The sequence below is a fragment of the Dasypus novemcinctus genome, chromosome 9 (assembly GCF_030445035.2).
Source record: "Dasypus novemcinctus isolate mDasNov1 chromosome 9, mDasNov1.1.hap2, whole genome shotgun sequence".
Classification (NCBI taxonomy): Eukaryota; Metazoa; Chordata; class Mammalia; order Cingulata; family Dasypodidae; genus Dasypus; species Dasypus novemcinctus.
The window spans coordinates 12,073,552-12,145,640 of NC_080681.1; the positions used below are offsets into that span (position 1 = coordinate 12,073,552).

The 72,089-nt window shown below is 41.0% G+C and overlaps 2 protein-coding genes and 1 pseudogene across 2 annotated transcripts; 1 reads left to right on the forward strand and 2 right to left on the reverse strand.

Annotated features, from left to right (window-relative positions):
• Positions 1–4,967: 4,967 nt before the first annotated feature.
• Positions 4,968–19,926, reverse strand: ATP5PB (ATP synthase peripheral stalk-membrane subunit b). The gene is made up of 7 exons (XM_004473596.5): positions 19,777–19,926; positions 19,472–19,508; positions 14,521–14,666; positions 12,185–12,348; positions 11,063–11,188; positions 6,468–6,647; positions 4,968–5,084 (listed from the first exon to the last, which is right to left on the reverse strand). Exons 1-7 carry the CDS (start codon positions 19,814–19,816, stop codon positions 5,007–5,009), a joined length of 771 nt encoding a protein of 256 aa, XP_004473653.1. The 5' UTR covers positions 19,817–19,926; the 3' UTR covers positions 4,968–5,006.
• A 135-nt stretch (positions 19,927–20,061) lies between these two features.
• On the forward strand, positions 20,062–28,827 carry WDR77 (WD repeat domain 77). Its single transcript, XM_004473597.4, has 10 exons — positions 20,062–20,296; positions 20,548–20,733; positions 21,741–21,882; positions 22,177–22,226; positions 25,005–25,075; positions 25,225–25,279; positions 25,750–25,821; positions 26,392–26,500; positions 27,060–27,128; positions 27,746–28,827. The coding sequence occupies exons 1-10, from the start codon at positions 20,182–20,184 to the stop codon at positions 27,903–27,905; spliced, it is 1,029 nt and encodes a 342-aa protein (XP_004473654.1). The 5' UTR covers positions 20,062–20,181; the 3' UTR covers positions 27,906–28,827.
• A 33,741-nt stretch (positions 28,828–62,568) lies between these two features.
• On the reverse strand, positions 62,569–63,732 carry LOC101429009 (eukaryotic initiation factor 4A-II pseudogene; annotated as a pseudogene).
• Between the last annotated feature and the right edge of the window lie 8,357 nt (positions 63,733–72,089).

A 72,089-nucleotide genomic window follows, 5' to 3' on the forward strand; every position in this document is an offset into this window, starting at 1 on the left:
ACCTTATGGCTTGCTTGCTGCCCTGCTGTGTCTGTTCGCTGCACGCTCTTCTGTGTTTTTTACTTGTCTCCCTTTTTTGTTGCGTCACCTTGCTGAGTCGGCTCTCGGCGATGCTAGTGGGCCGGCGGCACTCCACGGCGCCCGGGCAGGCGCCTTTCTGCAGTGTGCGGGTGAGCCTGCCTTCAGAAGGAGGCCCCGGGACACGAACCCAGGGCCTCCCATGTGGTAGACTTGGGAGCCCAACTGATGAGCCACAGCCCCTTCCCTCTAGCCATATTTTTTATGGGCGTTTAAGCTAATTTCTTACAATGTTGTCTTATGGACATCTAATTGTGAACCCGTATTTAGTAACTGAATTCAATACCTTCTCCCTTGAAAGCTGCTTCTTCTCATCTACTCTCTATCTCAGCCAATAGCACCACCACAAGCCAGAAACTTAGGAGATAATTCACAGCCTACTTTCCTATTAAAAATGTGTCTTATCGATTCAAATTCTAAAACATACATCAAATCTACTTCTCTTTCTTTCTCACCATCTTTTCCCGAGCCACCAACAGTTGCCATCTAGATTATTCTAATAGTTTCCTAACTAGTCTCCTCACCCACTCTTACTATCTTCTTTTGTCTTCCAGGGATCAGGGTTGTAAAACAAAGAAAAGAATATGGGATAGACATTTTGTGGACTGCAAAGTCTAAATTTTTACTATCTAGCCCTTTAGAGAAAAAGTTTACTGATCCCTGTTCTCATTATCCACACATTTCTCTGCTTAAAATCTTTTACAGACTTTTCATTCTTTTAAAGAATGTAAAAGGCCATAAACCTGCATAATCTGGACCATCCACTTCTCCAGAGTTTTCTCCTGCTGCTATCCCCTTTTCCTGTGCTCCAGCCATATTTGAGTTGTTTTTCAAGGTGCTATGTTTTTTTTTTTTTTTTAAGATTTATTATTTATTTCTCTCCCCCTTCCCCCACCTCATTGTCTGCTATGTGTCCATTCACTGTGTGTTCTTCTGTGTCCACTTGCATTCTTGTCAGCAGCACTGGGAATGTGTCTGTTATTTTTGTTGTATCATCTTGCTGTGTCAGCTCTTTGTGTGGGACCACTTCTGCACTTTTTTTTTCATGTGGGGTGGGCTCTCCTTACAGGGTGCTCTCCTTGTGCATGGGGCTCCCCTATGTGGGGGACACCCCTGCATGGGCCAGCACTCCATGCATGCATCAGCACTGCACATGGGCCAGCTCACCACATAGGCCAGGAGGCCCTGGGTTTGAACCCTGGACTCCCCCTGTGGTAGGCGGATGCTCTATCAGTTGAGCCAAATCCACTTCCCTCAAGGTGCTATGTTCTTTCCCACCTTAGGGGTCTTAGCTCAAACTGTTTTCTATGTCTGATAACCTCTCTTATCCTTCAGATATCAACTTAAATATAACTTGTTCCAGAACAAATTCATTGATGAACTCCTATATTAAACCCACTTATTATCTGCCCCTGGTACTCTACACTATTTTAACATTAGGAACACTTACATCGTTCAATATTTAGATTGCTAGACTGTAAGCTCTGTGGAGAGACTATTTTGTCTTAGTTGTTCTGATACTAAGCAGTGCTTAAAATATGGTATGCTTATGCATGGGGGCCCATGCCTCTCCACACCGGTCTTGGATACCTTTTTCCTTTTTTTACCAGGAGGTCCCAGGGATTGAAACTGGGTCCTCCATATGATAGATAAAGGGGAGCTCAATTGCTTGAGTCACAGCTGCTTCACCTGCTTTTTATAAATGATTGTTAAATTAACTTCTTGTTCTCCCATTGAAAAATTTCTTTCAAGATATATCCTCTTTCCAGTTTCAGTGGAAGTTTTCCTTTTTGAAGGCTAATTCTGCCATTATCTGAATACCATTTTCCCATGTAGTAGGAATTTTTCAACACCTGTCTATCACTCTTCTGCTATTGTTTCATTCTTCTTCCTTCTATTGGCTTTTGTTCACAGCGCTTATTCATCCATGTCTCTCTTATTTTAAAACTGGGCCAAACTTTGCCTCCCTTTAGGGGTGAATAATCTTCTGGAAAATATTCTACATAAAGTCTTTTTCCTTACCTGATTTCAATCCTTTAGTCCCACTGCAATCTATCTTCTATCCCTGCCATTCAACCAAATCTACTGTAACAAAGTGAAGCAGGCTAGTAAGACAGGGAATTAATAGGAGGATCTGGAACCTGGCAGAGTCCACATGGACATCAGTAACCCCAAGATGGCTGCTGGAGGACCCCACCCTCAAGATTCTGCCATCCAGAACAAAGGCTTCTTCTGGGAGCAAGGAAAAGCCCCGGATGTTCCCTAGGGACTTTATCACTGGGCCCTCACTGGGGGATTGATGGGTGGAGTAATCAATCAAAACAGCAAACAGCTGGAACCCTCCCCTGCCATTAGCAAAGGGGTGGAATAATTAATAGTTTATAAAGCAAACAGCAAGGGCTGAGTGTGCTCTCGCCCTACTCTCTTGCTTCTGGACCCGTTCCTGCCTCACCATTTTTCCTCTGCAACATGGCCAAGCAAGTAAACCTGGGGATTTATAATCTATAATGGGGAATTGTAGCTTGTAAATCAGCCCTCTTTATCCCTTTTCACCCCCGTCCTCTCTACCTGGGACCCCTGCTGTTGTTTTCTCCCATTTCTCTTCCCTCCCTACCTGAATGAATTACTGACCTAACTTACCCAGTATGCTCTTGAAATTCATTGCTGCAGCATAGCCAAGAACCTATATAAAATCTGGTAACAAAAGGCCACCAAAGACCTCAGAGCTAACTCCAATAGACACTTTCATTACTTCCCTTAATCTCCCTGAAAAATTGGTTAGACTCCTTCTACATGACTCTCCACTGAGTTCAATGATATTACTTTCTCCTGGTTTTTGACTGACTAGTCCCTCCATTTTGCAGAATCTTTTTCCGCCATTCCAAATATTGGTATTCTCTTCACTGCTCTATATTTAGCCCTATTCTCTTTTCATTATGTTTACTCTGCTAGTATCATTTCATCTATGTCAGCAGCTTTGGTTAACAGTTTGACACAAATAACTCCTAAATCTAAGCCTCTCCTAAGGACCAGACCCAATCCATCTAATTGTATATCACCAATTGGATGTTAATCAGGTACTTTCAATTCAACATACCCCCAAATATATTCCCTTTGTCCTGAAACACAGTTCTTCCTGTATTCCAAGTCATCGCAAACAGTACCATTCCCATCTCTACTCTCTCAAACAAAAAAGCTATGATTGCCTTTCATCCATATTCTCCCCACTCAAGTCCTACCAAAGTTGCCCTTAGTATTTCCCAATTCCTTCCTTTCCATCTACATTGTAAATGCCTTTAGTTGAGAACTTTGTTTCTTATTTAGAATGATCCAACAGACTAACTAACTGGTCTCAGCAACCCATTCCCTCTATTGTTGCTAGTGATTATTCTGGAACAAAAATCTAATCAGCATTCCTCTGATTAGAACATTTCAGCGCTGCCTTGTTCTCAGGTCAAACTTCTAAGCATGGCACTTAGGTATCCTAACTTAACTCCTTAACTATTTTTTCACTCAATTAAAATTCTTGAGATTTTTTTTTAAGCAAGTCACTCTCCTACATGGGCCTTTCTACAATCACAAACACTGCATCACCTTCCTGGATTCTAATCTCCCAAACACTTTTTTGGCTAACTTCCTCTTTCAAATGTCACCTCTTTTTGCTCTCTCCATGTTTTACTGGGTGTTATCATTGACTTCCTAAGACTGAAAATTTTAAGTATTCTCCATTCAGTCCAACATTTATTGATGTGGTTTGTAATGTGTCAACTTTACTAGGCTGAACTACATTTTTCCAGAATTCTTTCCTGAATATTTCTGGCTAGTGTAAGCAAGAAATTCTTGTGCAAGATTTGGAGTGGCTAAGAAGCTGCAGCAGTCATGTAGCTCAAACACATTGCTGCTGATCTGCTGGTTCACTACCTTAATGGAGGTGGCAGCTGTGCCTGCAACTTCCCAATCTTTTCCTTCATGTACTCTAACTTCTGGACTCAGCATCTGTAAAGAAGGACCTGGCCTATGCAGGAAAACCACACCATCAAGATAAGAAGTTATAAAAACTGACACGGATTTCTGTTTGTGCTTGTGGTTTCCAGCCTGTTCCGACTGTCTTTTACTTTGCATCCATCCATCTTCCCTTCTTGACTGCCAGCCCTATGAACTTCAAGCTGTAGCATCAGAGACCACAGCCTTAAGATACTGCTTAACCAGCTCCCGCAACAGTGTAAGGGCAAACCCCTTTAGAAAATCCTTTATATATAAACATATCCTAGTGGTTCTGCTTCTCTGATTGAACCTAGATACCATAAAAATAGTAATTATTCATATAACACATATTTCCTAAGTATGCAAGCTGTTCCTTTGTGTGTAGATAAAACTTTGTGCACATGTGGGAGAATTAAATGCAGACAAACCTAAGGAAGAGCACAATTTTCTAATTTATCTGCTGGACACTTGAGTGATTTTTATGACACAACTGTGTCTATTTAAAATATGTGTCCATATTTTAAATAGATAAACCACTAAAATGATAAAGTCAGTGCTATGATTTCATATGTGAACATTTCCTTTAGTTATTTTAAGAGTACTTAAAACTTTAAATTTCCCATAACGTCTCAGGAAGAAACAGCTCAACACTGAATTACCTCTTAAACGAAGATTAGTTCATTGACATCTTTTTTACTCGTAACAAATATCATTGAAATAATATTTCACAAAGCTATGCAACATGAAAAACCTTGTTTCAGTTGTCATTTTATTGGAAGATGACAGATCTAGTTAGAAATTTAAGATATAACTTGATAATCTTTAGTCAAGCACTGATTTTCATTAAAAGCAAACTGCTTATTCAAAAGTGATCATGGAACAACTCAAGAGAATCGAGAAACATCTTACTGGCCCAACAGATTGTTTTATTGGGATATATACATTTACAGAACTGGCTGTGCTTGAGCCTTCTTTGCAAGCAGCTTTAGATCTGCAATGCACTTGGCAATTGTCTCCTTTTCCTGTAACAAGGAAGAGAAATCTGGTTAGACCAGGCCAAAATATGAAAGGGTGGATAAACACTAATTCTAATGGACAACTCCTATAGGATCAGAATCTTAAGATGGATTCCTGGCTTAATATGATAAAGTAGGAAGGTTTTAGAAGTAAATTAATTATTTAACACAGGGGAGAAACAATGTATTTTAAACAAACCCAGGGGATTAAGTTATAATAATTTCCTGGTTCACAGCTTTGTAAGTGAAACTGTATAGTTGAAGGCAGATATTCCTGGGGCCATTTGCCACTGACGTTGGCTTGTAGAGCTACTATTTGTTTGAAAAAGACTAATCCAGGAAGTGGATATGGCTCAAGCAGCTGGGCACCCGCCTACCACATGGGAGATCCCAAGTTTGTTTCCCACTGTCTCCTAAAGAAGATGAGCAAGACAGCAAACTGATGGGCTGGGTTGGCATGGGGAGATGATGCAATAAGATGGTACAACAAGAGACACAACAAGCAGGGAGTGGATGTGGTTCAAGCAACTGGGTACCACCCTCCCACACGGGAGGTCCTGGATTCAGTTTCTGGTGCCTCCTAAAAAGAGATGAGCAGACACAGAGAGCAGACAGCAAGCACAAACAATGAAGGGAGGGGGGGGGGGGGGGAAGAGAAATAAATAAATAAATCTTTTTTTTTTTTAAAGGACCAATCCAACTCTAGCAGAACAGAATAAATTTGTTTCATCTGTATTCTTTTTGTATATTCCAAATTTTGAAAACATTTCTGTTTGTGACTGATGAATCAAACAGCTAGAAAGAGGAAATGGAATGGCAATCATGGATTAAGGAAATAGAAGGGGCACAGAAATAGCTTTGTCCAGCCCCACTGTTTTTTGTGTTTTTTTTTTTAGGCACCAGGCTGGGGACTGAACCTGGGATGTCATCTGTGGGAGCAAGTACTGAACCACTGAGCCACATAGGCTCCTGGGTTGGTGTTTTCATTTGTTTGCTTCTTTTTTATTCGTTTTTAGGAGGCACTGGGAACCGAACCTAGGACCTCCCAAGTGGGAGGTCGTATGCAAGTGCTTGAGTCACATCTCTTCCCCCAATGTTTTTTTTACATAGAAATTAAACATGCTGGCTAATGTTACCTAAATTACAGACTTGAACAGAGGTCTCCCATAACCAGTGCTCTCAACCATCTTTCCACTGTGTATGCCCTATGAGGTGTGAGGTCCTTTGGTAACTACGCTTGAGGAAGGAGAAAAACCTCTAGGTTACTGCTAGTGAAAAAAAGGAACTAGGACCATTCCACTGTTTCTAGGCTAATGCCTCCTTGCCAGCAGATGCCTGTAATACAGAGATGTATTAGAAAAACTCCAGAAGCTACAAAAGTTCACATACCTGCTGTGCAGAGATGCTTTGCACCACATGCTTCTCCACCCAGTTTATCATGTGCTCTTGTTCCTTTCGACGCATCATGTTCTGAACAGATATCTGGTAGTCTAGGCGATTCTTTACCTCCTTGTAAACTCTATGCAGCCGTTCCCGGTAAGTAAACTCCAGGGCCATAGCAATGTTATTCTGGGGCAAAATTAAGAAAAGATGATTGATATTGCTTGCATATTTGAAGGAGCTCTTCTACTCCGAGGATTCTGCCAATCAGAATGCCCTACCACTCTCTTGTATTTTATACAATATTATTTTTAAAAATATGAATAGGCAACACAGTGATGTGGCAAAAAATCTGCTGTCCCCAAAGGCTACACTACTGCCATTTTCTTGAATTTCTTATATTTCCTCCCAGAAATATTTAATGAACAAAATATATACACATCCATTACTTTTATTTTTAATTATTACATATAGATCTATTTCAGTTACATTAGGTTCCACGATATTGAAGTTCCATAATTTATTTAACCAAGTTCTATTAATAGGTTAGGTTGCTCCCCATTGTTTTGAACTACAAATAATGCTGCATTATCTCTTTGTAATAGATCTTTTCACTTATGGGTGAATATTTGCTGGATGAAATAATAACTCAACATGTTCTAAACACACTATGTGTGTCAATTCATTTAAATTTCATGACTACATCATAGGATAGTTGCAATTATTATATCCAATTTATACCAAAGTTACAGAGCTGGGAAATTGTGAAGCCAAGATCTGAAAGCAGACAGACTTCAGAGCCTATATTCTATATTAAAAGGGTACATGCATTTTAAATTGTGGAAAACATTGCAAAATTCCAGATTACCATTTTCACTCTAGCAACATGAACACCTGTTATGCCAAACATTTGCCAACAGTATTATCAAACCTTTTACTGGATATTCTGTTAAGTGGAAAAAAAGTGTCTCAATTTTAATCATCATGATTATCTAATGAACAAATTTACATTATTTAGGAGAAATCTGTATTTACTTATTTATGTTCTGTCTATATCCTTTGCCTGTTTTTCTATTTTTCTCCTGGCATGCTGGCCATTCTTATTGATTTGTAAAATGCCTTTCATATTAAGGTAACATATACACAAAATATATATGTTCTTCCCAGTTTGTCTTTTAATTCCATAGAATATTAATTGATGTAGAAATTTTAAATATTTATGAGATCAATTTAACGATCTTTTCTCTATGGATTCTCATTTTGTTGTCTTTGTTAGAAAGACCTTCCCAATTCTAAGAATGCTACAATTTTTTTGTTCTCTCTTTTGACTTTTTTGGTTTCTATTTTTTACTTAAAGATCTTTAATTCATCTGAAACTTATTTTGGTATAAGGTGAAAGGAAATCAACTGTATAGCCACAAAACTACCCATTTATCTATACTATTTATTAAATAATCTATCTTTTCCCTTGTAAAATGAAATGCCATCCATCTAAATTAAATTCCCTTATGCACTTAGGTCTATCCTTGCATTGTTCTATTAATCTTCCATTCATTCAAAATGTGTGTACTACACTATTTTATGCTTCTTACAATAATGTTACAATGAAAATATTTGGTAGGGCTGGTTCTATTTTACTTCTGCTATATGAATTTAATAACCAATTTGTTCAAATCCCAATCCCCCCACCCATTCTATTAGTATTTTTTCCCTAAGAATGTGTTAAATTTTAGAGATGAGAGAAGAGAGATTTGACCTCTTAATAAAAATGAGTCTTCAATCTAAGAACAAATTCTTAGACCCTTGCACCTCAGGAGCGCTTTACATTTTTCAAAATATAAACTGCAAATTTTTACTTAAATTTAAGCCCAGACATCATTTCTTAAAAGGTATATTTTCTAGTACACTAGAAAATACATCTTTTGTATATAGAAGGCTACTGATATTGTTTATTAGATATTAATTTTGTACCTAGAAATCCTGCTGAGTCTGTTTATTGTTTAAGAGTTATGTTAGTCTCCTAAGTGATCCATGTATACAATATTAGGTAATCTATAAATAAGTGCAACTTTTCATTTTTCCTTTCCTATTTTTATAACTCTTTTTTCTTTCTTTTATCTAATTACATCAGCTATTACCTCCAAAATAATATTGAATTAAAAATGACAAGATATATCTCCTTGCCTGTAATGAGAATGCTTATAGAGGTCTGCCCATTAAATATGACAGCTTGAGACATTAATCTCAAGTAGGTCTTGGTTCTACTCAGTACATTTCTCTAATACATTCATTCTCTAGATGATTATTTTGTACTTTCTCCTCAAACATCTAATATCTCTTGACAACTTTTACTTAGTGAACAACCTAGTCATCTATTTCATTGAGAAAAAAGCAGTAGGAGAATGTCCACACTTGGCCTACCACCACATAAACCGATCTACCTGAATCTGTACACATGTACTTTGCCTTCCTTTCTATAACTATGGCTGAACTGTCTATGCTCCTGAAGCCAACCCATCCACCCGGACATGCGATTCCAGGCCCTCTGACTACTCAAAGACACACTCTAGCAAAATCTTGTCCACTCTCCTGCATACATTTTTTTCCTCTCTACTAACTGCTAATATTATTTTATTTTCCAACTTAAAAAAAAAACTTTGATTGCTGTATCCTCTCTCTCCAGCTATTGACTAATTACTCTGCTCATCATTATATTAAAACTGCTTGATAGAGCTGTCTATATGCTGACTCCAGTTTCTTCCTTTCCATTTTCTCTTCAATATACTCCAATCACTTCACCAAGATCACTAAAGACCTCCATGTTACTAAATCCTATGTCAAATTCTTAGGCCCTTTATTACTTGACCATAAACAGAGTGAGCAAAAGGTGAAACAACACAGGGTTTTCCCTGTTTTCCTGGTGTCCTAGTCTGATGGCTTTAAGTGCCACCTGTAAGCTCAAAACTCGCAAATTACTTTTTCCAACCTGTAAATCTCCCCATCACCTCCAGACTAACACATCCAATGTCCTGCTCAGTATCTCTATTTGGCTAATGGATAGGCATTTCAAACAAATGCATACAAACCTGAAGGTTATGCTCAACACAGCAACCACAATGATCCTTCAAAACATAAGTGAAACTGTATCACCCTGCTGAAAAGCCTCCAGTGACTTCCCTTCTTGTTCAGAGTACAGGTTAAAGTCTTCAAAGAAGCCTATAAGGTCTCATATGATCTAGCCCCCTAACCACCCTCTGCCTGGGTTCCTTTAATTCACCCCTTCACACATTCCATTTCAGTTATATGGAACTCCTTACTTTTCCTTGAACACACCAAGGAATCTTCCAGATTTACGGCTCTCACAATTGTTCTTTTCTCTCCATGGAATGCTATTTCCCTAGAAATCTACATGGCTCATCCCATCACTTCTTTCAAGTCTCTGATCAAATGTCACATTAAAGGTCTTTTTCAAATGCTGTATAAAAAGAAAAATTTCCTCCTCCTGGAATCTTTTTTTACTTTATTGTTCTACATAGCACTTAATACCATCTAATCTATGGTAATATATATAAGAGCCTACAGACAATAAAAAAAATTATGTATCTGTTCAATTACTTAGAATTGAATTACTTAGAACTGAACTGGTTCCAGAATGACCAGAGCCTGGAACACAGGAGGAGCTCAATAAATATCTGCTAAACAAACATTTCATAAATAAAAATTTTTAAGATTATCATCTGACTTTTACGAACAACTACAGCTTCCAACTTGGTTTTAAAAAGATCAGGATTTTGTGTGTGTATCATGTGTGATGCAGGAGGTGCTCTCCATTTGGAACCTGAATAAATACGCATGGAAAGAGGTTTTAAAAATTAAGAATCTTTAGAGATTGTGTTTTAAAAATACACAAAACCCATCAGAGGTTCTGAATCCAAAGCTCTTAAAATGGGTCCAAATACTTGTACCCAAGTATTTGTTCCTGATGCATTTGGTAATGAGACCACACTAGATCATTAATATTTCAGATACTCACTATATTTTAGCATCCATTTCTCATTTCATTGGTGCTCCTATAATGTAAAATTTCAATATAAGGATATCTCACTTTAAATGCATAAAAATTGAGGTCAAAATAAATAATAAGATATCTGAACATGTTTCTAAAGATTGTTTTGGAAACAAAATATCTTAGAATCTAATGTTTTTACTATGGTAAAAATTCTACTGATATTTAAATTAGTCTATTCTGTGAGTATGAAGCATAGGATATCAGATTTTCTTATAGCAAGTATGTTTAGCTGTCTTTTCACCTATTTTCTTAGACAGCTTTGGTTAAATGATAATTTTCCTTTTGTGTGGATCCAAATTGTATTCTCCTATAACTTAAGCTCTTCCTAATTTGGAGTAACAATTCTAATTATTTTTCCATTTGACAGTTCTTAAATGTTTAAAGAGATATAATAGCCAGCCCTACTCAAACCTCATTTTTTCTAAATAAAATATGCTCAGTCTATTCAACCATTACTCATAAAAGATTCTAAATTTTTGCTTTAAATACCCACAAATGAGTAACTTCATTCTTCTTAGAAATTTTTGAAACTTACCCTCTGGACATCGAAAAAGTAATGGCGCTTCTGCACCAGTGCCTGCTGTGATTTCTCGAAGTCAATTGCATCTTGGATGTTTTTGATGGAAGTCTGCTTCACCTCTTCTAATTGGGCAATTTTTTGCTGCAATTATGATATTTACAACTAAGATTAGTGAAAGCACCATAGGTAACTAAAACTGATTCAAGATGAACAAAACAGTGAGCTGATATGATGTGCTGGCACGGCGAGCTGACACAACAAGATGACACATGAGGAGACACAACAAGAGGAAGAGGAGGTGGCTCAAGCCATTGGACGCCTCCCTCCTACACGGGAGGTCCTGGATTTGGTTCCTGGTGCCTCCTAAAAAGAAGACGTACAGACAACAAGCACCTACAAGGGGAGGGGGTGGGGAAACGAAAAAATCAAACTGACTTCTTGTCTTTTTTAGGTTTTACCCCTCATTTGTGATAACACCCACAAAGAAACATACACAGATAGAGAGAAATACACAAATCCTTAAACAGCCTACCAGAGGGACACATAAAATCCAGGATTTCAAACCAATTAGAGTGGATGTGGCTCAAGCAATTAAGCGCCCACCACCCATGTGGGAGATCCCAGTTCTGGTTCCTGGTTCCTCCAAAAAACAAAGAAACAAAAAATCAACTCAGGGAAGCCAATGTGGCTCAGTGGTTAAGTGCCAGCTTCCTGCATATGGTTCCAGGTTCAATCCCTGGCCCCCGATACCTTAAAAAAACAAACAAACCAACAAAAAACAAACCAATTAGGAATTAGGGACTTCGGTAAAAAATATAAATTACGGCCGTTAAGAATGAAATTGTTTCTTGGGTTCCTAGTGCTGTGAAAATTCTAAATATTTATAGCCTCAGCCTTCAGCTGAGTGCTGTAATAGCTATGCAATATCTTGTTAAATGGAAAAGCTGGAGAAAGTTTGATTAAAAAAAAAAAAGATCTTCCCTTAGTAGCTAACATGAACACTTATAACTGTAATCATCATAACTAGATTCATTTCTATATAGTCCTCCTTCAATACTCATAGCAAAAACATCACTTGATGGACTTCATGTTCTGCTACAGTCAAAAACAGGGAAAAAAATAGGGTGTATGGTTTACCTCATTGAGTTTATCAGCAAATTGTCCGATAGAGGCACCATATTTTTTAATTACATAGATGAGCAACCCTACTGTTGCTACGGTAGAGATGGTCTCTGGAGAAATCACATATATCTCTTTGGATAGAAAATACAAGATAAGCCCAGTTCCAAGCATGTAGGGTCCTAAAAGAAAAAAAAAAAGTTCTTTTATGAGGAGAAGATAGGAAGATACTTTTGCATTTGGTTATTTTAAGGCAAAGTTAAATAATGATTATAATCATATGAAAACACAAAACACCAAATTGAGAAGCAGTCTGGTACAAGTATTGTAGAGTTGAAAATACAAGGACTGGGCTCAGGGAAGCCTGAGTTATAAGTCTGCAACTTATTAGAAACTGAGTTTACATGATATCTGAACTCAGTTCTCCCACCTGTAAAATGGGAAGAGTATTTTCTGCACAGGCTTGAAGAAACTGAGAAATCATGTACGTAAACTTCCTGGGATAGCAGCTCAATAAATAGATGGAGTCTACTAAGATGTCGGTTCTGAAGTAACTTGTCCAACAAGATATACCATTTACTGAATGAGAATATTGAACAGGATAAAAATCTATCCACTCTAGCTTATTTTTTTCTTAATAGTAATCTGACACTGAAAATTAGCAGTAAAAACTATAAAATATTATGTGTGTAAAAGGAAGAGTTTAGGTATCGGGATTCTATTTATTTATTTATTATTTATTTATTTTTCTCCCCTTCCCCCCCACCCCGGTTGTCTGTTCTCTGTGTCTATTTGCTGCGTTGTCTTTGTCTGCTTCTGTTGTTGTCAGCGGCATGTGAATCTGTGTTTCTTTTTGTTGCGTCATCTTGTTGTGTCAGCTCTCCGTGTGTGCGGCACCATTCCTGGGCAGGCTGTACTTTCTTTAGCGCTAGGCAGCTCTCCTTACAGGGCACACTCCTTGCGTGTGGGGGTCCCTTACGTGGGGGACACCCCTGCGTGGCAGGGCACTCCTTGCGTGCATCAGCACTGCGCATGGGCCAGCTCCACATGGGTCAAGGAGGTCCAGGGTTTGAACCGTGGACCTCCCATGTGGTGGACAGACTCCCTAGCCACTGGGCCAAGCCCGCCGCCCGTATCGGGATTCTTAACTCTTGTAGTAGCTAATTCTAAAGCTTCAAATATGGTTATCTTTTTCTTTAACCAGGCCATGAGTTCTGAAAGGATATAACCATAATTTATATTTCTTTAGAATTTTCTTCTGTGCCTCACAAGTTAGGTAAGGACAGCACAGGATTTTAGGACAGTATTTACAATGTTTCTGAGCAATATTAGTACGAAAGAATGTTAACTTATGTGTTTAAAGAATAAAAAGGTTACAGTAGCAAATGTATTTTATCCAGAGTTTCCCATACTAGTTTCAAAAATCTTCTCTATTTTAAATTGCCTTAAATATACACATTTTAAATGTGAATTTGCAAGAAGGGCCTATCATATATAGCATTTTTTATCACCCGTAAAGATCTGAGGAACTAACGTTCCTTGCAATTTCAGTTAGGGAAATGTTACTTTAAGCCATACCAGAGTTAAAATCTTTGGTTTCCAATGATCCACCATCGAAGCAGTTATTTGGCTATAGCCAGAAAGGCAGCATGTGTACGAGAAAGAACCCATACTTAGTCAGAGAGCCTAGGTTCAAGTCCAGCTCAGCCACAAAAGAGATAATACGATCATGGCAAATTACTTTTTTTCCTATTTCTTCTGGGTAATAAAAATGTCTTCATAGGGCTGTTTTAAGGATTAAATACCGTAAGTGAAAGCATATAGCACTATAAGAAAGCAAGCTATTAGAATTGTTTATACCTTAAAGAAGGCAAATACTGAAAAAAGAAGGTCAATTTCTGTTTTCAGGCATTTGTATACAAATCAATATTCTCTATTACATTACCTGGCTTTATTTTTATCCACAACTGTTTCCATTATCTGACAGTACATCACACAGCTACTCATTTTTTAATTGTCTATATCCTATGATAGAATGTATGTTCTATGATGACAGGCACTTATCTTAGTTCACCAATGTATTCCAAATACCTACAGTAGGCATTCAGTACATTTGGTATATCAGCAAATGGAGACAAGTTATAAAATTAAGTTAAATTCCCAACCAAATTTGTTTGCAAGGCAAGTTGGAGCAACCAAACCAATGTCTATACTGAATCCCCTCGCCGTTTCCTTTTAAAAATAACTGATTTTATTTTTGTGGTATATGCAGAAGAATTAAGAGGTAATTAAAATCCTAGGTTAACATAACCATACCACACAAGCACACTATCAAAATTTGGCCAAGTGCTCACCTGTGACACCAGTTTTAGGATAAAGGAACTGGAAGAATTCCTCAGGGATCAACCCATGGCGAACTTTTCCTCCATGTTCAGGAAGAGGTGGTACAGGGGCAAATCTTGGCTGCCCAGTATGAAAGATTCTTGTTGCCTGTAATACCCTACAGGTAGCAATTATACAAACGTAAGGTCTAGTCTTTAAAAAGAACACAATGTATGAACATTAGCAGAAACAATGAATGGGGACAAGGATTGAGGCAATTTCACATAACAGTTAAAATGGAAACAGTACAGGCTAGAAATAGGAAGGTTAGGGTATGATAATTAGCTGTGTGACAAGGGAAAATAAATTAATCACAGATACTTAAAGTCTTATTTAAATCTTCTAATACCCAATCCCTTTTAAAAGTCTGACAGGTCACCTGTCTAGCATTTTGAATGTCTATTGGTAGCAGTGAAATATGAGCACAGACTCTGCAGCCAGACTACCTGGTTCAAATCCTAGATCCACCACTTGACTTTGAGCAAGTAACTTAAGCTTTTGGAACTTTGGATTTTTCATAAATAAAATAGGAATAAAGGATAGGGTTTTTGTTAGGATTAAATAAGTTAATACACATAAACTGTTTAGAATACTGCTTGGCAAATGGTAAAGTTTTATGTAAGTGGTTAGCTATTTACATGCTTGCTGCATTATGAGCTCCCTGATGGCAAGAACTCTGACCTTTTTGAATACTTCCTGTGATGGGGTGCTAATCACTATGTGACACAAACCTTTTCAGTGCTGTGTAGAGCTCTAATTATGTTTATCTTTTTTTTTCCCTTAAAGATATATTTATTTATTTAATTGCGCCCCCCTTTCCCCGGTTGTCTGTTCTCTGTGTCTATTTGCTGCGTCTTCTTTTTTTGTCCGCTTCTGTTGTCCTCAGCGGCATGGGAAGTGTGGGCGGCGCCATTCCTGGTCAGGCTGCACTTTCTTTCGCGCTGAGCGGCTCCCCTTACGGGGCGCACTCCTTGCACGTGGGGCTCCCCTATGCAGGGGACACCCCTGTGTGGCATGGCACTCCTTGCGCACATCAGCGCTGAGCATGGGCCAGCTCCACACGGGTCAAGGAGGCCCGGGGTTTGAACCGCGGACCTCCCATGTGGTAGACGGATGCCCTAACCACTGGCCCAAGTCCGTTTCACTAATTATGTTTATATTTGATTTGAGCTGTTCTGTACATCCTTGGAACCTCTATTCATTGGTTTTAATTTTTCTCCACATAAGATAACACCCAAGAATCTGGGTTAAATCTCACAAACCTGATTGTTCTCCACAAGGAGCCTCTGATTTTTTTTTTAAAAATGAGGTATGGAAAACTGAACCTTGGGAAGCGGATTTGGCCCAATGGATAGGGCATCTGCCTACCACACGGGAGGTCCAAGGTTCAAACCCAGGGCCTCCTGACCCATGTGGTGAGCTGGCCCATGCACAGGGCTCATGCGCGCAAGGAGTGTCATGCCACGCAGCGGTGTCCCCCGCGTAGGAGAGCCCCAAGCGCGGGGAGTGTGCCCCTTAAGGAGAGCTGCCCAGCACGAAAAAAGCGCAGCCTGCCCAGGAATGACGCCATGCACAGGGAGATCTGATGCAGCGAGATGATGTGACAAAATGAGACACAGATTCCAGGTCCCATTGACAAGAATGCAGGCGGACACAGAAGATGACACAGTGATTGGACACAGCAGACAACTGGGGGGGGGGGGGCGGGGGGGAGAAATAAAAATAAATCTTTAAAAAAAAAGAAAACTGAGCTTAACACTATAAATGTAACCTGACCAATTAATACATTCTATGAATATTGAGAACTTGTTATTGCTCTTACTGGGCTTGTACTTTACTATCATCAACAGTGGAACTACAAACTATTCTTACATTAAAGCAGTCTAAGACTGCATGTTTAGCAGTTACAGCATACTTAAGTCTCATATTAGGATCTGATAAAATAAAATCCCCTAATTTTTCCCCATATCTGCTGTCAGGCTTAGTCTCCTTCATGTTCTATGTATGTTTCTGTCCCACTTCCCATTCTTCACCTCCACACTCTTCATCCCTGAACCCCTGCAATATAAGAGTTTACGTTACTTGCATTGATTTTTATCCACTAATTGTTTTTTGAATCTTATTTCTGCTTCCCAATATAGGAACTACCCCACCAAGGTTGAGAAATCTGTAAACATGAGAATCATGCTTGAGCTTCCTTCACTGAAATCCTGGATAATTCTTTGTTGTGAAGCGCTGTCTCGTGTACTGTAGAATGTGTAGCAGCAACTGTGGCCTCTATCCAACTATACTAGATGCCAGTAGCACCCACCACACCCACCCCAGTTGTGACAACCAACAATGTCTCCATGCAACATTGCAAAATGTCCCCTGGAGGGAATAGTTATCCCAGGATGAGAACCATCAAACATGATAATATTAAACATTAGCAGTTCCCCACCCCAAACAAAACGAAACACACACACACACATACAAACCCCTGAAAAGCACTAGAGAATTTGCTTTGAAATGACACAAATCCTCCCCCCAACTTATTCTCCCTTTGTTCAAGCCCTCATCATCTCCTGCCTAAACTAGTTTAACAATCCAGAACCTGGTCTCTCTGCTTCTACTCAAACCCTGCAACCTAGCCCCGTACAAAATGCTGCAAATTTGACTCTAAAACTCTTCAACAGGCTCCCTCTTATCTGCAGAAACCAAACTACTTGATATGGCATACATGATCCAGCACCTGTCAAATCTGTAACCTCCTCTTCCTTTATTCTCCTACTCTTCAGTCATATGAACCACTTACAGCTCTCAAAAACAAGAAAAAAAATAAAAAAAACATGCCTCATGCTGCTCCCTCTGCCTGGTATGCCTTTCATTCAATGACTACCAGATTCAACCAGTCATCAAAATATTTCAAGCATATTCTTTATAAAGGCCTCCCATCTTCGAATAAAATTCATTCATTTCATTGGTCAAACATTTACTGACCCTCTATGCCAGGCACTGTGAACACAAAATGAGCAGACAAGGTCCCAGCCTTCATGACATACATAAATTAGTAGGAGGTGGGAAGTGTAGGTTTGTATGTTCAAACATAATATCAGGCAGGTATGTTTTGAAGAAAAATAGAGCAAGGTAAAAGGAGAGGGAGCAATTGGGGTGGAGAGAGGAGGAAGGAGGCTTTTATGATAGGGAGGTTGGATGATATTTGAACCAAAGACCTGGGGAAAAGAGAGCAGAGCAAGCAGTTTCCCATGGAACAACAAGAAAGCCAGTATGGCTGGAAAATGGAACTAAAAAATGAATGGGGGAAACAGACTTTGGCCCAGTGGTTAGGGCATCCGTCTACCACATGGGAGGTCCGCGGTTCAAACCCCGGGCCTCCTTGACCCACGTGGAGCTGGCCATGCGCAGCGCTAATGCGCGCAAGGAGTGCCGCGCCCCGCAGGGGTGTCCCCTTTGTAGGGGAGCCCCACGCGCAAGGAGTGCGCCCGTGAGGAGAGCCGCCCAGCGTGAAAAGAAAGAGCAGCCTGCCCAGGAATGGCGCCGCCCACACTTCCCGTGCTGCTGACGACAACAGAAGCGGACAAAGAAACAAGACGCAGCAAATAGACACCAAGAACAGACAACCAGGGGAGGGGGGGGAAATTAAATAAATAAATAAATAAATCTTAAAAAAAAAATGAATGGAAGGAGATGAGATCAAAGGTTTGATGGGGTCAATTCATGTTGGGCCTTCCGGGTTGAAAAGTAATTTGGATTTTATTTCAAATGGGATGGGAAGCTCTGGAGTTTTAAGTAGCAGAGTGACACAGTCCCTCTGGCTACTGTGAGGATGGGTTATAACAGGGCAAGAAATAGTCTTGGTGAAAAGGCAATGGTGGTTGGCACTACAACAGAGGAGGTAGAAGTGGGAGGAGCCAACATGAATCTGAAGGCAGAACCTTGCTGATGGATTGGACCAGTGTAAAAGAGTGTAAAAGAATCATCCCTGTATCTTATATACATGGTTATTTTATTTATTACATTGTATTACAATGACTTCTTTACCTGTCTGTATGGACCCCTTTTTCTCTGCTAAACTGAAAAAAGTCAATTAAATCACTTTATGTCATACATGAAAATTAACTGCAGATAAATTAAAGCCGCTTTTTAAGCTATCGAATTTTGCCTGCTTTGTGATTAAGTTTGAAAGTGAAAAGACAAATTCCAAAGCAGTAACAAAGGCTAACATTTAAAAGCAACAACGATGTACCATACACAGTTCTAGTTTTCCAGGTGTTAAATCTCTCAATTCTCACAACCCCAAATGTGCTCTTATCTCCATTTTGCAGATGAGGACACTGAGGTCACACAAGTAAAAGCCAAATGTACTCTGCTCTTCTATTCTAGCCTTGTAGCCCTAACTCTAAACCACTACTCTATAACTGCCTCCCCTCCTAGATTGTGTGAGGGAGGCAGGTGGCCTCACTCTTATTTTTGTGTCCTTGGTTTGTTGAAGGCAAGAATTTACTGAATCCAAATATGATTTCTCTGACTTATGATCTGGGAATAAAAAGTCTGAAGTGGGCGACACACTGAAAACAATGGGCTTTACTATTTAACAAAACTCGTTCTTGGGTCTGTGATGTGGTAACCCAGATTCGGGCGGTAGCAGCTGTGTCTAGCTGAAGGTCACAAGAGGGAGGGGTGGGGCTTAGAAGACACCAAAGTCAGGTTTCTAGTTTAGTGGGAACCCGGCACCTAAATCTCTGCCATTGAGTGAGACGGCGCTCCACCTACTTAACAGGTACGATGAGTGTTTGAATGAAGCTTTAAGCGTCTCAAGAATTACCCGAAAATGGGTACGTTCTGGGCTAGGGAGGAAACCGAGAAGTGAAGCGAGGTGATAGAACAAGGACGACGCGGGAACACGCCGCTCCTCACACTTACCCTGGACTGAGGAGGGCTGCGTTCTTCAGAGACGGGGCTGCGGACACAAGGCGCAGGTCAGCAAGGTCAAGGTAGAATCAAGCTTGCCCCTCCCACGGTCCCCACAGGGCCCGATCACCACGGCCATGCATCCCTCTTTCCCATCCCCGAGACCAGGCGCTCCTTTCCTAGCGGCACTGACTACTCCTCTCTCAGGTCCAGGTCCCGCTGCACTTTTTCACCCTTCTTTCCCCCCACCCAGTGACCCCCAGACCCATTGCCTTCTAATCACCCTGATCGTCCAGACCAGGGTCTAGAGCCCTCACCTGCTCTGGCGGCGGCAGAATGTACCACTCGGGACAACATGGTCAGCGAGGATCCAGGCAGCGGTCTTAGAATCCCCGGTGACCCCGAGGGGAAAGCTTGTCAGGGGCAGCAGTAAGATGGCCGCTCACAAGTCTCGCGAGAAGAGAACTTCTCACCTCTTTTGCCCTCGAAGTTCCCGAGGTGTTTTTTTTTTTTAATTCTCGCGAGAAGAAACAAGAACCCGTTGCCGGAGGCGACCACTGGATTGTGGAACGAAAGCGTGAAAGCAATTCTCGCGAGATGTAGTTGCCGTAGCCTGCGGAGAGGGGCGGAGGCCTGGCGGTGCACCACGTGGGGATCGCAGCCGGCGCTGAAGGCTGGGCCGGCGGCTGGTTTGGGTCTAAGTTGGAGTTGGAACCGTGGAGATGCGGAAGGAGACGCCGCCTCCGCTGGTGCCCCCGGCGGCCCGCGAGTGGAACCTTCCCCCGAATGCACCAGCTTGTATGGAGCGGCAGTTGGAGGCTGCGCGGTACCGGTCCGGTGAGCGGAGATTCGGGGCCTGGGAGCTTCCCCTCCACGCCCGGAGCGCCCCCTCCCCGGGACTAACCCATCCAGTCCGCTCCCTTCCCGCATGCTCTCTTGATTCTTTCCTCGCTTTGCTGAGCTCGGTTCCCAACTCTGCCCCGCGTTGTTGAGATCAGATGCGGTCTCGGCGCGTGTGCTGCTCGGTGTGGTCACCATGGAGACAAGTCCCTCCACCCTTGCGTGCTGACAGCTTCTACCCTTCGTAGATGGGTCGCTCCTCCTCGGGGCCTCAAGCCTCAGTGGCCGCTGCTGGGCCGGTTCTCTCTGGCTTTTCAAGGACCCTTGTGCCGCCCCCAACGAAGGCTTCTGCTCCGCCGGAGTCCAGACGGAGGCCGGAGTGGCTGACCTCACTTGGGTTGGGGACAGAGGTATCCTAGTGGCTTCAGATTCTGGTGAGTCGCTTTCCCCTCATCCACACGGGTGGACTGGAGGCTTGGGGTTGTGCAAGGCATCCCGTCGGTGCTTGGGGAAGCCTGAGGATGTTGGCCCCAAACACGAACTCTTGTGTGGGTGGAATAGCTTTCCCAAGATGCTGAATAGTCTGGTGGGATTTTCTAGCAAAAGCCAGGGAGTCGACATGGCTCCGTGGTTGAGCGCCGGCTTCCCACATATGAGCTCCCGGGTTCAATCTCCAACCCCACTACCTAAAAAAAAAAAATCCATAACAAGTTTAAGAGTTAGACTGGAATTGTTTTTCTTGTGTGTAAACCTCCTCTCCCTCCAGCCCAGACCAAGGATAATCTTGCATGAGACTGAAGCTAGTATGTACAGTCGCTTCCTCTTTCCTTTCTTAAATGTCTTATTCTGCTTTCTTTGTTTTGAATGTCAAGCTCAGTAATAGAGACTTTGTCGTTTTAAAAAAATTAGAATTTGAGAGATGGCAGGCATTTCAGGGAAGGATAAAAGTGGAACATTCTCAGAATTGAACACTTTTGGGGGCTTGCTGTGTGGAAATTGAGTTAGTCAACAAATATTTATTAGGACTGTAAGACATATATTCAAATACTTCAGTATTTGTTAGTGCTTTTCATAGCTGAGAAAGTTTAACTTTACTGTGTACTGCACAGACAGTTGTGGAGACTTCATCATTGTCTCCTGGAAGCTCATTTTCCAGTTCTTCTCACTGGAAGTGGAATATGGATTTTACCAGACCTTCCATCCATTTTTCCCTCTTTTTCTAGAGGCTTCTTCACACCCCTCGTTATTTGAACTAAGAAAACAACATCAGCCTAAGGCCAAATGACTTGGAAGTTAACTAGACCCTCTTTTTACTTTTATAGGCATATTTTCTTTGTTAATTTAGTGACAGGTAATGAGTCCTAGAAGCTAATTACCATCTTGGTATAATCCAAGTCCATGTTTCCCTCATGTCTCTTATCCTCATCCCACCCCCAACCAGGTGCTGTTGAATTGTGGGAGCTGGATGAGAATGAGACACTCATTGTCAGCAAGTTCTGCAAGTATGAGCATGATGACATTGTGTCAGCAGTCAGCGTCTTGAACTCTGGAACACAAGCTGTCAGCGGTAGCAAAGACTTCTGGTGGGTCCCTGTTCTCATTGCTCCACTCTGCACCTCCATTTTGTATCCCTACTATTCTTTTAGCCTCATTAAGTAATGTTGTGTGCACATTTTGAGAATCTGCTGATGAATTATGATATGTATGTAAGAATTCCTTAGAAATTTTGTAGTCCATTGTAATAGATCATAGCACAAGTCTAGCAGGTAAAGATGGAAAAATCGGTCATGTTGGTTAAAGGAAGTTCTTGTTTGAATGCATGTTTTTATGTAGATAGTCTGGATTAAGATTAAGTTTCTGTTTTCTTTTGCTCTTAGCATTAAGGTTTGGGACCTTGTTCAACAGACGGTTCTGAACTCATACCGAGGTGAGTGAGCATTCCTTCCCTTTCAGTCCTAGCCTTAGCAATTTTGTTTTTCTTCTTCTCTTTGGATTCTCTGAACTTTTCTTGAATGTCAGAAGCAGCAGTTCTGTCTTCTCCTGCCTGATAGTGTTCTTCCAAAACTAGAGTCATCATTTTCTTAATTTCCTTATTTCTGTTGTTGGCCTCACCATCTTCTTGGCCATATCGGCTCAAACTCGCAGTCCTCTTCCATTCTTCCTGCTCCCCCTCTATCGTTTGGTCACCAGGTTCTCTTTCCCTTTCTTAGGCCCCCATTCACTTTCCGGCTTTACCTCTCACAGACAACAGCACTCATCTCGCCACCCATAATCTTTGGCTCTTTAGGTCTTCCATTTGTTTCTTGTGGCCCTGTATTAAGGTCCCATTTTCATGGCATGGCATTCAAGCCCCTATCCTGCCACTGTCCTGTCAGGCATACAGCACTAACCAAACCCAATCACAGTAGATCCTTTACATTCTCAAGGGATAAACCCTTAGACTTGTGAATCTCAAACTTGTAAATATCATCTCCAGAAGATATGTTTTTCTGGTAAATTTCATTACTTTCTTCTAATAGTCCTCTTTCTGCTCACTTTCAGTAATAGCATGGGCATTTGACTTTATGTTGGGAGCCATTTTTCATGAAGATAGGCTTTATAATGTCTTGCCCAGAGATTTAGATGCCGGTGGTGACGATGGTTCACTCAGTGGCAAGCGCCTTCCTCTGCTGATTCTAATTTCGAAATGTGTGATTCAGATTTATGCAGAGTGAAATCACAAACCCATACACATCTTGGACCTTCAGGGTCTCTTCTAAATCATAATGTTAAGATGTTAGTGTCCATGCTATACTCGTCTTTTTATTTCTTATACATGTCATTTGCTTTCCTGGCTAATGCTACCTCTTTTCCAGCACTTCTTCCACTCAGCCTTTTAGTTCTTTGTCTTATGTGTTATTTCCCTCAGTGAATCCCAAATCCCTTTAGGGCAAAGGAACATGTGTTTTTCTTTTCTTTTTTTTATTCTCCCTGCCCCTTATGGCTTTTTGTGTGCTGTCTGCTCTCTGTGTCCATTTGCTGTGCGTTCTTCTGTGTCTGTATTTATTTTTTTGTTTATTTCCCCCGCCTTTGCAGCTTGTTTGCTTTCTGCTCTCTGTCCGTTCGCTGCACACTCTTCTGCATTTTTGCTTGTCTCCCTTTTTGTTGGATCACCTTGCTGAGTCAACTCTCTGTGGTGCTTGCGGGCTGGGCGGCTCTCTGTGGCACCTGGGCAGGTGGCTCTCCACAGCATGCAGGTGAGCCTGCCTTCAGAAGGAGGCCCTGGGACATGAACTCAGGGCCTCCCATATGGTAGACAGGAGCCCAACTGATTGAGCCACAGCCTCTTCCCTGTTCTTCATTTTTTATCCCCTTATGGTGCTTGTCCCAGAGTTATGATTTTTCAAGTGAGCAATAAATTCCTCTTTTGATTTCTCATCAAGCTGGCTTTACATGTGTTCTAGAGCTAGGTAAGAACGGTGGAAGGTAATTTAATTCCATCCTTCTGTTTCAGGGCACTGCCACAGTCTACCTTGGAAAGTCTGGTTAAATGACTAAAAAAAAACAGTTTCCACAACGTAAAATTAGCATGGAGCAATTGACTTGAAAACTTTTTGCATATATATCTTTAAAAAAATTTTGAAAACCTGTGCCCCCAACACATATTTTAAATGTGATATCTGAAAAGATTTTGGTTTAAATTTATATAGTTCCAAAGGAGGTATTTTCTGGCATGTGATTTACTGTATATTTGTGTAGAACATATTTTTGTCAAAATCTTAAATGTGTAGGTTAAGTCCATTTAATTTATGCAAAATGTCTACCAAATAACTGGCAAAATCCAACCTACATTGTTAAACCAGTAAGCCAAGTTAGACCTAACTTTCTTTCAGAAACAATCTGACTTCACTTTTAAATTCAGTTAAACTTGTTAGATGTGTCCTTATGACAGCCATCTATTGTGTTAATATTTTTCAATTCTTGTTATTAGAAAGTGATAATGATGAGTCAGTGACCCATGCTTGTGTTTGTGTTGTGGATGAAATAAGGTCAAGTCAGTGTTTCTGATCCCAGTGCTCTCTGTTTTGCTCTTTGGCTCCTGGGGAAAAGCCTTCTTTGTTCTTTCATTTGGAACCCTCGGTTTTGACACCTTTGAGTTTTACACCATGGTAAGATTTGGGATAGATGACAGCCATGTGTTCATTCTTTAAAGTGGGAGATGGGTGATTGTGAAAATAGAGGTAGGAAAGGAGAATTGGCAAGACTGTAGATATTTTCTCAGTTCAGTTTTAGGAAAGAGAACATTGGAGAAATTGACTCCCTTAAAACTATCAGTATCCGGGAATCCCCTAGAAAATTTTTGTATACTACCTGGAGGTATGTGTACTCTAGTATGAACACTGCTATTCTAGAATTATTAGCCCCTACATACAGGACTTCTTGACAATAAACTCCTTCACTGTTACTATTTAGCCCGTAACTTCTCCTTCATTGTTTTACTAATTCATACCCCGCCCCAAGCCATGTTAGGTGTTATAATCCCTATTCCACCAACCTTTCCTCTTATGTTTTGTCTTTATTCATAAACTTTCAAGAAAGCCATTAAATTGTATGCTGGGAGCAAGCCTATTTCTCATACCCTGCCCCTTCTGGGTGTCTGGGCTTACCCTGTACCCCTCCCCCTCAGCTACTTCTTGGTCATATTTCTTTTTCTCCCTTTTTTCAGCTCACTCTGGGCAGGTCACCTGTGTTGCTGCCTCTCCCCATGAGGACGCTGTGTTTCTTTCCTGCAGTGAGGTAAACTTTCCCTTTCTTCCCACTTTCTCACTATACCCAAACCTTGCATAGCCAAAGACCACTTGGTTTTTAGTGTGGAGACCTCAGAGAAGCAGCTGCTTCTTTGATTGTAAAGTCTTTTTTTTTTCTTGCCCTGTTTCTTCAACTAGGACAACAGAATTTTACTCTGGGATACCCGCTGTCCCAAGCCAGCTTCACAGATGGGTGAGTCTGACAGTCAGAGATGGGAGGATGGTGCTAGAAGCCCACCTGGGAGAGGCTTTCCTTGGCCAGAGTCAAAGGCAAAGATGCAGGATGCCCAGTCACTGTGACATAATGACATAGTCGTCTTCTTTCCCCCTGAGGCTCTGCTGACATCATCTTGTGCAGTGGGTACCAAGAGGAAGGCCTGGTTTTTGGGTGGGTGATTTACTTTGTTCAATGGATGGCCCAGGGGCCAGAGTTAAACCTTTATGATTTGTGCTTGAAACCCGCCTCTCGTAAGTCCAGAAAAGGCAGGAGGCTAGTGGATACATTATGGAGATTCTGAGTGTTAAGGATGAGGACTTGACTGCCTTACTAGGGTTTGGGAAATGGAGTAAAGGTGCTCCTGGGGTTTAGAGTGACTTCATTTGAGAAGCTTCCCTCTTCTGTGCTCTGAGTCTTGGCCCAGGTTCCTGTTTTCTCCTTTGCAGGCTGCACTGCCTCTGGCTTCCTCCCTACCTCATTGGCTTGGCATCCTCAGCAAAGTGAAGCCTTTGTCTTCGGTAAGGCTACTTGTCAAACCACGTATTTTATGGGAAAGGGGAGGAATGAGAGAAAAAGAACTAATTCCATACTGTATAAGGCTCTAGCTACTCAAGTCTCAGCAGCACATTTGGGTACTTGATGAATTATGCTAATGGAGGGAAGGAAAAGTGGGATGTTCCACATGTAGTTTTTGTTTAGCTTTGGAGAGCATGATGATTTTCCCCTGGCAGATTTGCTTTCCTGATGATTTATACTGGCTCCTGTGTTCTGGGCATGGCTAGAAGTCAGTGAGCCACAAAGCAAGTAGATTGTTCCATCTGTTTGATATGGCAGTGAGCAGTTCTACTGTTGATAGTTGTAATGTTGGCATGGTGGTGAGTTCATGTAGTTTGTGCTGAAAATAATAACTTCCTCATCAACTTCTCATAACCATCCAATTGACTATTTCTGTTTTACGAAAGGAGTAATTGAAAACTAAGAGTGGTTAATTTATCCAAGATTGAGGAACCAGGATTCAGAGCTAGGCCTGGCTGAATCCAGAGTCCATGCTCTTAACCACTGCCGCGTGCTCCCTCTCTTTTCCATAGGTGATGAGAATGGGACTGTCTCCCTTGTGGACACCAAAAGTGCAAGCCGTGTCCTCAGCTCAACTGTGCACTCCCAGTGTATCACTGGGCTGGTGTTCTCCCCACACAGGTAGTTCTTTATCATCAGGGGCCTGGTGGGTATGAATGGGCTCAGCAGGGGTGGGGGAATGCTGTGTTGGCCAAGCATCGCATGATCAAATTAAACCTTAGAGCTTTAGCTGAAGTTTCAGAAAACGTCAAGCATCTCTTAAGACCATAGTCCTCCTTGGGGTTGTGAGGTCTCTCTGAATATGGCTAAGATGTGGTCTTAGTCCTGCTCAGTACCCCAAATAATGACTACTGGAGGCTTAGGACCATGTGGTTGGAAAAGCTTTATTTCCCTTAGATCTTTCTGGGGTTATTACTGAAGCTGCAGGGAGGGACCAAATGGGCTGGTTAGTTGCCAGGATGATTTTCAACCCTGGCTGTGCTCCATTTTCCTCATTTTTACTTTGAACTTGTGATATAGACTTGAGTGGTAGCTGACCCTAACCTTACAAAGTGGCCGTCAGGGCACCTTCCCCCCGGGCTGGTTTATAGTGCAGGTTGGGGTCACGGTGGGCTTAGTCAGCCTTTTGTCTTTGGATCCATGGGCCTTACCTTGCACAATCCTCTCTTCCCCCTTCTAGTATTCCGTTCCTGGCCTCTGTTAGTGAAGACTGTTCACTTGCTGTGCTGGACTCTGGCCTTTCCGAGGTGTAAGTGTGAAATTGGATCCTATAATCAGGGATCCGGGCAGGGGAGCAGGGGGTGGCTGGGTTTTCTCTTCGACAGAATGCTTTATCTCTTTTGAAAGGAAAATTTCTATCTGCTTCTGATGGTAGCAATGCAGACTGTTGACCATCTCCTGGTTCCTAGGGCTGACCAACAACTAACTTTGTCCCTGCTAGAGGAGGAACGTGGGTGGTGGGTGGAAATTCTGAGTCTGGCATTCCTGCCTTCTTCCACAAGGGGGCAGTCTACTAGTCATGTAACCCCATATACCTCATGCAACGGGGTATACTGTGAAAGACACCAGACAAGAGACCTGTACCCTCATCTTTGCCATGATTTGGTGCCAAGTCTGACCCAATTTACTGCCTCACTGTAGCCACCATTTCTCAGCTATAAAAAAAACAGAGGACTGGATTGGATAATAGATACCCTCCTCTGTGGAGGGCTAGGTTGCTCTGTGAGTGATGAGGTTATACATTTGGTGTAGTGTGTATAAAACCCCCCCAAAATGTGGTGTTGGGTTCGCTTTCTTCTCCAGGCCTTTAATATGCTTTTTCCCTCTGGCCTTTACCATGACCAAACTTCTTTTTTTCTCTCCTAGGTTTAGAAGCCAAGCCCACAAGGATTTTGTGAGAGATGCTTCTTGGTCCCCGCTCAATCACTCCCTCCTTACCACAGTGGGCTGGGACCATCAGGTCATCCACCATCTTGTGCCCACAGAACCGGTCCCAGTCCCTGGACTTAAGAACATTGCCAAGTAGATTGGACTTAAGGCAAAAACAAATCCCCTATGAGTATCCACATCCATTGTCCCTGCCCCTTCATTTTGTGAAACAAGGTAGGAGCCTTACATAGTATATTGATAGACTAGATCTGCTCACTTAACAGGCATTGTCTTTGAGCCTGGGGGTGGCTGGGTTCTTGGATCCTACAGTCATAGGGAGAAGAAACTCTTGAAGATGGATATATATGTGTGTGGCTGAATGTATGTATAGACAGAGTTTTTGATAGTGGTGAGAATTAAAAAAAAAAAGTCCTGTTCCCATGTAGTGCTGCATGAGATACTGACCATGTCTGGGAAGGGTATGGGATGTGGGCATTCCTGGATTCTTGGAGGCAGCTCTTTTTCTACTTCTAGTGACAGGAGCGCCTTTATTTATTTTTTTATAGAGCTTAATTAATTTGTATCATGGGAAATACTCCCATTCATAAAAAGTCAGCTCAGATGACTTTTAGGTAGAGCCAGGATTCACTCACCACAGTTTGCACATGTCTTTGCTGTTGAATTAGGAATCCATTTTTAGGCTGAACAAAATGAGTATGGTTGGTGCCTTTGTAATGCCTGTTCCCTCCCACCGCCCAATGAAGTTATGTATATGAGAGATGAGTGGGTTTTTTTGTCATAGGTTAGATGCTATGGAAAAAAGTTTGGAGATGATGGAGAGCTTAAGGGCATTCCAGTTAAGTTTGAAAACTGACAGAGACCATTGCAGAGACATCTCTTCCCCCTTTATCACCAGAAAACAGCCTAAGTCCAGACCTTATACCTCTGGGATCCTTTAGATGTAGGAAGTCTGAATGCTGTATTTGTGGACTTTGACGATTTTCAATCCCAGCAGCAGGGAGAGATGAGAAATAATGGTTGTGAAATAAAAAGTTTAGGCTTTGTTAGCCTTTTTTGAAGTATGTGTATTCTCTGTGCGGTTAGACATATTTCATTTATGTGAGTCATGCAAGATACTAATTTTATAGCCCATTATTTTCTTAGTGCCCCCTGCGCAAAAAAAGTAGCTGGTTGAAACTTAAGGTAACCATTTGGTTTCTTCGCCAATTGGTAGATTGGCTATTGCCAGTTAGAAGTCATGGATCAATCACTGATTGTATTGGGAACTAATGCAGTCAATTATGTGTTTTTGAGCTCTACAAGTTTAATTTAGCTGAAATCACCTTATGAAATGGGAAGTTTGAAGGAATGTGAGCAAAATATTTCCAAGTGAAGCTTCCATGCTTTAATATTGTTAAGCCTGAGCTCTGTTCTCACCATTACCCTTGAGTAAAAACACATGGGAATTTGCCATCATAAGATTATGGGGTGGGATGGGGTGGGAATAAAGACTTCACTGTTCTTAACTATAACTTCTTAGTAAGGAATGGGATGAACAGGTAGAGCCATTTAAGTTCTCCTACCCAGAGGTAAAACTTAAATTTTGTGGTCACTTAGAGAAAGTTTGGAAGAGGGTAGGGTAGGTAGGAATTAAATTTGCATAGTCTTTTTCCTCATAGTCTTATTAAAGATTATTTTAGGAGAAAACTACATGAAAGAGGTAAGAACCTAAGGAAATCTATATATCTGTCAAGGTGGTTGAAATGACATCAAAGAAAGAAAGCATAGTTTTTGAAGAATTGCATTATCTTTTACTTTTAAAGAAAGGTGAATTCAGAGAGAGATGTGCTCATGAGAATGTTAATGGTTACTACAAGATTTTACATTTGTAAAGCAAATTAAAATCATGATAGGATAGACCATCACAATTTTGTTATGGTGGACAAGAAAGGTAGCTGTTGCACTGACTTCAAAAAGTCTATCACAGGTAGGATTATGCCCTAGGTCCCAACTCAAGTGACAAGAGTTAACTAGTAGAATAAGCGTGGACTTACGTGATGACCAGTGGATTTGGGCTCATTGTATTTTCGTTTGAAACCATACAGACATTTATTTTGCATTTATTTCACTGGCTCAAATGTCTACACGCTGGAATACATCCATTTCTTTTCCTCCATTTCTTGCTCTGGGGTCCATTAACCCAAGTAAATCTATTCTGCTGCTAATTTCTGATCCTCCAAGCACTAGGAGGCTCGCCTCTTGGGTAGTGCTGAGAACTACAACAAATAGAAGGCTGTAAGTACAGTTTCAGATGGCGTCAGATGTGGGACTGATGACTAACTTCTCTCCTGCCTGACAGTACAGTGAGCGACAAGCACACCTAATGCTCAGGGTCTCCAACCTCAGCGGGCTCCAAAATGTTCTTGCCACATCTAGACCTGAAAGTTAAGGGCTCTGGTTTTTAGAAGACAACTTTGGATAGTAATATGTCTTCCATATTTTCTTTGTATTTTTCTGCAGTAGCTGCTTGACTTAACTTTCTGTCTGCTCTATAACCTTAAGTGAGGATAGAAAAAATAAGACATTAAATTGTGTTTTGTTCCAAAATATATATAACTATTTCAGTAAGATGCATCCTACATGATTCTATGCATTCTAGGAAGCTTTCAGGCATCTAAGGAATGCCATGCTGAGAATTCACATCCAAGCACAGTTTATAGCTGGTTTCTTATTGCCAATCTGTGAATTACACTGAACACGTTGTTAGTATCACTTAGCAGGAAGCTGATTTTGTTTGGGAGAAGAGTAAGAAAACTTAATTTATATTTTGAATTAAATTTCAAGACTTGAATAGCCCATACAGTACAGTTTGGAGAAATAAACACTGGAAAAACCAAGGTAAACAGTCTGCTCTTGAACCCAAAACACTTTCTTGCAAAATTCTCCATCCAATATGTGCAGTTTGGAGGTGTTCATGTTCAGTACAACACAGTTGCAGGACTTTACGATCTGGAGGGGCAGAATGAAGTGTACCAGGAGAGGAGGGGTAACTTCTAAGTTATGGAGCCCACACAATCCATGGTCCTACAACCTCCATTTATCATCTAACAGTGTTTAATGCAGTCCTTTATTCCAAAAACCCACTTTATCTCCTAAATTATGTTCTGCAGCTTAAATATGCAGTGAAGCATCAAAATGGAAAAGATAAGTAAATGAAGAGTTTAATCCCCAAACAACATTACTTAATGTTCTTGTGGAAGTGCCACCTATTGAATTTCCCTTCACTAAATACAGACAGTTCACCTGTCCTTATTATGATAGGGTGCCAGATTCTTGTCAAGCATTTCACTTTGGGAGTTCTAGTTTCAAACAAATGTTCCACTCTGGTAATAGCCCTTATCTGAGAGCTCAGCTGAAGTGTTTGGAACAGAAAATGCGTTCTATATGTACAAGCTAAATTAGCTTCAAGTTCTATAGTTTCAAGTGACTTGTTTCTTACTGAAACCTGAGTAGAAACTGAACCAAGTAGAAACTGGCTAATGTGTGGGAACCTTTAGGACCATTACCCTACATCAGTTTACTGGGCAGAGTCAGCATTACTGCTACCTTTAACCTGCCTGGAGACAAGCCCGACAAACTCCGTGCCCAGCACCATCCTGGCTTCATGGTCATGGCTGATTCACCACAGGACCGGCTTGAGCTCCATTTGACTTTACAGGTGTGGTCCATGGACCAGGAGCATTGGCATCCCAGAGCTTTTGTGAAATGCAGAACCTCCAGACCTACCTGAATCAATTCATTTCACAGGCTGCTCTGGGGACTTGTGTACTGAAGCTTGAGAAGCACTGATGGAGATTACCTATTGGGAACTACAGATGGATCAGGCCCAGGCAGAGGGGACAGCTGTGGAGTTTCAGAAGCTGTCAGGCACTCGGGTTCAGTGGTGAACAAGACAGCCATGGTGACCCCTATCCTTAGCAGCTTAGTCTAGGGAGAGAGAGAGGATGGAATTAGTATTAGAATGACAGCCAAGAGAAATAAAGATTGCTAGGAAGCAGTGGGATACTAGCCCAGTCATGAAGAAGTGGTAAAGCGCCCCTGATAGAGTAACGTTTTGATGGAGTCCTAAAGGTTGACTGAGTTACGTGATGACCACTGGGGGCAGAGAAGGGGGAAGAATCCTAGATAGAAGTAACAGTGCAAGTCCTGCTGTGGGAGGGAGCTTGTGGGGCATGGTAGGAAAGAAGGTCACTGCTGCTAGGGTTAAATGAGGGAAGGATCTCTCTTACTCTCAAAACATATGAGGCCAGTAAGAGCTGCATCATGGGTGCTGTGAGTCCCAGGAAGGATCTTCAACAGGGAAGTAATAGAGTTGGGTATGCTTTCAGAATAGATTACACCACGGTGGTTTGGAGGGGAGCCTATAGAAACCCAGAGTGGCCGGTTTTCTTCTTTTACCCCTGGGCCATTAGGGTATATGCCGGTGAAGTAGGCTTGGTCATTTGGACCTGCCCATCTGGGCCTTAAGTCTGCAGGCTCTGCTGCAAAAATTCAAAGGGTGGAGTGCTACGATGAGTGACAGTGATGACAATGCGGAATTGCAGCAGTACCAGCCACAGTGGTGGACCTTCCTATAGCAGACTTCCCGTGGCAGGACCCTTTGTAGTTAATCTTAGATCCTGTCTTTCTTTAGACAGATTATCTAGCACTTGCACTGATTTTGAGTTCCCTTATATCTTTCCATTGAAAGCTGGTTTGTTTTGGTTAGGTTAGTCAGAGTTGGTTTCTATTGTTTGCAATCCCAGTCCCCTGACAGTTTCTGTCTTTGTTAGTGGAGAAAAAACTATGGGATCTACCAGGTTGGGACTGAAGTAGAAGCTGTTGTCAAAGTTAAGGGATTCCTTCTGAAACGAGTCATCGTGTCACCAGGTGTATTAAGGTTCTCTAGGGAAACAACTGACAGGAGATAGCTGTAAATATTAGGAAATTTTATAAAATTGTTTCACACTACTGTGGGATGCACAAGTCCAGATTCTGAGGAGCAGGCTGAAAGCTGGGAACTCCGATGAAGATTTTCGGTGAGTTCCCCAGGAGAAGCTGGTTGGCCGAAGCAGAGATGAAAATTTTCTGACTGCTGAGATCATCACTTCTTTTAAAGCCTTCAATTGATTATATGAGACATCTCTCATTGTTGAAGGCAATCTGTTGTCTGTTAATTGTAGATGTAAACAGCCATATACAATCAACTTACTGGTCATTTTAGTCCACAAAATATCCTCATAGTAACAATTAGGCCAGTGTTTACTTGACCAGACAACTGGGCACCATTACCTGGCCAAACTGACACAGGAGCCTAACCATCCCACCAGATATAGCAGCACTTCTTCACTTACTGGTTGCTTTGAAGGGATTTTTCCTTTTCTTTCAGACCCTGTTCTGTTCACTCCAACCCCCCTAGACTCTCTCTGAGTTCTGTCTTCATTGATATCCTGACAGAAAGCTCAGGAGCTGACAGATGTCAGGAAACCCCCTCACTACAATATACTTTTAATAAAAGTGTAGGCGGTGGACTTGGCCCAGTGGTTAGGGTGTCCGTCTACCACATGGGAGGTCCGTGGTTCAAACCCCGGGCCTCCTTGACCTGTGTGGAGCTGGCCCATGCGCAGTGCTGATGTGCGCAAGGAGTCCCATGCTACGCAGGGGTGTCCCCCACATAGGGAAGCCCCATGCACAAGCAGTGTGCCCCATAAGGAGAGCTGCCCAGCACGAAAGAAATTGCAGCCTGCCCAGGAATGGCGCCACCCACACGGAGAACTGACACAACAAGATAATGCAACAAAAGGAAACACAGATTCCCATGCTGCGGATAACAATCAGAAGTGGACAAAGAAGATGATGCAGCAAATAGACACAGAGAACAGACAACCGGGGCTGGTGGGGGGGGGGGGGGGGGCGAAGGGGAGAGAAATAAATAAATCTTAAAAAAAAAGAAAAGTGTAAGTACAATTGGTTCCCTGATGACTGTTCTTCATTTTTCCTCCAGATTTTGTCCAGATATCAAGTAACGTGCCTTTTAGGGTTGAAAAGATAGAACACACTTCGGTCTTAGATGATGGTGTCAAGCACCTGAGTTAAGCAACCATTCCGTTTAGTATTTTTTTTTTCTAAAATACAGGGAAACTTGCATTTTCAATTTTCATCAAGAAATTTGCTGTGGTTTTTTGTGCTTTTGGTTTTCTCCTTTAAAAAATTAAAAAAAAAATTTATTCACTTTATTTCATTCTAGCTGCTCAGTGACTGGAGCCATTGGTTTCCTGTATTAAAAAGATGTCAAGAGCGGCAGCTGTGTCTCACCCAGGGTTCTGTTCCACTCTGAATACCCCCAAAAAGGATGAAAAGAAAACACAAACCAACAAAATAAAACCAAAAGAGGTTTTGTATTTCTTTTAATGAGTGTTAATTAAGTATTCATTTTAGTTCTGTCCCTTCTAGTTGAGCTTTCTATTGTACACAGTGAACTGCATCCTAACAATACAAATAACCATAATGATTATAGTTTTGAGTGTTTACTCGTTTAAGCACTAAAATATTTATTTTTTTGTTTATTAAACATTTATTGAGCTTCAGAAGGGAGTGCCCGCCCAGATGCTGATCACCAGCTCCTCGAAAAAGGAGACATTCATGCTTCAGTCCTCGGGACCCGCAGGCTGGGAGGGCCCGGCGAGATGCGCCTGCGGGAGGAGGGCGAGGCAGCGCGCAGGCCGAGGGCCGCTCGAGGGCCGCTCGCAGACGGTCTATTGGGCCCAGGCAGCAGAGCTTCCGCGCGTGGACACGGGCGGCCGCGGCCTGACGCGCGCTCCACGCGAGCTCGCTAGTGGTGACCATGAGCAGGCGCGGGGCTGGAAGCTTTCAAAGCTTTACTTCTTTTGTCAGCACTCCTGATTTTATAAATGATGGCGCTCATCAAGCCCATTCCGACCCAGATCTCCCGGTAGACTTGGGTATAGTAGGGCTTCATGGGGGTCCAAACATTTTTAATAATGCTCTGAAGCATCTCGACGGAGGGGCGACTCAGGCGGACCAAGACCCCAGCGGCAAGGGATCACGAAGGTCACCGAGTGCGCAAGCACTGAAATATTTAAAGTGTCACTTTTCATCATCAGAATAATCTGAAGAGTAATTGTTATATTTTCATTTTATAAATGAGAAACTAGCTCACAAAGATTAAACCACTTAATCCACCATCATATATTTTATCAAAGTCCTGAGGAAAACATGGTATGCTCAAATTAAGGCACTTTGGGGAAGGTTTATTTACAAAGGGACTGGTTACAAAGGTTTGGATTGGTGGTGTAAGGGAGCCTCAGGGGCTCTGGTGCGGCAGCTTCGGGCTAGCGACGACAGAGCTGTTATTGCCTGTAGATCCAGAGGCAAAGGTGGGGAGAGGTAACCTGAAAGTGTAAAGGGATGCTTGTGACATTACTGAAAGATGTTGATGGGGTAAGTGTGGGAGGAGAAGGGAGTGAAAAATCCCCTATATCCACCCCCCATATTTTTGATGTATCATTTATGTAATCTGAAGCTTCTTTTAAAAAAAGAAGAAAAAAAAAGATGGCAGACTCTTTTGAAAGGATCCCTTTGAGGGATACATTCTCCTTGATGATTTAAGCAATTAAGCATTAACTCTCACTTCCTTGTCCCTACCCTGGCCCCTGTAACCTGTATTCTAGTTTTTGACTAGGAGCTTGCTTATTCTAATTATTTCATGTCAGTGAGATCATACATATGTCCTTTTGTGTCTGGCTTATTTCAAGATTCATCACGTCTCATGTTATCAGGCTTAATTCATCTTCACAGATGAAGAATATTCCACCACACTTTGTTTATCCATTTATTCTTCCATTTTTTTTGGCAAGAATAATGCTGCTATGAATACTGGTGAAAATATCTGTAAATATCTGTTTGAGTCCCTGGATTCAATTCTTTTGTGTATTGTGACAGTTTCAGTTTGAATTTGAGGAATCCCCTCCAGAAAAGATTGTATTTTTGAACTAACCCATTCTCTGGGTGTTAGATCCTTTTATTGCTTTAGATTTGGATAAGGGAACTTTATTAGATCAATTACTTAGATTGCTTTTTTTTGGGGGGGGAGGGTGAGGTACTAGAGTTTGAACCCACCGCTCATACTTGTGAAGCAGGCACTCAACCACTTGAGCTACATCTGCTCCCAACTTAGATTGCTTTTGATTGGACTATGTCAGTGAGGCATGACTCAGGTTGGGCCTCTGCCCTCTTACTGGAGCCTTATGTAAATGGAGGCAGAGAGAAAAAAGACACACAGAAAAGGGAGCTCTGCCATTTTGACCTGGCCGTGTGAGAGAGGACTCAAGGGTCGCTAGCAGCAGAAGCTGAGGCACTAAGCCCCCAAGAGGCTGGGCACTGAGAGAAGCTCAAAGCTAAAGAGAAGAGCCATATGCCTGAGTGCCCACAGCTGAGCTCCAGGAGACAGTGAGCCTTGAGGGAAAGGCAGGGACCTTGGCAGATTTGGATGATATTTTGCCTCACCATGTGGATGCCAGGACTACCAGTAGCTGACTTTGGTGACAAAGCATCTCTGATGGTGCCTTGATTTGGACATTTCATGGCTTGAGAACTGTAAGTTTTTATCCCAAATAAAATTCCTATTAAAAGCCAACACATTTCTGGTATTTTTGCATTGACAGGCTTTAGCAAACTAAGACAGATAAATACCTAGAAGTGGGACTGTTGGGTCATAGGGTAATTTTACACTTATCTTTTTGAGGATCTGTCAAACTTTTCCACAGCAGCTGCACCACTTTACATTTCCATCAGCAGTGAGTGTTCCTACTTCTCTACATCCTCTCCAAAACTTGTAATTTTCCATTTTTCTTAAGTAGTAGTCATTCTAGGGGGTATGAAATGGTATCTCACTGTGATTTTGATTTGCAATTTCCTAATGGTTAATTGTGTTGAGCATCTTTACAATGTGCTTTTGGCCATTTGTATATCTTCTTTGGAGAGATGTCTGTTCAAATGTTTTACACATTTTTAAACTGTTGTTTGTCTTTATGTTGTTAAGTTGTAGGTTTTCTTTATATATTCTGGATATTAAACCTTTAATGGATATATGATTTTTGAATATTTCCCCCCATTCTTTGGTTGTCTTTGTACTTTCATGATGATGTCCTTTGATGCACAGATGTTTTTAACTTTGGTGAAAACCCATGTATCAACCTTTTCTGTTGTTGTTCATGCTTTTGGTATAAAGTCTAAGAAACTATTGCCTAAGACAAGGTTCTAAACATGCTTCCCTATGTTTTCTTCTGGGAGTTTTATAATTTTGACTCTTATATATAGGTATTTTATCCATTTTGAGTTAATTTCGTATATGGGATAAGGTAGGAGTCCACCTTTGTTCTATTTTATTTTATTTTAGGAAGATTCAGATTACATAAGTGTTACATTGAAAATTAGGGGATTCCCATATACCTCACCTCCTCCCCCTCCTATTTTCCCCATTAACAGCATCTTTCGTTAGTGTGGTACATTTATTACAATTGATGAACACATATTGAAGCATTACTAATAACCATGTCTATAGTTTACTTTATAGTTTATACTTTGCACCACCCACTTTTGTAGGTTTTGACAAAATGCATGATAGCCTGTATCTGCATTGCAGTGCCATGCAGGACAATTCTAATGTTCCCAAAATGCTCCATGTTGCACCTGTTCTTCCCTCTCCCTCCCCTTAGAACCTTTGGTGGCCACTGCCTTTATATCAATGTTACAAGTTCTTCCATTGCTGGAATAATAATATTGACTTTAGTCCATACATAGTTGCATTCCTCCCTTATGTTTGTTCATTCCTCAACCTTGAGGATTTTAGGATGGTGATGCCTCTTTTTCTGATTGAGAGTGGGCTTAGATCCCATGGGGCAGATGGTTGAAACTGTCTTGCTTACAGTTGTAGCGTCTCTTTTTTTGGGATGGGTGTTGTCCATCATCATCCTTTCGTTAGTTGTCCTGGGAGAGTCCAATGAATTGGAGAGTAGGTATTGCAATTCTGCTGACATTCAGGGCTCAACCAGCATCTGAAGAAACTGAAGATTTAAGTTCTGGGACATATATTTAACTAGTGTAGTGTTAATTATAGAGTCAAATAAAAGAGGTCCACCTTCATTCTTTTGCATACAGATATCCCATTTTCCCACCACCATTTGTTGAAATGACTTTTATTTCTCAATTTAGTGGACCTGATACCCTGGTCAAATATCAGTTAGCCATAGATATGAGGGTTTATTTTTGAACTCTCAGTTAGAATTCATTGGTCTATTTGGCTGTTCTTGTGCCAGTATCATGCTGCTGTGGTTACTGTACCTTTGTAATACGTTTTAAAATTGAGAGATGTGAGTCTTCCAACTTCATTCTTATTTTATAATATGGATTTGGCTATTAGGGGCCCCTTACTTTTCCTTATAAATTTGATAATTGGCTTTTCCAAGTCTGTAGTGAAGCCTGTTAGAATTTTGATTGGGGTTGTGTTGAATCTTTAAACTGCTTGGGTAGACTTGACATCTTGATTTCCTCTTCAGATTGTTCATTAATAGTATAAGAAATACTACTGATTTTTGCATGTTAATCTTGTACCCTGCCACTTTGCTGAATTCATCTATTATCTCTAGAAGCTTTTTTTGTGGATTTTTGAGGATTTTCTGCTTATAAGATCATGTCATCTGCAAATACGGAAAGTTTTACCTTCCTGTCCAACTTGGGTACATTTTATTTCTTTTGTTGCCTTAATGCTCTAGCAAGAGCTTACAGTACAATGTTGAATAACAGTGGTGATGGTTGGCATCCTTGTCTTGTTCCTGATGAAGGCAACGCTATCAGTCTTTCACCACTGAGTATGATGTTAGCTGTGGGTTTTTCATACATGTCACTTATCACATTGAGGAAGTTTCCTTCTATTCCTAGTATTCTAATGTTTATATCAAGAAGGGGAGCTGAGTTTTGTCAAATGCTTTTTCTGCATCAATTTAGATAATTTTTTTCCTTAATTCTATTAATGTGATGTATTGCATTAATTGATTTTCTTATGTTGAACTGCTCGTGCATACCTGGGATAAATCCACTTGATCATGGTGTATAATTATTTTTGATGTTCTATTGGATTCGATTTGCTAGTATTTTGCATGTATATGCATAAAGGATGTTGGTCTGTACTTTTCTCTTCTTGTGATATTTTAATCTATCTTTGATCTTTGGGTGATGTTAGTCTGAGAAATAGTTAGAAGAGTATACCAACCTCTTCAATTTTTTGTGAGTGTGTGAGCAGAATTGGTGTTAATTCTACTTGGAATGTGTGGTAAAATTCAGTGAAACCATCTGGTCCTAGGCTTTTCTTTGTTGACAGGTTTTCTTTCTTTCTTCTTTTTTTAATATGTATTTTTTTATTAGAGAAGTTGTGAGCTTACAGAACAGTCAAGCATAATGTGCAGAATTTCCATACATCATTCCTCCACCAACACTTTGTATTCTTATAGAACATTGTTACAGATTATGAAAGAACATCATCAAAAAATATTACTAACTACGGATATTGGTAGGATTTTGATTACTGATTCAACCTCTTGTTATTGGTCTGTTGAGATCTTCTATCTCTTTTTGATGTAGGTAGTTTGCCTGTTTCTAGGAATTCATCCATTTTATTTAGGTTACCTAATTTCCTGGTGTACAATTGTTCATAGTATCCTCTTATGATCTTTTTTATTTCTCTAGTGTTGGTATTAATATCCCCAATCATTTCTCATTTTAGTTATTTGTGTTCTCTCTCTTTTTCTTTGTCAGTCTAGTATAAAACTTTGTCTTTTAAAGACTTGGTTTTGTTGAGTCTATTTTTTAAATCTTTATTTCATTTATCTCTATTCTAGTCTTTATTTCCTTCCTTCTTCTTGCTTAGGGTTTAGTTTGCTTTTATTTTCTAGATCCTCCAGTTATGAAGTTAGATCTCAGATTTGAGATCATTTTTAAAGTAAGCATTAAGAGCTATCACTGCCTCTCAGTACAGCCCTTACTGCATCCCATGAGTTTAGGTACATTGTGTTTTTGTTTTCATTTGCCTGAAGATATTTCATAATTTTTCTTTGATTTCTTCTTTAACCCACTGGTTTCTTAACAGTGCATTGTTTAATTTTCACATATTTGTGACTTTTCCAGTTCTCCCTCTGTTATTGATTTCTAGCTTCCTCCCATTGTGGTTGGAGAAGATACATTGTATGACTTCAACATTTTAATATTTATTGATGTTTATTTTGTGACCTAACATATGATATGTCCTGAAGAATAATCAATGTGCACTACAGAAGAATGTGTATTCTGCTGCTGTTGGGTGAAATGTTCTTTATATACCTATTAGGTCTAGTTGGTTTGGAGTATTATTCAATCTTTTATTTCCTTTTTGATCTTCTAAATTGTCCTACCCATTATTGTAAGTGGTATATTGAAGTCTTATACTATTATAGAAATATCTATATTTTCTTCCATATGTGTCAATATTTACTTCAGTTATTTTGGGGCTCTGCTATTAGATGCATATATATTTATAATTGTGATGTCTTCGTTTGAACTGACTCCTTTATGCATATAGGGACATTCTTTGTCCCTTATAACAATTTGTGAGTTTAAGTCTATTTTATCTAATAGTATAGGTACCCCAGCTCTCTTTTGTTTATTATTTGCATGGTATATTTTTCCACTCTTTCACTTTCAGCCTACTTGCATCTTTGAATGTAAAGTGAGTATCTTGTAAACAGCATCTGGTTGGATTACACTTTATTTATTTGTCTTTTTATCCATTCTGTCGAACTCTTCCTTTTGACTGGAGCATTTAATCCATTTACATTTAAAGTCACAAGTCAGAGAGCAGGACTTTCTTCTGCTGTTTTGCTTCATGGTCTTTATATGATTTATACCTTTTTGTCCTTCAAGTCTTCCATGATTGTCTATTTTCATATTTTAATTTTTCAGTGTACCGTTTTGAGTCTCATAATTTCTTTTATATATACTTTTCATATATTTTCTTTGAGGTAACCATGGGGTTAAAGTTTAACACCCCAAATCTATGACAGGCATGTTTGATTTCATATGAACTTAACTTCAGTAGCACAGACATGCTGATCCTATACCCCTCCATCTTCCCACCTTATATTTTACTTGTTAAAAATTGTATCCTTACATTATAAGTTCGAAACCATAGGTTTTTTCATTGCTGTTTATGCATTTTGCATTTTAGAACCTGTAAAAAGTAAAAAGTAGAGTCACATACCAAAAGAATTTAACACAATTTTACTTGCATTTATGTTACGCATATGACTACCTTAATGGAGACCTTTATTTCTAATGCCACTTCTATCCACTGTCTAATGTTCTTTCCTTTCAGTCCGAAGAACTTTAGCATTGCTTGTAGGGCAGATCTAGTGTTAATGAACTCCCTCAGCTTTTGTTTATCTGTGAATGACTTAATCTCTCCCTCATTATTGAAAGACAATCTTGTTGGATATAAAGTTCTTGGTTGACGATTGTTTTCTTTCATCACTTCAAATATTTAATACTACTGCATTCTTTCCGCAATGGTTTCTGATGAGAAAGCAGCTCTTATGCTAATTTGGGCTCCCCTGTATATAACAAATTGCTTTTCTCTTGTAGCTTTCAGTAATCTCTTCTTTTCCCGGGCATGGTTTTCTTAAAGTTTATTCTCGTTTTTTTTTTTTTGGTGGGGGAAGGTTGCTTCTTGAATGTGCATATTCATGTCTTTCAATAAATTTGGGAAGTTTTCTGCCATTACTTCTTTTTCTTTTTTTAAGATTTTTTTAAAAAGATTTATTTATTTATTTAATCCCCCCCCCCCCCCGGTTGTCTGTTCTCTGTGTCTATTTGCTGCGTCTTGTTTATTTGTCCACTTCTGTTGTTGTCAGCGGCACGGGAAGTGTGGGCGGTGCCATTCCTGGGCAGGCTGCTCCTTCCTTTGCGCTGGGCGGCTCTCCCTATGGGGCTCAATCCCGGCGTGTGGGGCTCCCCTACGTGGGAGCGCATCAGCACTGCGCGTGGGCCAGCTCCACACGGGTCAAGGAGGCCCGGGGTTTGAACCGCGGACCTCCCATGTGGTAGACGAACGCCCCAACCACTGGACCAAGTCTGTTTCCCTTTTTAAGATTTTTTATTTATTTCTCTCCCCTTTCCTCCCCCCAGTTGTCTGGTCTCTCTGTCCATTCACTGTGTGTTCTTCTGTTCCACTTGCATTCTTGTCAGGGGCACCAGGAATCTTTGTTGCATCGTCTTGCTGCGTCAGCTCTCCATGTGTGTGCTGTGCCACTCTTGGGCAGGCTGTGCTTTTTTCATGTGGGGTGGCTGTCCTTGTGTGTGGGGCTCTCCTACGTGGGGGACACCCCTGCATGGCATAGCACTCCTTGCACATGTCAGCACTGCGTGTGGGTCAGCTCACCACATGGGTTATAAGGCCTTAGGTTTGAACTCTGGACCTCCTATATGATAGGCTGATGTTCTATCAGTTGAGCTAAATCCGCTTCCCAATTACTTTTATTATTCCTTCTTCCCCTTTCTCTCTTTCTTCTCTTCTGTTACTCCCATAATGCATGTATTGTTACACTTGATGATGTTCCACAGCTCTCTTAGACTGTTTTTTTTGGTTTATGTTTATTTTTCAGGTATTTCATTCTTATTGTATTTCACAAATTTATTGATCCTGTTAGTTGAGCAATTAAAGTGATTCTTTAACTGTTTGCAAAGCACTAATCTAAGTTACCTTTCTCTAGAAATAAAATGATAGTGATACTTACTTGTTTAATAAGGTTGCAATTATCAATTTATCACATATTAAGAGCAGATCCAAATTTATCTTGCAACAAATAGTGTTAGCAACAAGTTTATAAAATGGGGATAGTAAGTTGAAACACTATATTCAATAGAAGCTCCTGAATTTAAAAAAAAATGGGGAAAATATCTTTGGCAGTAATCTTCCATCCTACAAATAGTTATCTCTTAATATTAAAGCCTATGCGAAAATATAGAGAAATATGGATCCGTGCTAGTAATAACCCTACTATCTACTCAGCACTGTTTTGCAAACATTGAACAGAGAACAGCTTGATGAGCGGCACAGAGATAAGATTATAAGGAAATGTTAGAAAGTTAAGCCCCTTGCCTAGATTTGGTCAGATTTGGTTTCTGAACTATTCATCAATACATTCTCAGTTCTCATCTTACTAAAACCTTAAGTAAACTAACTGAACTAATTGAAATATCCAGGAAAGTCTCAGAGCAGGACAGATCTTTCTGCAATAATAGAGAGATGTCTTGGCTTTATCAGTCCCTGGGCCTTATTTCTGTTTCCATCTACTCATAGAAAGGCAACAGTGACTATAGATATGAGCCCATGTTCTATTAGCACTTATCCCAACATATTTCCACGTGACGTAAATATACTTCACAGAAACCACCAAAGAGCCACCATTGTAATCATTCTTGGTTACTACCACCAGTTTGGGCTAGACTTGATTCAGTGACTTAGAGGTGAAAAGCTCCATATCCAATTACCAGGCCCCCAGCTCCCTCAATTAATTGAAGAGTGATATAATAGGTCCATTACAATGATCAGAGAATAGTCCAGATCAAATCAGTATAGCCACTTTATAACCATAAAAGAAATACTAATGAATATTCTTTGTTTAAAAATAATAACCAATGATCTATGGCCTTTAAAAGAAATCCGGGGAAGCAGACTTGGCCCAATGGATAGGGCATCTGGCTACCACATGGGAGGTCTGTGGTTCAAACCCCAGGCCTCTTTGACCCGTGTGGAGCTGGCCCATGTGTAGTGCTGATGCACACAAGGAGTGCCCTGCCACGCAGGGGTGTCCCCCGCGTAGGGGAGCCCCATGTGCAAGGAGTGCGCCCCGTAAGGAGAGCTGCCCAGCGTGAAAGAAAGTGCAGCCTGCCCAGGAATGGCACTGCACAAACGGAGAGTTGACACAGCAAGATGATGCAACAAAAAAAAGAAATGCAGATTCCCGGTGCTGCTGATAAGGATAGAAGTGGTCACAGAAGACCACGCAGCGAATGGACACAGAGAGCAGACAATTGTGGGCTCTGGCGAGGGGGAGGGGTGAGAAATAAATAAAAAATAAATTAAAAAAAAAAATTAAAGACATCAGTTCACTTATATTTCAACCAGAATTTTATTATAGGAAACTTGAACACAATTAAAATGATGATCAAACTCTACTTTGACTTTCTATAATAGACTACTTTGGAAAAGCTCAAACCTTTTTACATTTATTATACCATTTATCTTGCAACCATTTTTTTAAAGGACAGTTTTATTCACACACCATACAATCCATTCAATGCATATAAACAGTGGTTCTCAGTTTAATCATAGACTTGTACATTAATCACCACAGTCAATTTGAGAACATTCTCTTTGTTCCAAAAAGAAAAATCCCATTATACTTCCTTATTATTGACACTTAGCTTGGTATGCTACCTTTGTTATAATTGATGAAAGAATATGACATTCTTCCTGTTAGTTTTCATTAAGTGTTTTTTTCTTCCCATATATTATTAAGCCTTTAATATTGATATATATTTGTTCTAGTTCTTTGAAGAACTTTCATGTCTTTGTACTATTAACCATAGTCATCCTCCACAACAGACTTCACGATGTTACACAGCCTCATGCTTTATCCCCTAGCTTTATTTCTCATGACGTGCGTGAACTTAAACATCCCCTTTCAACCACGATCACACCCATAATTCACTGCTGATAAGTACACTTCCAATAATGCCCTGCCACATTCTTTTTTCTTTTTGCTCTTCAGCGTGAATCATTTCAGTAATGTGTTTGAGATCACTGATTTTTCCTTCTGCTACCTCCAATCTGCTATTGCCACCATCCAGGGAATTTTTCATTTCAGTTATTGAGTTCATCAAGACCAGAATTTCTGTTTGTGAAATCTCACCAAGAGATTCCTATATAGCTTATTCATTGTTTTCTTCATATCCTTTAGTTCTTTCTCTGTGTTCTCCTTTATCTCCTTTAGTATGTTGAGGGTCATTTTTTAAAATATAAAAATAAAAACTATTAAACTGAAATTTGAGTTTTGTATATTTTCACATGTCCCAAATTATTAGACTTCTTTTGAGCTGCTTTTCAACTGTGAAAAAATTTAAAACTCAACCTTAATTGTCAGGGATTTAATAAGAGGAGCACAGGGCATTTTTAGGGCACCGATATAATTCTGTATGATATTACAACAGTAGATACATGGCATGACACATTGGTCAAAACCCATAAAACTATACTACACAAAGAGAGAACCCTAATGTAAACTATAGATGTTAGTTAATAATAATGGACAATATTACTCATCATTTGTAACAAAGGTACACTGATGCAGGATGATCATAATGGGGAGGAAAAAAGGTGTGTAGAAAGGTGCTGAGTGTTGAAAGAAAGGTACAACATGGTAAAATATGGGTGAAAGTCTTAATTCATATTGTTGGGTACTGTGGGAAGGGGAAGTATAAGCTCTAAAGTATCACCAAGTCTTTCAGGAAAGATTGTAATATTTCACTATATTTCAAATTTTCATCAGAAAAAAATTTAAAGAGAAGGCAAGAAGGAAGACCATTCAAAAATAATGAAGGCAAGAATATGTTAAATTCTAAATCCTTCATTAGACCAGTTCACCAAATATCTGTTCAAGCTGTCAGTTGCTGCTGGGTTCCAGGTGGAATTCTGGGGTTTGTTGTGGTTGGTGGATCCATGGTTACTGGACAGCATCCTGTGGTTACTCCAGGGCCACGAAGGGGCTGTGTCCTGCTGTGGAGCTTTCCCTTGGGCTGATCTTGGGGAAGTGGGGAGAAGGGTGATGGAGCTGCTGCCTGATGATAAGAGTTCAGGGCACTCGCTCCACCACAGCCTCCAGTAGGAACCAGTGGTGTGTCCACCTCCATTGGTTCACTGGTGGGTCTCTTGTTGCTGCTCAGATCAGTGCAGTCTCTGAGAAGATGACTTTACGTAAGACATGAAAAGCAGCTTGCAGACACCCTGGCCGTACTGCTTAAAGAGAAATGGCAACTCCTTGACCAGATAAGTTTAGCTCACAAGGAAGATACAGAGACTGAGGCATCCTTAGTGGATGCCAGGGGAGAGAAAGAACTTTAAGAGTCTGTAGCCCCATAAATACCTGCAGAAGGGCTAAAGGAAAGAAAGTGATACTGAAAGGAGCATTTACTTTATTGGTCCATGAACTACAGCAATAGAGAAGCAAACCCTTCCAACAAGAAGAGGCAACAGTGAAGATGCTAAAACCCTGGAGACACTTGATGAGGTCCTGAAAACCACCACAGCACAAGGTAATTTTCCAATCTTTTGTGTCACTCCAAACCTATTGGGAGAGTTGGTCCCTTGGCCAACTGGGCATTTAAACAGAGCTGCTGTCTTCTCTCCAGTCAGGCGTCTCCAGCTGCCAGGTGCTGTCACCTACCCTGCCCTCCATCTGAGTGTCATTGAGGTCAGTGTATCTGGGCTAAACAGACATAACCTAGATTTCACCAACTTTAATTCAGGACATGGAATGAAGATTCCCTGTGGTCAATTCCTATCTGAAATGAACAGACTGTCCCCTCTTGGGAAAACCCTGAAAAAGTGGCCCTTATTTTCTCTTGTAGGCCTCTGAATTACCTCTCAGCCTTGACAAAATTCTTTCCAACTTTTAGAGAGTATGCTTTCAATCAATTGGAAAGAATCTTCCTTGTAACTCAAGATAATATTTGTTTACTTATATATTAATGTGATAAGTGGTTTTTATCTATATTTTTATTCTCTGTGTGCCATATTTCATTTTAATTAGAAATTATATGAAGTATAGCAATAAAAAAACTTTAAAATGAAAATGCAAAAAAGTTTTTTTCATTTTATAATTTACAGGTAAATTTTCTTTCACAGTATTGCACTGTCATCAACCTGCATTACTTAAAATTGACGTCACCTTAAATAGAAAACCCGAAATGTATTTTATTTTACGTATTTATTTATGTATTTCCACATTTAAAAATTTTTCAAAGATTCTTATTATATTACACTAATGTCACATGAAATATATATGGGATTACCATATGTCCTGCTCCCCATACCTCACACATTTTCCCACATTAACAACATCCTTCATTAGTGTGGTACATTCATTACTATTGATGAACACATTTTGGAGCATTGCCACTAAATGTGGATATAAATTTACATTGTAGTTACACTCTCTCTCACCCAATCTTTAGGTTATGGCAAGTTATACAATGGCATGCATCTGTCATTCAAATGTTACTCAGGACAATTCACAAGCCCAAAAATGCTCCTGTATTACACCTATTCTTTCCTCTCCCTGCCCTCAGAACTTCAAATGGTCACTGCCTCCACATCAATGACATAATTTCTTCCATTACTAGATTCAAAATAAGTCTACAGTAGAATACTGTAAGTCTACTTTAATCCTTAGTTCATTCCTGTTGCTGCCTCCCTTCACCCTTTCTCCCAGCCTTTGTCTGTCCTTTCCGCCAGTCCCGCCCACAGTGCCAACTCATAATCTGCCCTCTCCCTTAGCCACTAATTACCTCATAGCTCCCTGCACAATTCCGCCTATCCACCACCGCCCCATAGTCAACCCGCTCTAGCTCCTACCCCTCCCTCTACCCAACCCTATATAACCAAGTGCACTTCCGTAATAAAGTAGACTAGCTCACTCTCACAAGCTGTCTCCGTGGTTCTTACTGCGCGTCCCCCGCACCTGGAGAACCTAGGCCAAGGCGTTGGCCTAGGGGCTCACCGCCGAGCCGTGGAAGGTCGCCCGGTCTTTGTGGGTTGCTTGCCCTGAGCTGGCAACATCCCACACATTCCCCAATCCTGATGATTCTGAGATGGTGATGTCCACTCCACCTCTAATTGAGAGAGAGCTGCCATCCCATGGGGACAATGGATGGGACTCTCTGACTTGCAGTTGTAGACTCTCACAGTTCCTTGGCAGGCTAGTCGTCCATCATCACCTCCTTGTTATTTGTCTTGGGTGAGCCCAAGGAGCTTGAAAGTAGGTGTTGGAACTCTGTTCAGATTCTGGCCCAACTGGCACATGGACAGCCCAAAGAATGAAGTGTTTTGTATGTACACCTACAAAGACTTGTACTAATTATGGGTTCAAATAGAAGGACAGAAGGGCCATGTGTAGGGAAACCATAATTGGGTCCAACTCTGTCACACTGGGGAGCATAAATTCCAAGGTAGTGCACAATGACAAGGCACCAAACTCCTGAGCTATCTGCCCTAACTATAGTGTCTGGATGTCTCCACAACCCTCAGGAGCCCTGATGTTTGGGGTAGTGTCTAGTTTGGTGGTCAGTGAGATCCTGCTGAGACATGCATAAGGTTAACTTCTGGTATGACCTCCTGACTCACTTTAGTCTCAGCCACGTAAACTCATTTGTCTTTACCATTTCCCCCTTATGGTCTAGGTCCTTTTCCAGCTGTGTTGCTATTTGGTGCTTGGTAGTAATTCCTTGTTGCCAGGGAAGCTCATCCCCAGGAGTCATGGCCCCGCTGAGGGCAAGGTAATGCATTTATAGGTTGAGTTTTACTTAGAGGGAAGCCAATTTGAACAACAATGAGGCTCCTAGGAGGCAACTGTTAAGCACCCTATAATACTAAGCTAAGTTCCAATTTCAAGAGCAACATTTCATATACACAGTCATCAATATCAAGGGCCCGTCAATGGATCATCCTCTTTCACAAGTCATTGCCCCTGTACTCAGGGGATTCTTGTTGATCCATTAGAGAATGTGGCAGAGCTCCCCAGGATGGGAATTTGATATTCCTTCTGTTATAATGTGAATCTCCACCCAAGGCCACAATGTCCCATGAACATTTGACACATTTATATTCCTAACATGTTGTCCAAGTGAGCTTCCTCCCATGGATACCGCATAACTGTCACCCCACATCAATGATCTTCCCCTGCAACAGTTGTAGCCCTTCTGTGATCCAAAACATCTTGAAAAATGAAGCCAGTGAAAATAGCCAAATACAGTCAATAAGAAAATCAAATAATAATGGTAGTTTTAAAAAGAAGAAATAAAATACTTTTAAAAAATTAATATAAGCAAAAAAATTAAAAATTGGGATAATAAAAAATAATGAAAATATCTTAAGAAAAATTTTTTAGACCTATTGCCTTTCATCACTGTAAGATCAGTTGTCCTATATGTGTGGTGACATTTTCTTCCTTTTATTGCTCTAGTGCCTTACTTCTTTTTTTTTTTTTATTGATTTAGTAAAAATATTACATTAAAAAAATATAAGGTCCCATTCAACCCTACCACCCCCACCCCACCACTCCCCCCCCAGCAACACTCACTCCCATCATCATGACACATCCATTGCACCTGGTAAGTACATCTCTGGACATCTCTGCACCCCATGGTCAATGGTCCACATCATGGCCCATACTCTCCCACATTCCATCCAGTGGGCCCTGGGAGGATTTACAATGTCTGGTGATTGCCCCTGAAGCACCATCCAGGGCAACTCTAAGTCCCAAAGGCGCCTCCACCTCTCATCTCTTCCTGCCATTCCCCATACCCATCAGCCACCATGTCCATTTTTCCCACTCCAATGCCACCTTTTCTCTGTGGACCTTGGATTGGTTGTGTCCGTTGCACCTCTATGTCAAGAGGAGGCTCAGATTCCACATGGATACTGGATGCAATCCTCTTGCTTTCAGTTGTAGGCTCTCTAGACTCCATGGTGTGGTGGTTGTCCTTCTTCAACTCCATCTTAGCTGAGTGAGGTGAGTCCAATAAATCAGATTGTAGGAGCTGAAGTCTGTAGGGGCTCAGGGCCTGGCTATCATATTGTCAGTCCAGAGATTCAAATCCCCTAGATATATCTTAAACCCCAACACCAACTACAATTCCAGTAAAGTAGCATGAAAGTCTTGTGCAAAGAGATCCCATCTGAGTCCAGCTCCATCACACAGAAACACCAGCTCCAAAGAAGGGCCATCTGATATGGCAGTAAACCCCATCTGCCATGACCATAGAACCCATGGGTCTCTTTAGCCCTCAAAGGAACGAATACCTGAGGTTGTATCTACTTTATCTGTCTCTTAGACTCTGCTCAGTTGTGCTTAAGGGCAATCCTTCTGAAAGCCTCCAGACTCTTTTTTAGAGACTCGTCGCCATATAAATTCATTTCTCCTTTCCATTTCCCCCTTACATTAGGTCAAACAGCATTTTAAAGTCATGTTATTATATGTAGACAGGGATATTCTGCTGATCCGCATTGAACCTTCAATTCAAGGTCATTTTCCAGTTGCATCATCAGTTGGTACTTGGTAGTGATCCCTTGGTGCCAGGGAGGCTCATCCCCGGGTGTCATGTCCCACGCTGGGGGGAAGGCATTGCATTTACATACTGAGTTTGGCTTCGAGACTGGTCACATTTGAGTAACATGAAGGCTGTCAGGAGGAAATTCCCAGGCACAGTGCTGGTCTAGGCCTTGTTCTTATTTCAGGCATATAGGCTCACAAGCATAGTCATTAGTATCATGCTCTCACTGTTGGACCCTCATTCCTTCCTGGTCCTTACCGTTGCACCTGGGGGACTGCCGCTGCTCCCCTAGGGGCCACGACAGAGCACCCCTGGCCAGGAACCCAGTACCCCCCCAGCTTTAGTTTTTAATTGTTTCCACTATGAGTATATCCAAACATTACCATGCACCCTGGACATATGCCCTGTATAGCTCCCTGTCAGCCCTATATCACCTGTCAATAGTGTCCTATATTCATGGAGTTGTCCTGGATAGTGCTTCACGGACAATTACGGGACACTGTAGATCCCCCCAGGGCCCACTGGATGGAACGTGAGAGAGTCTGGGCTATGATGTGGACCATTGACTATGGGGTGCAGTGATGCTCAGAGATGAACTTACCAGGTGCAATGGATGTGTCATGATGATGGGAGAGAGTGTTGCTGTGGGGGGAGTGGGGGGTGGGGGCGGTGGGGTTGAATGGGACCTCATTTTTTTTAATGTAATTAAAAAATAATAATAATAAATAAATAATTTAAAAAAAAATAGTGTCCTATACCAGTATTCCTCCGCTGCCACTGCTGAACCACTCTGTGATCCAAAACCTCCCGAAAATTGAAGCCCAATATAATGTCAGGATCCCTTACTAGCAAAATGGGATAAGGCGATGGGTTTAAAGGTCAGATACAGAATACGTGTTGACTTGGAAAAATTGTACATCTTATCTTTTTCTTTTTTCTTTTTTTCCCTAATTATTGAACTTCTCTTCACAAGAGCCCTAGACCACAGCAATTCGTATATACAATATACAGTACTCCCACACATCCACCATGAACCTTTTCCCTTCCACAGTGATATTCTTATAACTTATTCATATCATATTTACTTAAAGTGATGTACAGACTCTGAGACAATAGCTTTCAAACAAGGCAACATCCGCGCTTACATTGTGGTCCATACTTTAGGATATACAGTTTTCTAAATTTTTAGTTATCCTATGTTTTACATTATGGTTTACATTATTAGTCTGTCGTCCCCTATATGTTTATGGTGTAATATTGCATGTTTTATATCCATCCCTGTGCACTCTCGCGAAACTCCTCTCTTACCCCACATTTACTTTGCTTCCACACATTTAACATCCATTTTCCCATCCCCTTGGTGCCCACAGTGACAGCCAACCTCCATTTCCCGAGGAGCCACATCCAGAGACACTTGCAACAGTGTTCAGGACCCAACTTGCTCAACTGCCCCAATGCCCTGGGAGCCACCCTTTCTCTCGAGAGATACGGTTCCCTCTATTTGATGGCATTAGTCCTCCCCAGGATGTGGGTCCACCCCCATTCTCACAACTTGGGTCTCTACCCAATGCTACCACCCACTCTGGCAAAATGAGCATTCAGACATTTCCCAGGAGCACGTCCCACATCAGACCATCCCCTCTGAGCATCCTAAACAAGTAACCCTCTTAATTATATTTTGTTATGATTTTCTCAGCATTTTACTCTCATCCAACACCTGACACTCTCCTATGTTCGTATGCTACCCCTCCCTCCCCCACTTTTTGGGCAATATTACCCATCCGCCCATCCCCAGCCCCCCTCAAACCCGCAAAGCCCCACCCAAAGGCAACCCCTTGCCCCCTTTTATCTCTTCTTTGTGTTCATACTTACCACCAGCTCATCATAAATTCCACCCCTGCAGACGTTGGCTCACATCCTTCCTCCACCCCCCGATTTCCTGTAAGCCTATCCTTCAGTCTCTAGCTCTCTGAGGCACCTTGCTTATTTCATATCATTGAGGTCATGTAGTATTTGTCCTTCAATGCCTGGGTTGCTTCACTCAACATAAGATTCTCAAGATTCATCCATGTTATCACGTGTGTTTGTAGTGTATTTGTTCTTACAGCCGAGTAGTATTCCATTGTGTGTATATACCACATTTTATTGATCCATTCATCTGTTGATGGGCATTTGGGTTGATTCCAACTTTTGGCAATAGTGAACAATGCTGCTATGAACATTGGTGTACATATATCGGTTTGTGTCCTTGTTTTCAGTTCTGCTGGGTATATACCCAGCAGTGGTAATGCTGGGTCATATGGAAAATCTATGGTTAGTTTTTTGAGAAACCTCCAAACTGTCCTCCAGAATGGTTGAATCCTTCTGCATTCCCAGCAGCAGTGGATGAGTGTTCCCCTTTCTTCACATCCTCTCCAGCATTTGTATTCTTCTGTTTTTTTCATAGCTGCCAATCTTATGGGAGTAAGATGGTATCTCATTGTAGTTTTGATTTGCATTTCCCTGATAGCTAGAGATTTGGAGCATTTTTTCATGTGCTTTTTAGCCATTTGTATTTCTTCTTTGGAGAAGTGTCTATTTAAATCTTTTTCCCATTTTTAAAATGGGTTGTTTATCTTTTTATTTTCAAGAAATAGGAGTTCTTTATATATGCAAGTTATAAGTTTCTTATCAGATATATGGTTGCCAAATATTTTCTCCCACTGTGTGGGCTCCCTTTTTACTTTCTTGACAAACTCCTTTGAGGTGCAGAAGGCTTTAATTTTGAGGAAGTCCCATTTATCTATTAGTTCTTTTGCTGCTCATGCTTTTGGTGTGATATTCATGAATCCATTTCCTATTACAAGGTCCTGTAGATGTTCCCCTACACTGCTTTCCAAGGTTTTTATGGTCTTGGCTCTTATATTTAGGTCTTTGATCCATCTTTAGTTGATCTTTGTATAAGGTGTGAGATGGTAATCCTCTTTCATTCTTCTACATATGGCTATCCAGTTCTCCAGGCACCATTTGTTGAATAGGCCACTCTCTCCCAGTTGAGAGGGTTTGGTGGCTTTATCGAATATTATATGACTATATATGTGAGGTTCTATATCAGAGCTTTCAATTTGATTCCATTGGTCTGTGTGTCTCTCATTATGCCAATACCATGCTCTTTTCTCTACTGTAGCTTTGTAGTATGTTTTGAAGTCAGGTAGTGTGATTCCTCCAATTTCGTTTTTCTTTTTCAATATGTCTTTGGCTATTCGGGGCCTCTTTCCTTTCCAAATAAATTTCATAGTTAGTTTTTCTAGTTCCTTAAAGAAGGCTGTGTTGATTTTTATTGGGATTGCATTGAATGTGTAGATCAGTTTTGGTAGGATAGACATCTTAATAATATTCAGTCTTCCTATCCATGAACAAGGAATATTCTTCCATTTATTTAGGTCTTCTTTTATTTCCTTGAACAGTCTTGTATAGTTCTCAGTGTATAAGTTTTTTACCTCTTTAGTTAAATTTATTCCTAAGTATTTGATTTTTTTATTTGCTATTGTGAATGGTATTTGTTTCTTGATTTCCTCCTGATCTTGCTCATTATTGACGTATAGAAATGCTACTGATTTTTGCGCATTGATCTTATAACCTGCGACTTTACTAAACTCATTTATGAGTTCTAGAAGCTTTGTTGTAGACCTCTCAGGGTTTTCTATGTATAGGATCATGTCATCTGCAAATAAGGAAATTTTGACTTCTTCCTTTCCAATTTGAATGCCTTTTATATCTGGTTCTTGCCTCAGTGCTCGAACAAGTACTTCTGAGACAATGTTAAATAGGAGCGGAGACAATGGGCATCCTTGTCTTGTTCCTGAGTTTAGAGGGAAGGATTTTAGGATTTCTCCATTGCAAACAATGTTGGCTATAGGTTTTTCCTATATACTCTTTATCATGTTCAAAAAATTTCCTTGTATTCCAATCTTTTGGAGTGTTTTTATCAAGAAAGGGTGCTGTATTTTGTCAAATGCTTTTTCTGCATCTATAGATATAATCATGTGATTTTTTTCCTTCAATCTGTTTATATGGTGTATTACATTGATTGATTTTCTTATGTTGAACCATCCTTGCATACCTGGAATAAATCCCACTTGGTCGTGGTGTATAATTTGTTTAATGTGTTGTTGAAAACGATTAGCAAGTATTTTGTTAAGGATTTTTGCGTCTAGGTTCATTAGAGAAATTGGTCTGTAATTTTCCTTTCTTGTGGTGTCTTTGTTTGGCTTTGGTACTAGGGTAATGTTGGCATCATAGAAGGAGTTTGGCAATGTTCCTTCTGTTTCGATTTTTTGGAAGAGTTTCAGCAGGATTTGGTGTTAGTTCTTTCCGGAATGTTTTGTAGAATTCACCTGTGAAGCTGTCTGACCCTGGGCTCTTCTCAGTTGGGAGATTTTTAATGACTGATTCTATCTCTCTGCTTGTGATTGGTTTGTTAAGATCATCAATTTCTTCTTTTGTCAATATGGGTTGCTTATGTGTTTCTAGGAATTTGTCCATTTCCTCTAAATTGTCATTTTTTGTTGGAATATAGTTTTTCAAAGTATCCTCTTATGATAGTCTTTATTTCTGTGGGGTCGGTGGTGATATCGCCTTTCTCATTTCTTATTTTGTGTATTTGCTTCTTCTCTCTTTTTTTCTTTGTTAGTCTCGCTAAAGGTTTGTCAATTTTGTTGATCTTCTCGAAGAACCAGCTCTTGGTCTTGTTTATCTTTTCAAGTGCTTTCTTATTTTCTGTTTCATTTAGTTCTGCTCTTATCTTTGTTATTTCCTTCCTTCTTCTTCCTGTTGGGTTACTTTGTTGTTGTTTTTCTAATTCCTTCAAATGTGCAGTTAGTTCTTCAATTTTTGCTCTTTCTTCTTTTTTGATATATGAATTTATGGCTATAAATTTCCCTCTCAGTACTGCTTTTGCTGCATCCCATAAATTATGGTATGTTGTGCTATCATTATCATTTGTTTCAAGGTAGTCATTGATTTCTTTTGAGATTTCCTCTTTGACCCACTGTTTTTCTAAGAGTGTGCTGTTTAATTTCCAAATCGTGGTGTGAAATCTGGGCCTTTGTCCCTTGCAAATTTCCAGCTTGACTCCACTGTGGTCAGAGATATTGTTTTGTATGATTTCAATCTTTCTGAATTCATTCAGCCTTTCTTTGTGGCCTAGCATATGGTCTATCTTGGAGAATGATCCATGTGCGCTTGAGAAAAATGTATATCCTGCTGTGTTTGGGTGTAATGATCTATATATGTCTATTAGATCCAGCTCCTCTAATATACTGTTCAAATGTTTTGTTTCTTTAGTGATTCTCTTTTGAGATGTTCTGTCCAGAGTTGATAGAGGTGTATTAAAATCCCCCACTATAATTGTAGATGAATCTATTGTTTCACTTAGTTTTTCCTGCGTTTGCCTCACGTATTTAGGGGCACCCTTGTTAGGAGCATAAATATTTATGATTGTTCGATCTTCTTGACAGATTTTCCCTTTCACTAAGATGTAGTATCCTTCTTTGTCTCTCACAATTGTTTCACATTTAAAGTCTATTTTGTCTGATATTAATATAGCTACTCCTGCCTTTTTTTGGTTATTGTTTGCTTGTATGATTGTTTTCCAGCCATTCACTTTCAATTTCCATGCGTCTCTTGGTCTAAGATGTGTGTCTTGTAGACAGCATACAGATGGGTCATATTTCCTTATCCAATGTCCCAGTCTGAATCTTTTGATAGGTGATTTTAATCCGTTGACATTCAGTGTTATTACTTTCAAGGAATTATTTGTGTTAGCCATATTTTGATTGGATTTGTGTTTGTGATATTTTGTTTGTATTTTTTTCCCTTCTATTTTTGTCTTTTTTTGTTGCTCTTATACTCTCCTCCAACTTTGCCTGTCCTGTTTTTTCCTTTCTTCCTGCAGAACTCCCTTTAGAATTTCTTGAAGGGGGGAGGTTTCTTGTTGGTATACTCTTTCAGTTTCTGTTTATCTGCGAATATTTTGAACTCTCCATCATGTTTGAATGCTAGTTTAGCTGGATAGAGTATTCTTGTTTGGAAATTTTTTTCCTTTAGTACCTTGACTATATCATACCACTGCCTTCTTGCCTCCATGGTTTCAGATGAGAAATCAGCATTTAATCTTATGGAGCTTCCCTTGTATGTGGTGGTTTTTTTTCTCTTGCTCCTTTTAGGATTTTCTCTTTGTTTTGAGCATTGGATAATTTGACAAGTATATGTCTTGGGGTGGGCCTTGGGGTTTATGACTATTGGAGTGCGCTGTGCTTCTTGGATATGTACATCTGTCTCGTTCAGTAGATTTGGGAAGTTTTCAGCCATTATTTCCTGCAACACTCCTTCTGACCCCTTTCCCTTCTCTTCTCCTTCTGGAATGCCTATAATACATATGTTTGAGCGTTTTGCATTGTCATTCAGGTCCCTAAGTCCTAGCTGGATTTTTTCTATCTTTTTATCGACCCCTTCTACTATCTGTTTGATTTCTGATGTACTGTCTTCCACATCACTAATTCTCTGCTCTGCCTCTTCTAGTCTGCTGATATTTGCTGCAAGTATATTTTTGATTTCTTGAACTGTGGTGTTCATTCCCATCATATCTGTTATGTTTTTGCATATGTCTGCAATTTCCCCTCCAAGTGTTGTCTTCATGTTGTTAACCTCTTTCATTACTTCATCAAATTTGTCAGTGATAAATATGTTCTGAGATCTTTCTTGTGAGAAGGTCTGCTCCCCTTGCTGATTTTTAGTTTGTTGATTGGATTCAGCCATGTTTTCCTGATTACTGGTTTGGTTTGTAGATTTTTGTTGCTGTCTTGTCATCATTTTATCTTGACGGGTTTAATCAGTTCCTTAGATTCTTTGTCTTGTCTTGGAGATTAATTAGCTGTTGTTTTTGCTTAAGTGTTATATCTTCTCTTTGTCCCTTTGTTCTTCTTATTCTAATTTCTTGTTGCTGGTTAAGTTCACTTCTCTCCAAATCGATGTCCAGACACTTCCTGCCCTGCAAAAATCCTGAAAGAGCCTGTTCTCGGAGAACCTCCAGCAGCGCCCAGCTGCCTCTTCCCAGGAAAGACTGAAAGGCAAGCTCAGTCAGCCACCATCTTACTTCCCCCTCCGTGCCTTACTTCTTAAATTTTATCCTCAAAGAAGTTTTAGGTTACTGAAAAGTCACATTCCAAATACAGGACATTCCCAAACACTCAGCATCCTTCTCCTTTTCCCCTTCCCATATTAATAGCGTTTTATATGTTAATGGCACGTTTGTTACAACTGTTGTACAAATATTGAAACATAGCTACCAATCATGGTCTATTGTTTACATTATAGTTTATATTTAGGATGATACACTTCTATAAACTTTGATGCTATTCAACATACCTGTATCCATCATAGCAAGAAAATGTAGAATACTTCCATTGCCCATGGAAAAATTTGTCAGATTGAGAGTGTATTCTCAAAAGACTTAAGTTACAAGTCAAAGTAACTTTTTTCTAATCAAATATATATCAGTTAAAAATAAAGGAAGTGACACATCCATCTTGGGAGAAAATTAAGCTGTGTATTTACAAGTGATTTAACTGAATTTGTTATAATTTAATATTTTATAAAAGAATAATGGCTAATTTTTTTCAATGATAAATTCACATGGTGATGGGTTTATCCCATTGCAAGCATACGGGGAGATGAATTTTCAGAGCAAGAAGAAGTAAGTCAGTGGCCATCGAGGGAAACCGGTAACTACTCCCCCTCCACAGTGTCCTTTCCAGTGGACATACATCACAGGACCGAGTCACATTTCTGTCCCTTAGAAAAGGCATTAATCCCAGGATAAGTCTAGTTAGTCACAAACAACATTCCTATGCCAGACAATGAGCACAAACTGGAGGTTACTAATGGCAGGGAATGGGAAGCAGCATGTTCCTCTCTGAGCCAGTGGGGAGACACAATTGAGAGAAATGCCAGGTAAAGCATCATGAGAATGCAAGGGGTTACTCCCCACTTTAAAAGAATTGGGCTTGGGTGGAGGTTGAGGGGGTGATGGAGCTGCTGCCTGGTGATAAGAGTTCAGGGCACAAGCTCCACCACAGCCTGCAGTAGGAACCAGTGGTGTGTCCACCTCCATCAGTTCACTGGTGGGTCTCTTGTCACTACTCAAATTAGTGCAGTCTCTGAAAAGGTGGCTTTATATAAGATGTGAAAAGGAGCTTGTAGACACACTGGCCACACTGCTTAAAGAGAAGTGTCAACTCCTGGACCTGATATAGTGCTCCTCACAATGAGTATAGAGAGACTGAGGCATCCTTAGAGGATGTCAGGGGAAAGAAAGAACTTTAAGAGTCTCCAACATCATAGATACCTATGGAGAGGCCAAAGGAATGAAAGCAATGCTAAAAGGAGATTCAACTTTATTGGTCCATGAACAACAGCAAGAGAGAAGCAAAGCCTTCCAACAAGAAGAGGCAACAGTGAAGATGCTAAAAGCCCTGGAGACACTTGATGAGGTCCTGAAAACCACCACAGCACAAGGTAATTTTCCCAAGCCTTTGTCGGGCCCAACCCTACTGGGAGTGTCTGAGCATGGGCTGGGATTTAAACAGTGCTGCTCCCTCCTCTGCACTCAGGTCTCCCCAGCTGTCAAGTCTGTCATCTACCCTGCCATCCATCTGAGTGTCTTTGAGGCCAGTGGATCCAGGAGAACCCGACGTGAACTTGTTTCTACCAACTTTAAATCTGGGGCGTAGAATGTTGATTCTCCTTGTCCAATTCCACTGTGAACAGAAGAGACTATCCATTCTGAGAAAACCCTGAAAACGTGGCCCTCACTTTCTCTTTTAGGCATCTGAATTATCTCAGCATTGGCAAAATTCTTTCCAAGTTTCAGAGATTGTACTTTCATTCAAATGGAAAGGATGTACCAATATCTCTAAAGTTAATGTTTGTTTACTTATATATTAATTTGATAATTGTTACCTATATTATTCTCTGTTTGCCTCACTAATTTGTAATTTGAAATTCTGTGAAATATAGCAATAAAAAAACTTCAAAATGAAAAGGTAAAATTTATTTATCAGAGTGAGAGTGTATTCCCCAAAGACTTAAGTTACAAGTCAAAGTAACTTTGTTTTCTAATCTAAATATGTATCAGTTAAAAATAAAGGAAGTGCAAGGACTATCGGCAAGGTGGTGGCAGAGTAAGGAGCTCCTAGAGTCAACTCCTGCTACAGGGCAATTAATAAACACAGAGTTATCTGGAGCTACCTCAAGCATCTATTTGGGGCCCCAGGAGACCAGAAGAGCTTCCTGCAACATCCTTGAAGGAATGGAAGGAGGAGACTGCCCATCTGCAGAGAAGACTTATAAGTAGAGCGTTCCACAGCCCAGAGCTGGTGCCCATACTCCTGTAGCAGCACAGGCCATCCCAGGTTCTATTCCACTGCTGGAATTGGAAGATCCACTTCCCCAAAACTTTGGAGGAAGAGACAGTTGGGCACCAATTTCAGCTTCTAATTAGTAAATTTGGTGGGGTAAACTATAATCCTATGAATGGCTAAAGTTTGAATTTGTCCAAGACAGAAAGAGTCCAGGAGCTGCCATCTTAACTCCACGCCTGGCATAAGGGGAAGCGGGGCGGACTGAAAATCACAGCTCTGGTGGGGACCAGCTTCTTCCATCAAGGCCAGATGGCAGCTCTAGCATAGGCCCCAGCCCTACCTCTGGCAGGGAGAAAGCTGGGGGTACCTGTCCCAACCTCTCCTGGAAAATACTGTCCATGCCCTGAGGCTGAGGCTGGTAATCATCCTGCTTTGGCAGCCGCTGCCCCAGGAGCTATTCTGTGGCTGGAATTGGAAGCTCCATTTCTCATAAAAGGGGAGGAAGAGACCATTGGCCAACAATTTTAGCTACTGATTAGTAAATTCAGCTGGCTAAACTATAACACTAAGAACAGCTAAAATATGAACCTGCCTATGTAGAAAGAGGCCCATAGCAGCCATTTTGACCTCAACATGAAGGGATGCCAGGCTGACTGAAATCACAGTGATAGTAGGCACCAGTGTCTTTCACCAAGATCTGTCTATGGCTCTAGCCTAGGTTTCAGCCCCACCTCTGGCAGGGAGGAAGCTGGTGGGCCCTGCACCAGCCTACCCAGGTAACTGCAGATACATTTGGCTGGCACAGATTGAATGATTGGAAGTCTACTGCGGCAACTGCGGTCATCTTGGACCTGTACTGCATAGATTGCTGCCCACACCTGCAGCTCCATTCCTGCCCCAGGCAGAGCAGAAAGGGGCATGAAGCTTCTTTAGTTTCTCTGGGCAACTACAGCATAGGCCCTGCATGACATAGATTATTTCACACAGCTATTTCTCTGTCCCTACTCCTGGCAAAGGGACAAGTTGGGAGAAGCTTCATTGGTCCCTGGCTTGAGCCTCCACAGCTTATAGCGTCAACTACATCCTTGGCTCCTACTGCTCAACCAGCAAGGGAGAAAAGGCAGGAAGCCCTAAACTTAAGAGAAAAACTGTACCCAGAAAACACTCTAGTGAGCCAGATGCCAAGACACCAACAAAAAATTACAATTCACACCAAGAAACAGGAAGATATGGCCTAGTTAAAGGAAAAAATGTCCAGATGACATAAAGGAATTGATACAGGGTGGTGGACTTCGCCCAGTGGTTAGGGTGTCCGTCTACCACATGGGAGGTCCGCGGCTCAAACCCCGGGCTTCCTTGACCCGTGTGGAGCTGGCCCATGCGCAGTGCTGATGCGCGCAAGGAGTGCCTGCCATGCAGGGGTGTCCCCGCATAGGGGAGCCCCATGCACAAGGAGTGTGCCCCATAAGGAGAGCCGCCCGGCACAAAAGAAAAGTGCAGCCTGCCTGAGAATGGCACCATCCACACAGAGAGCCAGCACAACAAGATGATGCAACTAAAAGAAACACAGATTCCTGTGCCGCTGACAACAGAAGTGGACAAAGACAACGCAGCAAATAGACACAGAGAACAGACAACCAGGGTGGGGGAGGAGGGGAGAGAAATGAATAAATCTTTAAAAAAAAAAAAAAGGAATTGATACAACTAAGAATAGATATCCAAGCAAATCTCTTTAATAAATTCAATGAGATGGCTAAAGAGATTAAGGATATTAAGAAAACACAGGATGAGCACAAAGAAGAATTTGAAAGCAAACACAGAAAAATAGCAGATCTTATGGGAATGAAAGTTGCAATAAATGAAATAAAAAATACAATTAGAATCGTATACTAGCAGATTTGAGGAGGCAGAAGAAAGGATTGGTGAAGAAATGGCCTCTGAAAGTGAACATACAAAAGAACAGATGAAGAAAAGAATGGAAAAAATTGAACAAGGTCTCAGGGAACTAAATGACAGCAAGAGACATGCAAACATACATATCATGGGTGCTCCAGAAGGAGAAGAGAAGGGAAAAGGGGCAGAAGGAATAGCTGGAGAAATAATGGTAGAAATTTTCCCAACCTTACTGAAGGACATAGATATCCATGTCCAAGAAGCACAACCTACTCCCACCCGAAAAAATCCAAATAGACCAACTCCAAGACACATACTAACCAGATTGAAAAATGCCAAAGACAAAGAGAGAATTCTGAGAACAGCAAGAGAAAAGTAATGCATAACATATAAGGGATATCCAATAAGATTAAGTGCTGATTTCTCACCAGAAACCATGGAAGAAGAAGACAGTGTTACAATATATTTAAGATACTACAAGTGAAAAACTTCCAGCCAAGAATCTTTTCTTTTTTCACACTTAAGTACTTTATTGAATAAATACAATACCAAACAAAATGCATTCAAATGCTGTCTAAAAAAATATTAAAGGCCTTTCTAAATTCAGGCTAATGACAAACACAATAAAGGCAAATATGCTAGTTTAACATAATTGACTGATTTTATACAGTACTTACATCTTTTAGTCCACAAGTATATTATTAAATGATAGAGAACATCTAATACAACCATTTCTACAGAACTAGGAAATAAATTTCTAAGAAAGAAAGATTTTACAGACCCCCATCTTTTATACCCAACCCAACAGTCTAAAGAGGATAAAGCCAATGACTTCCCTCACAAGAGCTCATGACTAACGTCGCTTTGCTATCAAAATCTGTCTTTCTGATCCGTAATGAGCATTGAGACAGGATTCAAATATTCCCAAAGAAAGAAGCACAATGCACGTTGTGGTGGCCTATTCAGCAACAGTGAGCACTGCATTCAAAACTATCTCATCCCAGGAATTAAAAAAGGCCAGCCACATTCATTGGCCTTTCCTCCACTGTAGTATTGTAGAAAGTCTCAATGTCCCGAAGAATCCTCTTGTCTTCTTCAGTAACAAAGTTAATAACCACACCTTTCCTCCCAAATCGACCCCCTCTGCCAATTTTGCTCTTTATTCAAACTGTGTGTTGTTTCATTTAGGACTCCATGTCCTAAATTAGGTCAATGCCGTTTCTGAACACCATCTCGTCATCATCTGCGGCTATCGACTCCTGTGAATATAGTTTTCACGATTGGTAGGTAGGTCATAGTTTATAATCAGAGACACTTGTTGCACATCAATCCCGCGAGCCAATAAATCAGTAGTGATCAGAACGTGGCTTGACCCTGATTGGAATTCCCTCATGATAACATCTCTTTCCTTCTGGTCCATATCACCATGCAGTGCAGAAACTGTGAAGTCCCTAACATGCATTTTCTCAGTAAGCCAGTTCACCTTGTGCCTTGTATTGAGAGAAATAACAGCCTGTGTAATGGTCAGTGTCTCGTACAAGTCACAAAGTGTATCCAACTTCCATTCCACTCTTTCAACATTAATATAGAAATGTTTGATTCCTTCAAGGGCCAAGTCTTCCTTCTTCACCAGAATTCGAATTGGATCTTTCATGAACTTCTTGGTCACTTCCAACACATCTGTTCGCATTGTGGCAGATAACAACACAACCTGAATACTTGTATTTAATTTTTGGAAAATCTCATATATTTGATCCTTAAACCCTCAGTTCAACATTTCATCTGCTTCATCCAAAACAAACATTTTGATCTATTTTGGAGAAAGGTATCTTCTGTTCAACATATCAAACATTCTGCCTGGTGTACCAACAACAATATGTGGTGCTTCTGCCTGCAATTTTTGCATTTCATTTCGAACATTGGTTCCACCAATGCAGGCATGACAGATTGCTCCCATATAGTCTCCAAGAGCCAGAATTACCTTTTGTATCTTTAATGCAGGGAATAATAGCTCTCTGCTGAATAGCTGAAGGCTTCTCAAAACCATAAGCATAGATACCCTGAAGAAGAGATTCTTTTAAAGTCATACCATCAGAGTTATCAACAATCTCATTCCAGTTGCTCTCGATGACACCATCGGGGTCCATTCCCTCTGGGCCACCATGTTCTCTGTTGTAATCCACAGAGCCACCAGACATGATCTGAAAAACCACTCAGCGCCCTACTGAAAAGAAAAACAAGAATCTTATATTTGGCAAGACCATCTTTCAAAACTGAGAGCAAGTTTAGAATATAAACAGATAAAGAGAAACTGAGAGAATTTCTAACCAAGAGAACAGGTTTTCAGGAAATACTAAAGGGTGTGCTAGAGCCTAAAAAGAAAGTACAAGAGAGAGAAACCTGGAAGAGGGTCTAGGAATAAAGATTATATCAATAAAAGTAACTGAAAGTGTAAAAGAGTGGTGAAAAAAAATATGACAGATAAAACCCAAATATTCAGGAATAAACTTAACCAATGATTTAATGTACTTGTATTCAGAAAACTATAAATTGGTGTTAAAAGAAATTTTAAAAGGCCTAAATAATTGAAAGAGTACTATATGCTCACAGATTGGAAGACTAAATATCATTAGGATGTCACTTCTGGGAAGCAGATTTGGCTCAATGGATAGAGCATCTGCCTACCATATGGGAGGTCCAAGGTTCAAACCCAGGGTCTCCTGACCCATGTGATGAGCTGGCCCACATGCTGTGCTGATGCATGCAAGGAGTGCCGTGCCACTCAGTGGTGTCCCCCCTCCCTATGCACAAGGAATGCACCCTGTAAGGAGAGCCGTTCAGCACAAAACAAGTGTAGCCTGCCCAGGAGTGGTGCCGCACACATGGAGAGCTGATGCAGCAAGATGATGCAACAAAAAGAGACACAGATTCCTGGTTCTGCTGACAAGAATATAAGTGGACACAGAAAAATACACAGCAAATGGACACAGATAGCAGGCAAGGGGGGGGGAGGGGAAGGAGAGGAGAGAGAAATAAAATAAATAAATAAATAAAATAAACCTTTAAAAAAGTAAAAAAAAGATGCCAATTCTACCCAAATTGATACACAGATTCAATCCAATCCTGATGTAAAATTCCACCAACATTTTAAAAATAAATTGAAAACACGTTTATCAAATTTATTTGGAAGGGTAAGAGGGCCAGCATACACAGAAACATCTTAAACAGGAAGAGTGAAGTTGGAGGACTCTCATCGCCAGACTTTAAATCATATTACCTAACTACAGTGGGAAAAACAGCATGGTACTGGCATAAAGACAGACACATAGACCAATGGAACCAAACTGATGGTTCAGAAAGAGACCCTCACATGTGTGGTCAAGTGATTTTTGACTAGCCTGTCAAACCCACTCAGCTTGGGCAGAATAGTCCATTCAAGAAATGGTGCTGAGAGAACTGAATATCCATAGCCAAAAGAAGGAAAGAGGACCCCTATCTCACACCTTATCCAAAAATTATCCCAAAATGGTTCAAAAGCCTAAATAAAAAAGCAAGAACCATAAACCTTCTAGAAGAAAATGTAGGAAAATATTTTCAAGACCTGGTGGTAGTTTGTGGATTCTTAAAGGAGTTTAAAAGGAGGACTGAGATGGGCTACTGATGTTTTATATATGTAGAAGTTTTAATTAGCTTTACTGTAAAAGTGTGGAAATGTATACCCTCTCTGGGTAACTGTGGGTACATCTGGTAGGCAGACTGAATAGTTGGAAGTCTACTAAGGCAACTGTGGTCATTTTGGACCCACAGGGCATAGATTGTTGCCCACTCCTCCAGCTCCATCCCCACCCCAGGGAGGGAAGAAAAGAGCTTGAAGTTTCATCGGTTTCTCTGAGTAACTATAGTCTAGACCTGCATGACTTGGATTATTACACACAGCTTTGGCTCTGTCAAACCCATGGCAAAGGAGAAAGTTGGAAAAGCTTCATCAGTCCCTGGGGCAATGTGGGCAGCTTGAACCATCACAGGTCACAGCACCAACTACATCCTTGGCTGCTTCTTTTTTTTAAATTTTTTTTTACATCTTTGGCTTCTATCACACAAACAGCAAGGAAGAAAGGGCAAGAAAGCACTATGCAAAAGAGAGAAACTACACCCAGAATAAAAATATCTAGCAAGCCAGATGCCAAGACATCAACAAAAAATTACAATCCACACCAAGGAAAAGGAAGATATGGCCCAGTTAAAGGAACAAGAAAGGCATCCAGATGACATAAAGGAGTTGAGACAACTAATCATAGATGTTCAAACAAATATCCTTAACAAATTCAATGAGATGGCTAAAGATTTTAAGGATATCAAGAAGACATTGGGGGAAGCAGACATGGCCCAATGGATAGGACGTCCACCTACCACATGGGAGGTCCATGGTTCAAACCCTGGGCCTCCTTGACCCATGTGGAGCTGGCCCATGTGCAGTGCTGATGCACCCAGGGGGTGCCGTGCCATGCAGGGGTGTCCCCTGTGTAGGGGAGCCCCACACGCAAGGAGTGCACCCCATAAGGAGAGCCGCCCAGCGCGAAAGTAAGTGCAGCCTGCCCAGGAATGGTGCTGCACACATGGAGAGCTGGCACAACAAGATGACGCTCCCCAGGATGGGAATTTGACATTCCTCCCGTTACTGTGTGAATCTCCATCCACCGCTACGATGTCTCATGAACATTTGACACATTTATATGCCTTATATGTATGCCCAGGTGAGTTTCCTTCCGTGTATCCCGCATAACAGCCACCCCTCACCAATGATCCTCTCCTGCAAGAATTTTAGCCCTTCTGTGATCCAAAACTTCTTCAAAAATGAAGCCAATAAAAATGGCCAAATACAATCAATAAGAAAACCAAATAATAATATTAGCTTTATAAAGAAGAAATAAAATACAAAAAAATTAAAATAAATTAATATAAATAGAAAAGTAAAATTTGGGATAATATAATGAAAAAAATCTTAAAAATATTTTTTTGACCTTTTGCCTTTCATCACTGTAAGATCAGTTGTTCTAGATGTACAGTGACATTTTCCTCCTTTTATTGCCCTAGTGTCTTACTTCTTAAATTTTATCCTCAAAGGAGTTTTATGTTACAGAAAAGTCACATTCCAAATACAGGGGTTCTCATATACCCAATATCCTCCCCCATTCCCCTCTCCCCATATTAATAACATTTCATATGTTAATAGTAAGTTTGTTACAATGGACATACGCATATTGAAACATAGCTACCGACCATGGTCAATCGTTTACATTATGGAGCCCCCCGTGGAGGGGACATCTGAGCAGTGAGGACACCTGGGGAATAGTATCAGAGGATGAATGGACAGAAAAGGTGATGGAATTCACAGGAATCATTCACATTTCTGTTCTTTGTTGAAAAACCAATATTCCCAGAATAAGTTTGTTTAGTCACAAATTATGTTCTTTTGTCAGACAATGAGTACAAACTGGAGGTGTTTTTTGTTTGTTTTTAAAGATTTATTTATTTATTTATTTTTCTCCCCTTCCTCCCCCCGCCTGCATTGTCTGTTCTCTGTGTCTATTTGCTGCGTCTTCTTTGTCTTTCTGTTGTTGTCAGCGGCACAGGAATCTGTGTTTCTTTTTGTTGCGTTGTCTTGCTGCATCAGCTCTCCGTGTGTGTGGCACCATTCCTGGGCAGGCTGCACTTTCTTTCGCGCTGGGCAGCTCTCCTTATGGGGCACGCTCCTTGCACGTGGGGCTCCCCTATGCAGGGACACCTCTGTGTGGCACGGCACTCCTTGCGCGCATCAGCACTGTACGTGGGCCAGGTCCACACGGGTCAAGGAGGCCTGGGGTTTGAACTGTGGACCTCCCATGTGGTAGACGGATGCCTTAACCACTGGGCCAAGTCTGCTTCCCAAACTGGAGGTTTTTAATGACAGTGAAAGGGATGTGAAAGTTTAAAAAACTGGGAGACTCACATAAAAGAAATGACAGGTAAAGCATCATAAGTATGCAAGTTATTTCTCCTCAAAATATAAAAAACTGATCTTAGACTTGGAGGTTGAGCAGGGAAAAGGAGAAAGGAATTCTATATCCCCTTGAAACTGATATTTTAGAGCAGAATGGCAGATAACAGAAAAGAAAATTAAAAGGTTAACATTACTTGTCCCGAGAGGAAAAGAGTGATGGACCAAAATGATTAGGAAGTGCAGGAGTGATGGATGTTTGAAAGGAGTCTCTCTTGGTAGAAGCCACTTGGGGAGGCCCATGCAGTAGGGGACATCTGAACAGCATTCCCTGGGCAAAGTTACTCCAATACATTGGCGGAGCTATGTTATCATATATTACAAGGTATACCCACTGAAAGAAAGGTTGCTGAAATTCTTGAGTTTTCTGCTCTGCCTATAATGTCTTGATGTCTTTACACCCACTGTGTCTGCCTGCTTGTCTTACTGTTTACTGTGACTGTCTGTGAGCTCCTCCCGAGATGTTCATAAGTGTAACCTCTGGAATGACCTCCCAACTCACTTTGAAACTTGTTAGGCATACAAATTCATTTGTATTGGGAAGTGGATGTGGCTCAAGTGATAAGGTCTCCACCTACCATATGGTAGACCCAGGTTCGATCCCTGGGATCTCCTGGTGAAAAAGAAGAAGAGAAAGCATGCCTGTGCAGCAAGCCACTGCCCAGGTGGCAAGGTGAGTGCCTGTGTAGCGAGCCAAGTTCCTAGGAGGTGAGCCAAGTGTCCATGTGGTGAGTCGAGTGCCCTTGTGGCTGTCCATGTGGCAAGCCAAGAGCCCGTGTGGTGAGCAAGTGCCTGCATGGTGAGCTGAGCACCCATGCAGCAAGTTGAGTGCCCATGTGGTGAACCAGTGCCCATGCAATGAGTCCCACAGCAAGATGATGATGCAACAAAAGAGAGATGAAGGGGAGAATCAAGGTGAAGCACAACAGAAACCAGGAACTGAGGTGGCACAGTTGACAAGGGACCTCTCTCAACATCAGAGGTCCCCAGGATCGAATCCCATTGAATCCTAGAGGAGAAAGATGAGGAGAGAAGACAAAAAGAGAAATAGATACAAAAGATCACACAGCAAATGGACAGACAGCAAAAACAGCAGGGTGGGGGAGAGGAGAGGGAGGGGAAAAAACCTCATTTGTATTTAATATTTTCCTCTTTTGGTCAAGGTCTTTTTCCAAAGGAACTGCTAGTTGGTGTTTAGTAATAATCTCTTGGTGCCAGGGAGGCTCATCTCTGGGAGTTATGTCCCACACTGGTGGAAGGTAGACACACTGGCTGCACTGATTGAAGAGAAATGTCTGAGGATCATTTTTCAGAAGTTTCTCTCTGGTAAATTGAAAGTCTGGTCCTCTTCATTGATGGTTTCTGGATTTTTATCTTGTTCCTTTGGGTGGGTGATCACTTCCTGTTTGTCTTGTGATCTTTTGTTTCACACTGTACACTTTAATATTTTTAAAGTGTTAACTCTGGGATTTGGTCCCTGAGCTGTGTGTTCCTTAATCTTGTATCCAGCTAATGATATGACAGGGATTTCCTTGAGTGCTAGATTTAAAAAAAAAACAAATAAGGCAAAATATGCCTCTATAGTCTTTGCAAATTGGCTCTTTGTGCTTGAAGAAAATTAACTGAGATTGAGCATGATATGCAGGCTCCTCACCATCTTTTCTGTGTCTTGTGCTGGTCTTGTAATTGTAGGTGGCTTTAGGAATTCCCATTTACAAGAATTCAAATGCCCCCTCTATTCCCTATGAGATAGATGTTCTCCTCCTCCTGGTTACTCTATTGTCTGTCTTAAAGCAGGTAATCCTTTGCCTCAGGTTACTTTGACTTAATTGTTTCTTAGACTGCTTTTGCTGTCTATAAGCTGTTTATGCCTGCAAGGCAAGTTATGGGAGGGGGGATGACTTCCTTGTTCAGCCTTTTCCACGGCTACCTGAGTGATTGGCACTGGCATACAGGCACCCCAGTGTTGCACAGAGGTTACTCTGCTCCCTCCCGTACAGGGCCAGGGATTCACAATGGGAGCACATGCTAGTCCCATGCTTGCTAGAGAAGGTGGGAGGGGCCAGTGAGGCTGCTGGGAGCTTCTCCTGAAACTGTATTTTTTTGTTTTGGTCCTTGCTCAGTTACTGTAACCCTTTAACTATTTTCCAGAGTTTTGAAGAAGATGTTCTGCCAGTTTTTGCTAGTTATTCAAAGATTCTGTGTGGGAACAGCACCCTGGAGGGTCTTATGCTGCCATCTTTGTTGATCAGAACCTGCACCATGTTTAGTTTTTTTTACGTTGGTGGAGTGTGTATTTGTGTATATGGGACAAGGAGCAATTCCATGAGCTTTGGTTTAGCTTATTCTACCCTACAGCTCTCCCTCCAGAAGTCAGGGAAATTAATGTGGTGGTTCTGCTTGTTCCTAGCATATCTATTCCCAGGATATATTCTGGGACTTGGGAAAAAACCACAGGATGTGCCTATGGTCACACTGGATCCACTGTTAGATGGACTTAGGCTAAGACTTTATATACCCCTTCACCCTCATAAACCTTTAACCTGACAGGCCGCAGTCATGTTTCAAGTCTCTGAGAAAAAGAGAAAATTTAGCAGCAGTATCTAATGCCTATGCTAGTCTAGGTATTTCTTTTTCCCCAAGTGCAGTCACCTTGGCCCATGCATTGATTCTCTGGGGAAAACTTGGGTGAAAATTCACAATATTCCCCTGTGGCCACATGGCAAGGTCCTTTCTGAAAGGGATCCAACTTCCTCCCAGGTGGGGGGCTCCAGGTCTATAAACTGACTTAAATCTGGGAACTGGGTGAGAGCTGGGAACTGGCTAAGAAGTTGTCAATTCCCAGAGTGATCTGGTTAGTTTCCTGCTGGTTTGAACAAGAAACTGTCCACACTCATATTTAGCAGCACCGTAGTGGGCTGCTTATTTGTTTCATTTATTGAGACCCCATTATCAATTATTCATCACTGCAGACTTCTACTGTTCAAAACACCCTGCTTATCTGCTTCTTTCTTGCAGCTTATTGTGGAAAGTGTGCCCAGCTTGTGTCTGATGGAAGAGGGACCTGATTCCCTTGCACCCAGTCCCACCACTATCTCTGGCCTACAGAGGACACCATAGAGCTTGACTTCTCTGGCCTGGGCATCAGACACCATGAGCAAAGTCACAGAATGTGGCTCAAGAGCAGCTCAAAGTAGCACTTTCCACCTCCTGCATCCCAAGGGGTGTTTGCCCCAATCTACCTCTTTTACTTGGTTTATAAGTTTTCTTAGAATATCCTTTTAATTGTGTCACTTTCCTGCCCAACTACCTTCTGTGATAAGGAAGTCTCAAAACCATCTTTTTACCAAACAGTACACCCTGTACATTTTTTTTCTTTTTTCTTTTCTTTAATTTCCTTTTTCCTTTTCTTTCCATTCTCTCTTTCTCTTTCTTTCAGATCTTTTTTCTTTTTTATTGCCTTTTTAAAAAAGATACATAGATCACACAAAATGTTACATTAAAAAATATAAGAGCTTCCCATACACCCCACTCCCCACCCCACCCCCACTTTTCCCACATCAACAACCTCTTTCATCAGTGTGGCACATTCATTGCATTTGATGAGTACATTTTGGAGCACTACTAGGTCTTATGAACTATAGTTTACATTGTAGTTTACACTCTCCCCTAGCCCATTCAGTGGGTTATTTCAGGATATATAATGTCCTGCATCTGTGTCTGCAATATCATTCAGGACAACTCCAAGTCCTGAAAATGCCCCCATAGCAGATCCTCTTCTTCCCTCTGCCTGACTCAGCAACTCCCTAGGAATGCGACCTCCGCAAAATTAAAGCTTTTTGCACCTCAAAGGAGTTTATCAAGAAAGCGAAAAACAGCCTACCCAATGGGAGAAAATATTTGGTAAGCCATATATGATAGGAGCCTAATACCCAGCATATATAAAGAAATCCTGTATCTTGAAAATAAAAAGACAGACAACCCATTTTAAAAATGGGAAAGAGATTTGAACAGATGCTTCTCCAAAGAAGAAATACAAATTGCTAAAGAGCACATGAAAAGATGCTCAACATCACTAGGTATTAGGGAAATGCATATCAAAACTACACACATCTTACACCCATTAGACTGGCAGCTATTAAAACAACAGAGGACTACAGGTGTTGGAGAGGATGTGGAGGAATGGGAACCCTCATCCCTGCTGGTGGGAATGTAGAAGGATCCAGCCATTCTGGAGGACAGTTTGGTGGTTCCTCAAAAAACTAGCTATAGATTTGCCATATGACCCAGCAATTCCACTGCCAGATATATACCCAGATGAACTGAAAACAAGGACACGAACCAATATTTGCACACCATGTTCATAGTGGCATTGTTCACTATTGCCAAAAGTTGGAATCAACCCAAATGCCTGCCTTCCTTCCTTCCTTTTTCCCTCCCTCCCTCCCTTCCTCCCTCCCTTCCTTCCTTCCTCCTTCCTTCCTTCCTTCCTCCTTCCTTCCTTCCTTCCTTCCTTCCTTCCTTCCTTCCTTCC

Excerpts from the sequence above, each read along its gene's own strand:
- ATP5PB (XM_004473596.5), bottom strand. The coding sequence starts at position 19,816 with ATGTTGTCCCGAGTGGTACATTCTGCCGCCGCCAGAGCAG. Across the intron at positions 6,648-11,062 it reads ACTTTTTCGATGTCCAGAGG|AATAACATTGCTATGGCCCT; the intron begins GTAAGTTTCAAA and ends ATTTTGCCCCAG. Across the intron at positions 5,085-6,467 it reads AAAGCATCTCTGCACAGCAG|GAAAAGGAGACAATTGCCAA; the intron begins GTATGTGAACTT and ends TCCTTGTTACAG.
- WDR77 (XM_004473597.4), top strand. The coding sequence starts at position 20,182 with ATGCGGAAGGAGACGCCGCCTCCGCTGGTGCCCCCGGCGGCCCGCGAG. Across the intron at positions 20,297-20,547 it reads GGCTGCGCGGTACCGGTCCG|ATGGGTCGCTCCTCCTCGGG; the intron begins GTGAGCGGAGAT and ends TACCCTTCGTAG. Across the intron at positions 25,076-25,224 it reads TGTTTCTTTCCTGCAGTGAG|GACAACAGAATTTTACTCTG; the intron begins GTAAACTTTCCC and ends TTCTTCAACTAG.